Source organism: Megalobrama amblycephala, linkage group LG11 (genome assembly GCF_018812025.1).
Source record: "Megalobrama amblycephala isolate DHTTF-2021 linkage group LG11, ASM1881202v1, whole genome shotgun sequence".
Lineage (NCBI taxonomy): Eukaryota > Metazoa > Chordata > Actinopteri > Cypriniformes > Xenocyprididae > Megalobrama > Megalobrama amblycephala.
Window position 1 is genome coordinate 4,156,331 of NC_063054.1, and position 61,254 is coordinate 4,217,584.

Below are 61,254 nucleotides of genomic sequence, written 5' to 3' on the forward strand. Positions count from 1 at the left end.
CTCAGTCCAGCTGAGGGAGCGCGCTTTCGGCGGGAAAGTTACGTCGATGCATACCCTCGCGCCGCGCTGAAACGTGTGTCACAGGCTATGACGCAAATCTTCGTTGACAGAAATGTTGAAATATAATATTTGTTATACACATTTTTACAGCATTGGAAAAAGTTAAGAGTGTTTGTGTCATGTTTGTCCTCCTACAGAAACCATATGAAACCATACCCATCTTTTTCCATTTTCATACATTTTTGAAAAAGCTCCAGGGAGCCACTAGGGGAGCGCTAAAGAGCCGCATGCGGCTCTAGAGCCGCGGGTTGCCGACCTCCGATCTATGAAGATGGAAACAAATAAAAATACCCTATTGGTTCCTTATGTGGTGAGGCTTAGAAATTAACTGTATTTAAGTTTAAGCCCATAAATTCAGTTCGAGTTCAGCGAAACTGTGCAGGGCTGAGAAATTGATTATTATTTTTTATTAATAAGCCTAAAATGCTTTATAACCTGCATATATTCATCTCTGGCACAATTGTTTGTTACCATACTGTCGTTTACAGTTTGTACTGTCATTGATTGATGTTGAATGATCAAACAGCAAAGTAGGCTACAGACTGATTTAGATGATCGTTTGGTCTTTTAACTGTTGCTGGTTTGAGTCACATGCACCTTCATTTAGTAAAGATCAAAAGAGACTAGCTTGTAAAAAGAGAGCTTTGCATAATAATGTGCAACTTGGATTTATTCAATTGTGTTCAACGAGCACTAAATTTACCATGAACACGCTGCTTGTATAATTTTATTTAATTAAATTTATTTATAAATGTATTTATTTATTATTTTTAGTTCTATTTTCACATACTTATCCAGACCTGGTACTCAAATTACTCAATCAAATTCCATGCTTTATCAAACTGCGTAGGAACATACAACATAAGTTTATTCACTGGTTATTCGTCTATGGTTCGTTACGTTACTTACAGATTTCTGCTAGTTCTAAATATAGATAAACATACAGATGAATAGGAACGGTAAAATTTATTTGAATGCATCAGCAAAAGAACGACTTTAAGAATTTGTCCTACCAGTGTGCTGCGTCTCTTTACCAATAGTGAAGCTGTGGGTTGAAGTTACAGAAATGCATACTGTTACTTTAAGTTTCCAAGCGATTTGTTGATAAATCGCAGGACAGCGATGACAATATGTTCCGAGTTTCATAGTGATTCTGCGTGCGACCTGAACGTGATATATGAGCTATACTGTTTGCGTGTTTAACCACAAGGAAGCGGCACAGTAATTTAGAACGGCAAGTCACAGAAACTATCCCCCCGATCAACATTGATCCAGATGGAATGACTGTGAAAATTCAGGAAAGAAGACGATAAGGATTTAAACTGTGCTTCTTGCGGGGTTGAGCTGATGTGGTGGAGAGTGTGAGCTGGCTGGGAACTGGATCTGCGCTGCGGCATGGCCCCGGGCTTACTGAAGGCCTGCTGCAGCGGCCTGACGCTGGAAGAAGGCCCGTTCCTTCGCGGGAAGAGGCGGCATTGCCCGAGACTCGAGCTTGGTGCTCGGCTGCCTTATTGTCCATTTCTCTATGACGGTAATGATTGAATGGGCCGGAGTAGGGAAATACACAGAAGGAGATCGCGGATGATTCGGACGTGGTGCCAGGCCTCGCCGTTTTGGCATGCAGGGACCCGTTTGTTTGGGCTGACGCCCCCCCCCCGAAATAACGGCGTTGGATTGGAGAAAAATTGTTCCTAAGGCCAGAGGATTGTGGCAAAGATTCCTCGAGGATGAAAGATTCTTCATCGGACGCGACTTCGAACATGTTGGGAACATAGGGCGGGACCAAATGCTGGAAACTGTCGAGGATCCTTGGGTGAGTTTTGACTGTGATTATATACAGGCCAGAACTCATGCTGATTGGTAAATACGTTGATTACAGATTGTTGACAGCTGGTTGAGATGACGTAATCTTTAAGATGACATAATGATTGGGTAGCTTATTTGACTTGTTCCTCCTGAACTACGTTAATAAAACATAATTTAAATCAATGGAGAATATCTCGTATTTTTGGTTGAGCACCCACGGAAAAATACAAGATATTCTCCATTGATTTAACCAATGAAAAATCAATCGGCACCTATGGTTTCATCAACATTTTCAGAAAACCAGAGAATATACAGGTACACTAAAAATGTTTCATCACATCAGTAGTCTTTAGGTTACAAAAAATTACGTCAACAGACACATTTATTGCTACATCGCAAGATACAAAAGAAGAGCACAAGCTGAACCCAATGTAGACGATAGCTGAAGGTTGTTTAGGTACAAACTACTGCACAAAACATGCATACTAAAGAACATTATAAACTGTTAGGCTAGCTAAAGTAATTATACAACTGTAGTTTAGGCATAAGTCTGCCGTGACACTGAGAATATAGTTATCTTTATGGAATAATCCACTAATGTGCTGAGATACAATGTGAACTAAAATTCTCAGGTGCATGTGCAATCGCATGTCTGGGAAACTCATGAATATTCATGAATGCTCCACCTTCGGAAACCGAAAATCTCGTAACAACAATCGTCAGTCAACCGGGAGTTCTTGGAGGAAAAGGTAAGAGCTATAACTTTATTTTTAGTCATCGTTTTTCACATATGTAATTTTGGATTACTTTGGATGTATGTTTTGTATTGTCAAGGTTTTTTAACTTTATTTATCAATTTAATGCCCTGTTTGTTTCATTTGCCCCTCATGTGATCTAAGATTTTTCTTATTTTTTATTTTTTTTAAACGTTTTAAGGTTAGTTGTTTTTAATTTGGACACTTAGTGAAAACTAACATTACACACAAAATGTTTAATTTTTTTTTTTTACATTTCAGCTGTAGAGTGTTTGGTAGACCATGCCTCTTGCTGTTGTTGATCGATCCTGTGACTGATAGTGGAGCCTGTAAGTTTTTGCTAAATTTAAATGTTTGCTTAACTTGTTAATTCGGCACACGTTATTTGCTTGTAATTAGAGTTCAAGCATATGCTGGTTTGGCATTAATGACATTTCATTCACTAATGTTCTATAATTTTTTTTTATTATTATTAATATAGCTTAAAGGGTTAGTTCACCCAAAAATGAAAATTCTGTCATTTATTACTCTCCCTCATGTCATTCCACACCCATAAGACCTTCATTAATCTTCAGAACACAAATTAATATATTTTTGTTGAAATCCGATGGCTCCGTGAGGCCTTCATAGAGAGCAATGACATTTCCTCTTTCAAGATCCATAAAGGTACTAAAAATTTTTTAAATCAGTTCATGTGAGTACAGTGGTTCAATATTAATATTATAAAGTGACGAGAATATTTTTGGTGTGCCAAAAAAACAAAACAAAATAACGACTAATTTAGTGATGGCCGATTTCAAAACACTGCTTCAGGAAGCTTCGGAGCGTTATGAATCAGCACTCTGAACAGCAGATTCGACACGCTGATTCATTTGTGCTCCGAAGCTTCCTGAAGCAGTGTTTTGAAATTGTTTTTTTTTTTTTGGCACACCAAAAATATTCTCGTCGCTTTATAATATTAATATTGAACCACTGTACTCACATGAACTGATTTAAATATGTTTTTAGTACATTAATGGATCTTGAGAGAGGAAATGTCATTGCTCCCTACGCAGGCCTCACAGAGCCATCGGATTTCGACAAAAATATCTTAATTTGCATTCCGAAGATTAACAAAGGTCTTACGGGTGTGAAACGGCATGAGGGGGAGTAATAAATGACATTATTTTCATTTTTGGGTGAACTAACCCTTTAAGTTACTATATATTACTGTTGTTTTTGTTCTCTTTCTACTGAATGACAAGTTGTTTTCGATGAACCAGTTGAGCCAGTGATTCAATAAGTCGCTTGTAACAAAAGATGCTTATTTGTCACCACCTACAGATTTATATGTGTCAATCATTACTGTAAAAAAAAAAAAAAAAAAAATCTACTTTTTATTTTCAGTAGCAGAAGCAGAGACAGTTTGTGCATCAGCAACAAGGTGAGAATGATCATGAAACACTTTAAAAAGTAAAATAATAATAATAATAATAATTATTGGTCACTGTAACAGAGTTTGTTTGTCAGGAAGGAAGAGGACAGGGTCGTCTCTGTTTCTGTCTGTCTGGAACTGTTTCGGGTCCAAACCCATCTGTCAAGATGCTTCTTTGTCCACATGCTGTCTGCCCCACCAGCCCAACAATTGTGCTGGAGAGCCTCTGACCACAAGTCATAGGTACAGTATATACAGTTCATAGTCAAGTTATCTTCAGTTCTGTAGCACTTCATACAAAACAGCTGCACAGTAATAAACATGAAAGTAACAGAATTTAAAAGACTGTAGAAATTCAAATGTTGAATATAAATATGAAGGCCAAATTACAGAATTTGTATTTATGGCTAAGTTGTTTCTGATAATACTAGAAAAAGTGATACTCCACCCAAAAATGAAAATACTCTTAGAATATGACTTTTTTCAAATTATAATTTTTAGAAAATAATCCATCTCTGTAAGTGCAAGCGTACAACCCCTAAGGTTGACGCTTCAAAAACCACACAGTTTGAACAACAGTTGGCAAATTTGTAGTGCAGGATTCCTATGGAGTTTGGAAAGGTATAGAAAAGTAAAGATTTTGAATTTGACTATTTTCCAGGTCTGGAAAAGTATGGAAAAAAGAAAGCAGACTGCTCACATAATGTGTGTACGTTCCAAAACTGACTGTTTAAAGGGGTCATGAACTGCACTGGTTTATTCTTTTATAATGTTTCCTGGGGTGCACTTATAATGTTAGCATGCTTTTTTTTTTGTCAGGGTTGGGGTTGTGGAGGAAGGAGCGAGAACTCAATTGCAGGGAAGAGAGCTTTAATATTAAAAAAAAACAAAAAAAAAACACAACAACAACAACAACAACAACAACAACAACAACAACAACAACAACAACCAAAAACTACCCCATGGGGGAAAACAGACTAGACTTGGCTTGACTCAACTTGACAAAACACGAGGGAATATACAACAACGAACCAGCACAGGACTGCAAACACAAGGAGAATAAATAGGAGAGCAAACAAGGCAGGTAATGAGGGAGGACAGGTGGGGCAAATGAACCAATAACGAAGTAACAAGGTGGGCGGGGTCAAGACAATAGACATGAGAGCACATGGCACAAAGAAACACATGACAAGCCATGTGCTCACACCAAACAAAACAAAAACACAAGCACATGGCCAATGAAGACAAATCACAAGCCATGTGCTTACACAAGACGAGACATGAACACGCAACTATGAAAACTCATAAGCCATGTGCTTACACAAAACAAGACAAAATGAGAGCACGCAGCCCGTGAAACACAGACTGCGTGCTACACAAAAGACAAAACATGAAAGCACGCGACAGGTGGAAACAACCGCATGCTACACAAAACATGACAATACAAGAGACAAAACATGAGACAAGAACGCACGGCAAGTGAAGGAACACTCGACCGTGCGCTCACAATAAAAGACAGGACTGGGAGTGCGAGTGTCCGAATCCCGACACAAAACTGAAACCAAACTAGACACGAGTGCCGGGATCCGAACGCCACACTCCCAACATGAAACAAGGCACGCAGACAAGAGAGCGCCGAACCGAGAACACTCAAGACCGTACGCTCACGCAAAAACAGGACAAGAACGGGAGTGTCAGAGCTCTGTCACAAAACCAAGAAATAAACTAGACAGAAGTGACAGAACCCTGACACTTTTTACATCCAAAATTGTCATAATTTACAAATGAAAGGCATTTTTCCTACCCTGATTTTAGCCCTCTGGTTTGAACGCTCTGTTTTAAGGGGCGCGTCTCTGTGAGACTTCAGTGTAAACACGTAGACTGATGACAAATACACAGGAACCGGGAAGAAACAGGAGATAACCACATACACCATAAATGAGAACCAACAGAGACTGAGGGAGAACACAGGAAATATATACAAGTACAACTATACAACTAACTAGACACACCTGAAACGAGAACACTAATCAGTAATCACTAATTGAAAATGCAATGCAGAAGTGTAAAAAAAAAAAAAAGAGGCTAATTCGATCTCTTCTCAATCATCAGTTTCTTATCTGTACTGTCCAAAACTATGCCCATTGTCTTTAAAGGTCCCATTTTTCGTGGTTTTTTGAAGCTTTGATTGTGTTTATAGTGTGCAATATAACATGTGTTCATGTTTCGCGTGTAAAAAAACACAGTATTTTTCACATAATTTACTTATCTGTATACCGTTGTTTCCACTGTCATAAAAACGGGCTGATGACTTCCTTGTTCTATGAAGTCCCTCCTTCAGAAATACGTAACGAGTTCTGATTGTGCCAGCGGTTCCTGTGTTGTGATTCGACAGCAGCTTAGCAAACTTTGCCCGGAAAGGTCACGCCTCTTACCATAACGTGGAGATGCACGCGCTCAGTGTTATTGTAAACATGTCTTTAATTTTACCCTATCAATTTGAGCCTGAATCAGACCCGGTGATTGGACTGCAGGATGAAAATAACAGCGTTTCGACGACATGGCGACAAACACACTCTACAAACGCAACTCTTGTGTATTCCTGTGGGCGGAGGTTAGTCAAAAAACTGTTTTAGTGACGCCATTAAAGAAGGAAGTAGAGGGATGTAGTCCAAACTGGCCGTTCGATGTAGGCGACTTCTGTTAAATAAAATATCTCACTTGGCATTGAACTTTGAGCTTTAAAATTTTACAGATTTTATTTATACTCTAACAACAACATTACACACTAACTAAAGTTTGAAACATGGGATCACGAAGAACAGGACCTTTAAAATCCAGTACACCTGAAATTGTTTCAGTTCAAGTGCAAACAAACATATCAGGAAATCCAAAACTAGTCAGAAAACAAAGTACATCCCCTCTGTACCTGTACAGATGTTCAGTTATTGTGTTTTGTCTTTTGTACGAGCAAAGAGCAAAACTGACAGCGGTGGAGAGAGAAGTGCCCTTGATGAGGAAACCTTGGCAGCCATATAGGTATATCCATACTTGGTGAAAGGACAATTTACTAGAAACATTTAGTTAAAAAAAATAATAAAATAATAATAATAATAATAATAATAACTGTGATTTTTGTCTTGCAGTCAATAAGAGATTTCCAAATGTGTCCAAAGAGGATTTGAACTGGGGAAACGTCTCGGTTACAGATGTAACCCTCGTTCCCTGAAGGAGGAAACGGAGACGTACGTCAGTAGTGACCGACGAATTGGGGATATCGCTTAGAGAGCCCTATCAGCTTCGTGTGAACTAAAACAAGCCAATGGAATTGGCGTGCGATATTTGCATAATGCGCACCGCCCCCGACAGGTGTATATAAATAGGAAGCAGATGCAATCGCACTCTGTTTTTCGCTGAGGAGACAACTGGTGTCCGCACAACAGCGAGGGTACAGAAACTGTGGCGACGGGACGTACGTATCCGTTCCCTCCTTCAGGGAACGAGGGTTACATCTGTAACCGAGACGTTCCCTTTCAGTCGGTCACGTTCGACGTACGTCAGTAGTGACCGACGAGTTGGGATCCCAACTAAAGCGCCACAGTTACGAAACCCCTTCCAGTGCCCAGCGCAAGCTCAGCCGCCCATAGCACCAGCTGGACAGAGAAGGGGGCGAGCTCACGCTGAGAGAGTTTACTGCTGTTTCACCTATACCCACTAAGTAAACTAGACTACACTGGGGAAGCGAACCCGAGGGGGACGCTGTGGAGGCCACTACCTACCCAATGGGGGAGGAGTTTACGTGGAGAATACACATATGGACTTGCCCGGGGGCAGTACGCATATGGGGTCCCTGGGATGGCTCCACCTGGGTAGGGGGAGACTCATCTGACAGGTGACAGCAGAGCTGGCTCTGCTAAGGGAAAGACACGGGCTCGCCGTAGGGAGTTTAGACCCGTGGACAATTACACATATGGGACCGCTCACGTAGAGGAGTCACGACATATGGACCCCAGCCAACAGACAACGTCAGCGACGGATGTAGGCCTGGCATCAGACACTCCGCAATGTCCGAGCCAAATGGGGAGGCGGAGGAACTCGACAGGGTTCGCCAAGCGGGGAACACGACTGGAGTCAAAGATGCACGTATCCGGCCCAGGGGGCGGGAATGGCATTGCAAGCCGACACTTAGAGCGGGTTCAACGCGTCTACCGGCTAGTGGAAGCGAGTACACGGGAAGATACCGGCTCTACGCGTAGGCTATAGAATCTAGCGAACGTGTTAGGTGTCGCCCAGCCCGCAGCTCTACAGATATCTGTCAGTGAGGCGCCATGAGCCAGCGCCCAAGAAGAGGCCACCCCTCTGGTGGAGTGGGCTCTCAACCTGAGCGGGCAAGGCACGCCCTGGGATTCATACGCCAAGGCGATGGCATCCACTATCCAGTGGGCCATCCTCTGCTTGGAGACAGCCTTTCCCTTCTGCTGGCCTCCGTAACAGACAAAGAGCTGATCTGAGGTCCTGAAGCTTCGCGTTCTGTCCACGTACACACGCAGAGTGCGGACGGGACAGAGCGAAGCTAGGGCTGGGTCTGCCTCCTCCGAAGGCAGCGCTTGCAGGTTCACTACCTGATCTCTGAAGGGAGTGGTAGGAACCTTGGGCACATATCCGGGCCGGGGTCTCAGGATGACGTGAGAGTCACCAGGCCCGAATTCTAGGCACGCTTCGTTGACCGAAAATGCATGCAGGTCCCCTACCCTCTTAAGGGAAGCCAAAGCGACCAGAAGGACGGTTTTCAGAGACATTACTTTCAGGTCGACTGATCGCAAGGGCTCAAAGGGATGACCCCGGAGAGCTGTGAGAACCAGGGTCAGATCCCAAGAAGGTATGGAGGAAGGGCGAGGAGGATTTAATCTCCTCGCCCCCTCAGGAACCTGACGACCAGATCGTGTTTCCCCAGGGACTTACCCTCAACTGCATGGTGATGTGCAGCGATAGCGGCAACATACACCTTCAGGGTGGAGGGAGACAGCCTTCTCTCCAACCCCTCTTACAGGAAGGAAAGCACGGATCTGATCGAGCATGATCGGGGGTCCTCTCGGCGAGAGGTGCACCATTCAACGAATAAGTTCCACTTCAGCGCGTAGAGACTCCTCGTGGAAGGAGCTCTAGCGGAAGTGATGGTGTCTGCAACCGCTTGCGGGAGATCACTCAGAACCTCCGCATCCCGTCCAGGGACCACACGTGGAGGTTCCACAGGTCGGGACGCGGGTGCCATAGGGTGCCCCGTCTCTGAGTCAGGAGGTCCTTCCTCAGAGGAATCGGCCAGGGAGGGGCTGTCGTGAGGAGGGTGAGGTCCGAGAACCAGGTCCGAGTGGGTCAATACGGAGCCACTAACAGAACCTGCTCCCCGTCCTCCCTGACCTTGCACAGGAGTTGTGCGAGAAGGCTCACTGGGGGAAACGCATATTTGCGTAGACCCGGGGGCCAGCTGTGTGCCAGGGCATCCGTGCCGAGCGTGCCGCCGGTCAGGGAATAGAACCACTGGCAGTGGGCAGTTTCTGGGGAGGCAAACAGGTCTACCTGGGCCTCGCCGAAATGCTGCCTAATCAGCTGAACCGCCTGGGGGTGGAGCCGCCACTCGCCCGCAAGTGGAGGCTGCCGTGACAGCTCGTCGGCTGCACGGTTGAGCACACCTGGGACATGAGTGGCATGAAGGGACCTCAGATGCTTCTGACTCCACAACAAGAGATGGCGGGCGAGTTGCGACATGCGACGGGAGCGTAGACCACCTTGATGGTTGATGTACGCAACGGCCGCAGTGCTGTCCGAGCGGACCAGTACGTGCTTGTCTGACAGCAGCTCCTTGAAGCGGCCCAATGCAAGACGTACTGCTAGCAACTCCAGGCAATTGATATGCCAATGCAGCTGAGGCCCCGTCCAAAGACCCGACACTGCATGCCCGTTGTACGTGGCCCCCATCCCGTGGCAGAGGCGTCTGTGGAGACCACAGCATGCCTGGACACTTGTTCGAGGGGTACTCCGGCTGCAGGAACGAAGGATCCGACCACGGATGAGGGTGCGACGGCAGCTCGGTGTCACGGGGACACGGAGCGTGCCGCGCTGCCACGCCCATCTCGGGACCCGGCCGCGGAGCCAGTGTTGAAGCGGTCTCATATGGAGCAATCCGAGCGGCGTGACCGCGGCTGCAGATGCCATATGCCCCAGGAGCCTCTGAAAAACTTTCAGTGGAGCCGCTGTCCTGCGCTTGAGCGAGCTCAGGCAGTTCAACACCGACTGGACGCGCGCCTCGGTGAGACGCGCAGTCCGTGCGACCGAGTCTAGCTCGAGACCGAGATAAGAGATCCTCTGCCCGGGGGCGAGTTTGCTCTTGTCCCAGTTGACCCGAAGACCCAACCGGCTGAGGTGAGCTAAAACCATGTCCCTGTGTTCGCACAACTGCTCTCGCGAGCTGGCCAGGATCAACCAGTCGTCGAGATAGTTGAGAATACGAACGCCTTGTTCCTTGAGGGGAACAATGGCCGCCTCCGCAACCTTCGTAAAGACGCGGGGCGACAGGGCCAGCCCGAAGGGTAGGACTTTGTACTGATATGCCCGACCCTCGAACGCAAACCGTAGGAAGGGTCTGTGTCGAGGCAGAATCGAGACATGAAAGTACGCGTCCTTCAGGTCGATCGCTGCAAACCAATCCTGGGGACGGCTGCATTCGAAAATGCGCTTCTGCGTGAGCATCTTGAACGGCATCCTGTGGAGATACCGGTTCAAAATGCGCAGATCCAGGATTGGCCGTAGCCCACCGCCCTTCTTCAGTACAATGAAGTAGGGGCTGTAAAACCCCGACTTCATATCGGCTGGAGGGACCGGCTCGATTGCGTCCTTCGCCAGTAGGACAGCAATCTCCGCCCGGAGAACAGGTGCACTGTCCAACGACACCTGAGTGAAGTGGACACCCCTGAAAACCGGGGGACGCCGGGCGAACTGAATCGCATAGCCGAGTCTGATGGTGCGAATGAGCCAGCGGGACGGGCTGGGAAGCGTGATCCATGCCTCCAGACTCCGAACCAGCGGGACCAAAGGCACCACAGACGCACCGGGGGTGGGGCAGCGAAGCAGAGTACGGGGACCCGACTCGGACGGCATGGAGGCGGCCCGGAGTGTGGTCAGACTCTGCGAGGCAGCAGTGTGTATGGGAGACGGCGCACGGGACGCGGCCTGCACCATCACACTGCCACCTGCTGGCGGAATGAGAGGGGGCTGCGAGCGGCAAGGCTGGGCCTCGCAACACTGGCAGGCACGCCCTCTTGTGACCTGGAGTTTAAGGAAACTACTCTTTTTGTGATAATGTGGGTACCGCTGGACTCCGGAGAGCCAGCGGCGGTGGACGGACAGACAACACAAATTCCCCCCGGCCCTCCTCCGGGGGTGGGAGAGCAGATGGAATACTCTCCCGAAGAGCAGGAACCTTCCACCTCCAGGTCGCCCGTCTCAGGGCCGAGATTTCCTCGACCGCTTGCCACCTGGCTTGGCAGAGACGGGCTGGGCACCACGTCCGCGACCGGCACCCTGCTGTTTGGCTGGTGCAGGCTGCTGCTTTGCCGACTTAGCAGGGGCGGAGGACGACGCGGGCGGGCGCCCTCGGCGACGAGCAGGCTGAGGCTGAGCCACGGGCGGCTGGGTGGAGGCAGCAGCGGACCGCCGTGGCATGACATGTTTAATAGCCTCAGCTTGCTTCTGTGCAGCGGAGAACTGTTGGGCAAAGCTCTCCACAGCGTCGCCGAAAAGGCCGACCGGAGACACGGGGGAGTCCAGGAACCGATGTTTGTCGGTTTCCCTCATGTCTGCCAAGGTCAGCCAGAGGTGGCGTTGCTGGACTACCAAAGTAGACATCGCGTGACCAACAGAACGCGCTGTCACCTTCGTTGCCCGGAGGTCAAGGTCAGTGGCAGCGCGCAGCTCCCCGAGCAACTGTTGGTCAGGCCCTTCCTGGGGCATTTCCGACAGCGCCTTTGCCTGGTAGACCTGCAAAAGGGCCATCGCATGCAGGGCGGAGGAAGCCCGCCCACAGGCTCTGTAAGCCTTCTCAGTCAGACCGGCTGAGAACTTACAGGCCCGGGACGGGAGGCGCGGCACACCACGCCAGCCAGTGGCCGTTGGACACAGCTGCATCGTAACAGACCGCTCGACTGGCGGGATCCTCGCGTATCCCCTGGCTTCCCCGCCGTCCAGGGAGGTGAAGGCGGACGAGGGACCAGGCCTTGCACGAACACTATACGGTGCTTGCCAAGACCCCCCCCCCCCCCCAAGTACCAATCATCCAACCGAGATGGGCCGGGACAGGGTGGAGGGTTCCACTCAAGCCCGACACACAAGGCGGCCCGGGAAAGCACAGCCGTCAACTCGGGATCAGATTCGGGAAATGCTACCGTCCCGGAGGGCGGCAACGCAGCCGGATCTTTCTCTCCCGAGGACTCTGGCTCACCTTCCGATGCAGAGATCGACATCTGCTCCGCTGCCGGCGCACCAAAGGTAACGGCTGGACAGTCCGTAGAGGGCCCAGCGGAAACCAACGGCGGCACGATGGGTTGCGGTGCTGATGAGGCGGCAGGGGCCCGCGGAGCGTTTCCACTCAGCGGGGAAGCCCTGACCGTAATCCTCAGGTCACCCTTCCTATACACCGCCGAACCGTCATTCCGACCGGGCCGGAAAAAAGCGGTCGAACGGGGCATAGGGGAGGGGACCCCCGCTTCCTGAGACTTCAGGAAGGAGAGTCTCGACCTCAGCACCGCGATAGTCATATTCCCGCAATGGGAACATGAACCACCCACAAAAGCTGCTTCAGCGTGCTGAATGCCCAAACACGAGATGCAACGATTGTGCCCATCAGCAGGGACCAGGGAACGACCGCACCCAGTAACGCACAGACGAAATGACATACTGTCAGGGTTCGTCTGTAAAGCTCTTTTAGAAGAGGAAAAGTCAGCTCACTCGTGCTGAAGCACACAGGGAGTGACGCGATGTGCTCAGGTACACCACTCCCTGAACACACCGAGGAACCGGCCCAAATCGCAACACACACACACACACTTTTAGAGTGTTGCTGTTACAACAGCAGTTGAGAGCTTATAGCTCGGCTCCCCGGAAGCTCGCGACCTCACTGAAGTGCCTTGACAACCAACACAAACAGCTCGCTGTTGATCCTCTTCTGAGGCAGTTTTAGTTCTTCTTTGAAGAAAGAGTCTTCTGAAGCAGGACACCAGTGTATGGCTCCGAAGCGAAAGACAGAGTGCGATTGCATCTGCTTCCTATTTATATACACCTGTCGGGGGCGGTGCGCATTATGCAAATATCGCACGCCAATTCCATTGGCTTGTTTTAGTTCACACGAAGCTGATAGGGCTCTCTAAGCGATATCCCCAATTCGTCGGTCACTACTGACGTACGTCGAACGTGACCGACTGAAAGGGAACTGAGACTTCTTGAAAGCAAAAAAAGACCTCTTTTTCCTGGTATGCTTTATGACTGCCGCAAGGACACCTTCATTCCAGGTGGTGTATGGTACCTACTAAAATTATTTTTATTCACTTTTTCACCCAAAAGTGAATCAACAAAACAGTACATGTCTGGTAATTTTGAGATGAAATTAAGCACCCAAATATTAAATTAGCTGTGATATAGATACAAAATCAGCATTGCACCCTCATATGTAACTGTTGAAGCCATTTTTCATTTCAGGTGTTACTCTGTGGGATAAGAAGTCACTGAGTGAAGATTTGGATAGTCGTCTAAAGCTCATGACCGATTTGAAGTTCATTAGCTCCGACTCTCTCTCTAGTAAGTCCAGTCTCTTTGATGTGAGTGCTTCACTGAAGGCCAGCTTTCTGGGAGGGCTGGTGGAGGTGGGAGGATCTGCCAAGTTTCTGCATGATACCAAATCCTCAAACCAACAGTCCAGAGTTACAATGTATTACAGTGAAACCTCCAGATTCGAACAGCTCACTATGACTCACCTGGGCCAGATCACCTACCCTGAGGTCTTTGACCAGAAAACTGCAACTCATGTGGTCACGGCTGTACTGTACGGAGCTCAGGCCTTCATGGTGTTTGACCGGACCTTTTCAGAAGAGGAAAACAAGCAGGAGATTGAGGGACAACTGAATATCATGGTCAAGAAGATCCCTGGATTTTCTATTGAGGGAGAAGGAGCTTTAAAAATGTCAGATGGTCATAAGAAGATGGTTGAGAGCATCACCTGCACATTTTATGGTGATGTCCGCCTTGAGAAGAGCCCCACCACTTACATGGAGGCTGTAGAAGTGTACAAGAAACTCCCCGCTCTCCTGAGAGAGGATCCACAGAATGCAGTTCCAATAAAAGTCTGGCTCTATCCTCTTTCTCTACTGGATACAAAAGCTGCTCAACTGAAGAGAACAATTAGCACAAGTCTGGTTTCCAAAACTGAAGATGTAATCGAGGAGCTGGGTGAAGCAGAGAGGACATGCAACGACCTCTTCAGAAATACACTGGTAAATGTTTTCAGAGACATCAAAGAGAGGCTCTATTTATTTCAGGGCTCTTTTAGCATTTACAAAACAGTGATCTTGAAAGCACTGGCTAGGGTCTTGCCTGCTATTCGAGGAGGAGAGATGGAGGAAAATTCATTGGAAGACATCCTGAAGATCCACTACAGCTCCCCTTTTAAACCTGACATGCTTAACCAGTGGTTGGATCATGCAAAGTCTGAACTTAACCTCTTGAGTTCTCACACCAAGGTGCTGGAGGGAATCCTAACTGAAGACTCAGACCGTCTCAACACCATCCTCCTTGATCCTGATACTGATGTTGTAGTGTGCTTGACCTTCACATCTCTGAAGTATGAAGACCGTTATCTTTCAACCCTGAAGGAGTTTGTGGAATCTGCTGAGTTGAAAGAGTTAGATGTGGCGATGAAAACGAGTTCTAGCATGTTACCATCTGTCAAAAAGTGGATCCACTATCCTGATGTCATCTCAAAGATAAGAGAGAACTTAGCTCTTTTCAAAAGTTTTTCAGAGGCTAATAAAGATGAAAAGAGATTCAGATTCATTATTTCTGCCATATCCGATCCATTCAGTCCAGGCTCCTCCATCTATCTGTATAATAAAGGGAAGCTGACAGACACACAGTTCCAGCCCGTGTCGAAGCCTCCCCCACCAATAGTGAAGAATGTCCTGGAGCGCAGTGTGTCCCTGAAACTGCAGAAGTCCCCAACTGGAGAAACTGTGCGGTACAGAGTGGAGTACCAGCAGGTAAATCCAGATTCTGGTGCTGAGGAACAGTGGCTTATCAAAAACACATCTGATGAAGACTTTACTCTGACTGGACTGGAGTTTGGAAAGCAGTACTTGATCCGCCACAGGATAGTGGGTAAAGTGGGAGTGAGTGAAGCCAGTGACAGTATCGGCTCCATACTGGCTTCAGGTAAGTGTCATATTCATAATCAATTTTTTTATTTTTTTTTTGCATTACTCTTTATCTTTAAAAAATATATATATATATAATTTGCATTCACACAGGCAATGTTGGTATTGACAAACATATTTCCTAACAGGTGTGGCTATTATTAAATGTGTAACATGTTGTAAAGTGTTTCACATTTGACTGTATATGAACATATTCTTTCCTTCATTCATGTTTTTACAAATAGTCCTTAAAGACACAGAGTATATTATGTATTTAATGTCAAATGTAGGCTACTGTACTTAATCATATGAAATCACAATAAGCAATACAAAGATCAATTGATCAATTGAAACGTACATTTCTCTGTATGAAAACCAATAGGACATTTAAAAATATAGCTAACATAAAAAAATAAAAACATGAATAAATGGCTCATAATTAAAACAAAACACAAACAAAACGCAAACAAATAATCAACTTAATACACAAACTGTTAACTCTTAAGCCCACAGTATCATGGCATTTATGCAGAAAGACCTCAGTCATTGCTGAAAACTAAATGATTGATTAATATAAATAATTTCTTTACTTTAACAAATGCAAATTTCATAATTTATATTCTTTAATAATAATCTTTAATAATTATTCATAAATGCAAAGCATACAGAAGTTCAATGTGAATCTTTAAAACTATATCAGAGGTTGTGTAAATTTCTGCATTGTCTGTCATTTTGACTAACAGGATCGTAGAAATTCCGTCAATCTACACCGTGTTCCAAATTATTATGCAAGTGACATATCAGTAAGATTTCAGTGTAAATGTCAGTGTAAAATCTTACTGATATGTCACTTGCATAATAATTTGGAATGTGGTGTATAATTGATCTGTTGTGTGTTATTTGATATTACATGTCAATCTAGTTTATTTTTAATATTTTTTGAATATCATATACTGTATATTCACTCCAAATGCCTCTGAATTGAGTACTAAATTTGAAAACAAACAGCTGACTTGTCCTTTGAAAATATGTACAGACATGCTAAAGGAACTTGAAGCCACAGATAACCAACTCTTGAAAACTCTGGAAACCAGACTTGCTAACAGTGAAGCTCAGATTGAGAAACTCAAAAAGGAAAACCGAGGTGAGACTAGCATTTTTAAGACCGATGTGCTGTAATATCATATTCAGTGAAAATCAATTGGTGTAGGATTTACTGTGCAATTATTTGTGAAATTTCCTAGCAATGTCTGACTGTAAACTGTTTCAAAGAAATGGCATGCATCATCACACTGAATTAAATGTGAAATTCTGAATGAGAAAGGCTGAAATAGTATTTTCCTGTAAAACATACTCCAATAATCTTAATCTATATATTTTTAATGTAAATGTATCTCAAAAAGGTTTATAGATAAATTGATTTCATTGCTACTGGGCCAATTTTTTAGTTCTCTTCAGACAAACCAAAGGTGGCATTTTCAGCTGCATTAGGATCAAATGGTCTCTATGGTCCAGTAAACGCAGATACAACACTGATTTACAAGAAAATCTACAGTAATGTTGGTAATGCCTATAATCAGGACACAGGTATTGATAATCCACACTGCTGAAAACAATATCAACACACTTGTATAATTCATGTCTACAGCTGTTAATGGAGATCTGTCTCACTCTTTAACAGGGATTTTCACAGCACCGATACGAGGAGTTTACTATTTCACTTTCTTCTACCATTGTCATGTTGGAAATCCAACATCATTGACCTTGTATAGAAATGGAAAGCAAGAAGCATTAACAAAACATCACAAGACTCAATGTCATACAGAGAACGGAGGCAATGGCTTAACGCTGCTGTTGGAGAAAGGGGATTGAGTCTATATGGTACTCCTAAAGAACACATGGATCTGGGATGAAGAGAACAATGTCACAGTGTTCAGTGGTTTTCTTATCAATACCATGTAAATTAAATACACCCTGGAAACAAACAGAACAGTTATGCAACATGTTATGGGTTTACAGGTTAAGGTCAAATATCAGGCTACTTAATCCAGTCTTTGTTTGATGAGAATGAAACATTGAAACATCAAAATAACCAGCTTCGAATTATTTTAAAATGGACATTTATTCTTTCTGATCAAAACAAAAATATCTTTAAAGAAAGTGTTTGTTAGCATTTGTTTCCATGGTTACTGCATCTGCTTCATTCTTTGGTTTGATTTAGTTTATATAGTATTGATGAGTATTGGGACGAATATTTCTTTTACTAACAATCATTTAATCAGTTATATTTTAATCATAAGAAATCATTTATTGTTTTATGTTTATCATTCTTTTATGACAAAAGTATATTGTTTCTTTCTTGAACTGTCCTTGTTGACCTGTGTTTTTTCATTCTGCTGCACACGAATATGTCTTGCATGATAAGTACATGATATTTTCATCTGCAGAAGTAAACTGTGTAAACTTCTTCTTTTTCTGTATGTTCAGTCTCGATCTGATACTCTCGATCGTGACTCAATTTTGCTCTTTGGCATTCTGATTCAACGAGATCTTGACAAACTTTAGTTTTCCTTAGGTAAGAATATTTTACTCAGATTTTGTTAAGATCTTACTAAGATTTTTATTAACATTTTACTTAGATAATACTTGGATTTTAAAGTTGGTTTCTAACTGTTTGTGTTACTCTTTTATCATAATTTCTCTTTATTAAATTTGCATTTTTATCATTCCAAATCAATATGTCTATCATTTATTATTTGATCATATTTTATTAACCAATAAAATCGATTTAATCATCCGACCTGGATCTCCTCATTGCATCATGTATTTTCTATTAGTCTTTGTTCCATCTTCAAAGAAATTGGGTTGTTCTGTTCATACTTTTTAAGAGATCTGATTGTATGGAGTAGTTTTTCTATTTTTGAGTTTAATAAATAGAGACTGCTGCAATTAGATCCTGATTTTTTTGTGTGAAAAATCTGTGCTGCAATCAGCCTGTGATGAACGTCAACTGAAGGAGAGTTGAATGTGAACCCAAGTGCAGTTTTATTGAATCCAAAAGTGAACAGATACAAAATTACACTTGACTTGAAAACAGAAACAGAAATATAACACTCAGCAACAGCAGTTGGCAGTTGTTATATACTTGCACTAGCATATTGTATATGACAATTTAGTTCAACTTTGACCTGTGGAGGGCAGCAATACACTTAGCATCATCTACACTGCCGGAATTCTAATAGAGAAGAAGAAGAAGAGCGCTAGTTCAAGACGAACGTCTATGGTTAAAACGTATATCTTTTTTTTTTTTTTTTTTTAGAAAATGACCGATGGTTTCTCTAAATAAGACTCTTATTCCTCGTCTGGGATTGTTTAAAGGCCTTTGAAGCTGAACTGAAACTGTAATTTTGACCTTCAACCATTTGGAGGCCATTGAAGTCCACTATAAGGAGAATTTCATTTCTTTTAGACTGAAGAAAGAAAGACATGGACATCTTGGATGACATGGGCATGAGTAAATTATCAGGAAAATTGTATTTGAAAGTGAACTAATTCTTTAATAATACATTTTATGTTACATTATAAATCATAAACATTATCATATGCAACATGCTTTAGTGGTCTTATAGTCAAGTCAAGTCAAGTCACCTTTATTTATATAGCGCTTTTTACAATGCAGATTGTGTCAAAGCAGCTTTACATTGATAACTGGTACATAATTTGGCTGCACAGCAGCTCTTAAATAATAGTGTCAATGCAGGCAGATCAGAAGCACTGTTGAATAAATGTCAAGAATACTATTGAATATCAAATGTCAAGTGTCCCCAACTAAGCAAGCCAAAGGCGACAGCGGCAAGGAACCCAAACTCCATCAGGTGACATCAGGTGGCAAACAAGTGGCAAATAGGTGTTAAAGTGGAGAAAAAAAAACCTTGGGAGAAACCAGGCTTAGTCGGGGGGCCAGTTCTCCTCTGGCGAACAGTGCTTTGTTACAATCAGGTTGCTATCATAAGTCTGATAGGATCGCAACAATCAAAGTATTTATTTCAGTTCCATCCAGTTGAGGATTGTATTCATCACGCCGGTATGGAAGGTCTGTTGAGGAACTGTGCTACTGGCTGTCGTGTCGATGAGGCCTTCACAATGGATGATCCAGTTGACTCGATCTCTGCTGATACTTCAGGGCTGCGTTGTGGTCGTGTCAAGGCGCAGGTCCTTGGTCTCAGCTGGATACGGCCCAGATCCAGTTGACTACGGTAAACCTCGGGATAAACAGAAAGACTAATATTAGCGTAGATGCCATTCTTTTTCTGATGTAACGAGTACATCTGGTGTTATAGGAAGTGTTCCTGGTTCCGGCTGACCTAATTTATGCAGCCTAATAATCCTTTAACGGATTTGAAAATATAAATTGATAATGTGTTATGTGTATGCCAGGTTAAAGAGATGTGTATCTCTTATACATACTTATACACACAAGCCATTGAAAATTGTTAACTAATGGTTTAGCTGCTGATGTTTCTAAATGGTTTAGCTGATCGCCCGCACTGACCTGACAAGAGTCCAAACCTTAGCCTGGTTTAAACTAGTTTAGCACCACAATCTTTTTGAAATATCATGTTCAGATGGAGCTCACACTGTTTCATGAAGGGGATACAGCAATTAATATGATTATTAATACAGTTAAGATACAGTAATCACTACATTACCTTTAATTCATTGACATTGATTGAAAAAATCAAGAAATAGGAGAGAGACACAATGTTCAGTCATGAAGGGTCAGTGTGAAAGAGTTTCAGATCAGGACAGAACTGTCTCTCGCCCGTTTGTCTCAGTGCTGTGAAGCCATTCAAGTTTAATGCTTTTCAGCTGAAGCATTTGGTTTTCTCTGATGTGTTCTGATTCTTGTCTGTATTATTTGTTAATATTAGCTAGCTGGATAACACAGATGAGGATTTGGCCCAGATTACGCTTCGGTTGTTCAGTCTGATGTCAGGTGTCGCAGATTACCTGAAAACTTGTAACAAGGTAATTTCAAAGGGTTTATTTTAGTTCATGTCTGACAACCAGTTCTCAATCATGTTCAGCATTAGCCTATGTAAGTCTTTTTGTTCAGAAAGGAAGCTGATCTTTATGGAAGCCCGTTTCCGCCACAAAAAAAAAAAAAAAAAAACCTCAACTAAAAAAAAAAAAAAAAGCCACAAAAAAAAAAAAAATTGCGACTTTTTATCTCAGAATTCTGACTTTTTAACTCGCAATTGTATGGAAGCCCATTTCCGCCACATAAGAAAAAAATAAAAAGTCGAAATTATGACTTTAAAAGTAATAATTATGAGATAAAAAGTCGAAATTATGACTTTAAAAGTCATAATTATGAGATAAAAAGTCGAAATTATGACTTTAAAAGTCATAATTATGAGATAAAAAGTCGAAATTATGTCATACCAAGTCGAAATTTCGACATAGACTATGTCGAAATTATGAGATTAAAAAATCGAAATTATGACTTTAAAAGTAGAAATTATGACATAACTAAATCGAAATTATGACTTTAAAAATCGAAATTACGACATAACTAAATCGAAATTATGACTTAGCCTATTGACTAAACGCTTACGTGACGCGCACGACAGGATGAATTGCGAACACATTAAACAGTATTTTGATCGTGGTTATACTAATGATGAAATTCTTGCCGTGTTAGCGGAACGGCATGGAATAGCTGTGAGCAAACGCAGTCTTGAGAGGATTTTGAGCAAGAATAAGCTTTGGCGGAGAAAGAACAAAACAGACGTGGCAGAGGTGGCAGCTTTCATTGAACAGCAACTTCAAACATCTGGCCAATGTCATGGCTATAGATGGATGCACCAGAAATGCTGGCTGAATGGCATTATAACTGACAGGGAAACGGTGCGAGTTCTGCTGCGGCTTTTAGATGGTGAAGGGGTTGATTTGAGGTCAAGAAATCGACTGAGGCGGCGTGTGTATCATAACCGTGGTCCTAACTTTGTCTGGCATATAGATGGCTATGATAAACTGAAGCCGTTTGGAATTGGAATAAGCGGATGTATAGATGGATTTTCCAGGAGCATGATGTGGCTTGAGGCATACAAGACCAACAGTGATCCAAGACTTATTGCTGGATACTTCATGGATGCCGTAATTAACGCTGGAGGTTGTCCTGCTAGAGTAAGGCTAGATTTAGGAACAGAAAATGTTCACGTGGCTGAGATGCAAAGATTTTTGACTTTTTCTGAGGATCGACCTGAAACAGATCGTGTTACTTTTGGCCCAAGCTCTGGAAACCAGCGCATCGAAAGATGGTGGCTCACTTTGCGAAGTGAATGTGTCCAATTTTGGATCGACCTCTTTGACAAGCTGAGAGAAGACGGGCACTTCGCAGACACTTTTTTGGACAAATCTTTGGTACAGTTCTGTTTCCTTAACAAAATTCAGGTGAGTTTATCTCGTTAATCTCAATTGCCTTGCTTGCCTATATATTATTTATTTTATATTGAAGAGATAGTTAGCAACTTTATGTGAAGTTCTGTAGATAGGCTTAATAATGCCTAAATTTTTCGTGACGTATTCAAAATGATCTGGCTAAGCTTTAACGTTACAAAAGTATTCTTAATATAAAAGGGAATACCATAGGCATATGTGGTTTAAACCAACAATTTCAAAACTCAATGTCATGAATTATGAAAACAAATACCATAGATGTTAACATGAGCAAAGCTTTAATTTAATCTGATTGAAGAAAAGCTCTGTAATTTTGTCTACACAGGTCTTCACAACTCACACAAAAAACATGATATTTTATTACATGTAATTAACTTTAGCACAGACCTGGTGTTAAGGGTCAAAATACGGAGCCCCGGACATGACATGCAGGAAAAAAATAGGCCTAGTAATTCGTTCCCTCGAATTGGACCCACTTTATATTAAGTGGCCTTAACTACTATGTACTTACATTTAAATTAATCATTTGATACAATGCACTTATTGTGTACATACATGTTTCTACATTGTACTTATATTTTAAAAACACCTGCATGTAATTACATCTGTAATTAATTTCTGTAATTACATTTATAATTACACTGTTGACCCATCCCTTAACCCTTACCCCAACCCTTAAACCTACCCATACCACCAAAGCTTTCCCTAACCTTACCTGTATCCCACCTCAACAGCAGCAAAAGTGTTTTTCAATACAATATGAACACAATAAGTACATTGACTTATTTTTTGATGTAAATACTTAGTAGTTAAGGCCACTTAATATAAAGTGGGACCCCTCGATTTACTAAATTAAATTAGTAAATCGTGTGCACGATATTCCCCTTGCATACCATGTGCGGGGCTCCAAAACTCACTATAGTTGTTTTGTTTATATTGTCTCTTCCAAGTGTCCACCACCAGATGTCAAAATAAAAAAAAAATTCTGTCATTTACTCACCCTTATGTTGTTCTAAACCTGTATGAGTTTCTTTATTCTGTTGAATAAAAGAAGATATTTTAAACAATGCTGGTAATCAGACAGTTGATTAAGGAAGTCAATAGCTACCTTCAACTATCTGGTTACCAACATTTATTTTATTTTTTAAATATCACCTTTTGTGTTCAACAGAACAATGAAACTTGTACAGGTGTGGAACCACATGAGGGTGAGTACATAATGACAGAATTTTTGGGTGAAGTATCCCTTTAATTAAAACATGGAATTGTAACTTGGCTCATCTAATATTCATTATTGTCCTCACTCATTTTGTGTATATTTAATGTTATAAATCATTTATAATGTATTATGCATACCAAATATGTAATATACCTTAAATTACTCTTCATTGCAGTTTCTGTGATTTGATTACCTGGTTCCATGATTCACGCTCTGTGTGGTTCTCCTGCTACACACAAACAGCTTTCTAATCATGTTTTAAAACATGTTTCCTTACAGGAAGAGCTTGATGACATTGTCTTCGCTTGGAACAACCACAGAATAAGGCCAGTCCACAACTCACGATCACCGCATGGCCGACCTTCCATCATGTATGCTGTGTCTCATCTATATGGAGCCACAGACCACCTGCATCCAGTGTGTCTGGAGAAGGTTCAAGTCTGTTTAGAAGAGTGTGTTTTCAAGGACTTTCCATGCGAAGAAGACATTTTTAACATATGTGTTGATCTTATGTCAGAGCATGATTTGAACCTTATGAACGATGTGTTTGCAGAAGTGGACTTGTACATAACTCTTAGGGAGCTAATTAACAGTGAGTTGGACTAAAAAAAATATGTGTTGCTGCAGACCTAACATTTGACATTTGTATTCTAAGGGTCAGTAGTGAAGACAAACAGGTTATGTTTTAAACAGGGAATGCTTTAATTGTCCCAAAATAACACATTCCAACATATCAGAAGAAAAAATAAAAAATAAATTGTACAATATGTGTTATAGTCATGACAGAACAGTGATGATGAGAATACTAGAAAACCAAAAGGAAAGTGTTATATAATAAAGTGCATCAAAATAAAATTTATCTACGAATATATATGACAGATTATTTTGTAAACTTGTTGTAAAGTTGTAACTGGGCCTTTTAAACCTTGTGCCTCAGAGAGAGTATTAACAGGAACTTTGGAAATATGAACATGTACAACATATCTTGAAAAAGAAATAAAAAAAATAAAGCCTGCTGTGACCTCAATTGTGTTGTTGAAGCTTAACCTTCCTAATAGTAAGTCTGTACTAGACTTTCTACTAGACTATATCCATGACCCATATGTTGCTCTCTAACACTTTGTTCATTTCATGGCGAAACTCTGGGTAGTTATCATAATTCACAGGCAGCTCCAGGTAACAGCCACATGTGTGTGCAATGGGTCGTCTCTGAAAGCCTTCCAACTGTGTGAAGCTAATGGTGATGTTCTTTCCCAGGAACAAATCTGACCCGGTGCAAAACCGAAGGAAGAGGGACAGGTGTTGTTTATCTGCTTCTCTGAGAAATGTACTTAGATACCTGCCAGTGTGTTTTTGTTGTACGTTCATCGTAGCAGGGTAGGCTATTGATTTCATGACCTTTCTTGATGTCGGTTGTAGTTCATCATAGGCAGCTGCGATGTCCAGGAACTCAGTTTTCATAGGTGCAAGCACATAATGCCACTGCTCTATCACAAATGCAGGTTCTTGAATTAGTTTCTGATGTGCCATCTCCTCCAAGAGCTGCTCGATATTATCAGCTGTTGGGACTCTTCTGCAGTTATGATGATCCATGACCTCAAACAGCTCTTCTTTGTCCACATCTTCGAAATCTGAACGGCATGATTCTAGGATCATTCTGTCTGATTCTGTAACATACTTGAGAAAGCAGTCCACAAGACTTGTTGAAACACATCCATGGGCTGCCTGTTCCAACATTACAGGTGCTATTTTTACAGGCAGGTACTTCTCTTTTTGCCAACCAAATGCAAGGATTCGTCCAATGCTTTCCCACTGTTGTTGACCAAAGTCATGTCGTAGATATGGGACCTTAAAGCTGTTTCCCAATGTGCATTGCTCATAAAAGTCATTCCAAAACTCTGAAAGCACATCCCTCAAAACTCCCCCTTCATCAACAGCATTTTCCAGCCGTCCATCGGGAAGAATGACTTTCATTGATATGTCATCTGTCAAGACACTTTTGTCACAAAAATGTGCGATAAGCTGTCGAAGGGCCTGACCGCGATGAACAACAAGAATTTTCTTCACTCTTTCACTCTGAACAAAGGACTCCAGTGAGTTATCAATTGGAGAAGGTACAGAATATGGTTCCTCTAAAAGAGGTAAGGTGTCATCAAGCTCAGTGTCTTCCAGCCCAGAGATGAGTCCTGTGGAGATTGTTACAGTTCCACTATCCTCCAAATTGCCCACCTCTGGCGGCCTGGCTGCATCAATCTCAATCACACTTGATGCGTCAGTCATGATAGTTATGGAGTCTGACAATAAAATATCATCACTGCCTATTGCAATTGAAGTGCCACTCCCTACATAAATTAGGTCTGGCTCCACATTCTCAGTCAACAGAGGAGATGGGCTGGTACGTCTGGGAGACCTTGAATCTTGCAGGTTTTCCCCTCCTTGTGCAATTGTTTCGCTGCTGAAGTTGAACTGTGTGTCTGAATGTGTGTCGCTAGCGATGACTTTCTTCTTGGTTGTCAAGTAAAAACGCAAGACTGGTAATTTGGTCAGCTCATAAAGTTCTCCAACTGTAATCTGTTCATCTATTGTTTGCTCCTGAAAGTCTGTTACATCGACCACAAAATCTGTGAAGCTTCCCATGGAAGATTTCTCATCAGGAAAAAACAACTCAGTAGCCTTTTCAAGTAGGTCCTTTTTTCTACAGTCCTTTGACACGCTAATTTTCCGTGTACCCCCACCTTTTTTTGTTCGGACCTGAGTAAACTTCCCTTCTCGAAAATGCATCCATCCCATCTCAATTTTTCGCATACTCTTTTGACCATTTTTTTTTTCACATACATTGTCAGTGTCACCTTTGTTTCTTGCTAGCCTGGTTCTCAGTCGATCAAAAAGTTTAGATTTTCTGCCACTGGGATCTTGTTCTTTTCGCCTGCAGTATCCACGAATAGCCAGTCGGTCACCATAGGAAGGCAGATATTCCTTCAGCTGGTCATCTGTCATAATCTGTATGACACTGCAATCAATCTGCAAAAAGATTATAAAATCTTTTAAAATACTTTAAATATAAGTTTAACATTCTCTGATGACAGTGACCCTGTGAGGTATAATTCAGAAATATTATTCATTTGACTAAACTGACATTATTGAGATCAGAACTGAGCTGGACATTACTGTTTTCTGCAGAAGATCTGCTTTATAACTTAATTTAACTTATTTTATAATTGATCTTACAGAGTTATTGAATGGAACTGATCTGACTTCAGCTGAACAATGACACCATTTATTATTTTTATAAGACCATTATTTTCTTACTGTAAAGCTACTTTGAAACAATCCCCCGATTTCACAGACAAGGCTTAGCTAATCCCAGACTAAAATGCATGTGTTAGGGTTTTAACTAAAAGCAACTTGCGCTGTCTTGCATATCTTAAAATGTCAGTTCCATTGTTTTGTCTCAAGATGCACCAGCAAATGTTTTAATTGAACTAAGGCCTAATCCAGGCTTAGTCTTACTCCTGTCTGTGAAACCAAGCCTATATGTGTTGTATTAAGCACTATAGAAATAAAGGTGACTTGACTCTAATGTAAGGTATAACTGGAATAATGTACAGTCAAAAGGCTGTTATAACCCCAGGGGTTTATAGCATGTACTGAGTTATAGAGGCAGTTTTTTTTTGTGTTTTTTTGACCCAGAAACATATGATTCAGTACTCAGTATATCATGAAAGAAACCAGACAGAGCAGTTCTACTAGAGACATTTTAACAGAATATATTGTTCCAAGTCTCTCTATGACATTTTTAGACATAATTTTTTTAGCACGTGTGATGCATATTTATCAGTTTCATGATTACCTTATCCTGTTGCATTTGCTGTATGATGTCATCAGTGATATTTCTCGACTTCAAAAAGTCACAAATGTCATCCATCCTAATCCTATAAGAACAGAACAATGATATATAGCATAAAATTGTCTCAATGCTGCTGGTTACGTCGATTAACATAAACTCCGGCGTTAGCTGCTATTGCCATCTAGTGGTGGGTGCGACACGACTTTGAACGAACGATAGGAATCACAACGAGAAATCTGTTTGTTCAATCTTTTTCAATAAACAAAACTTATTTCACGATTGTATATAGTGACTACTCCATTACTCATAAAAATACATTTTAATGACAGAACCACGTTCATGCATTGAAATTGACCCATTTATATATATATATATATATATATATATATATATATATATATATATATATATATATCACATCACACAGGATACATGAATTATAATCTTAATTTTCTGATTTTTTACTTATGTGCAATAGTTTATTCTGTTCATAGGCTGCACTGACTTACTTGGGGTTATGCAGTTCTTTGCTTAAATCCTTTCAAACGTGTGTTTGCTCCGAGAGCTATTCCGTGCCGTTCCGCTATAAGGCAAGAATGTAATCAAACTGATTAAAATGCTCCTTAGCTGTTCACAATTCTATGGAAGCATTCATCTTGTGTCTTGACGTGTCGGGCGCGTCAGATCAATGAGCTTGGAAGTCAGCAAATCATAATTTCGATTTAGTTATGTCATAAGTTCTACTTTTAAAGTCATAATTTCGATTTTTTAATCTCATAATTTCGACATAGTATGTCGAAATTTCATTGGTATGACATAATTTCGATTTTTATCTCAGAATTATGACTTTTAAAGTCATAATTTCGACTTTTTATTCATAATTTGACTTTTAAAGTCATTATGTCATAATTTCGACTTTTTATCTCATAATTATGCTTTTAAAGTCATAATTTCGACTTTTTATTTTTTTCTTATGTGGCGGAAATGGGCTTCCATACATAAAGATTAGTCTCCGGACATATGCATTATGCAGGAATATGCACATAGAATGTTTCCACGGTAACCTTGTAGACAGCGTTTCAAGGAGAAAAAACAGCTTTTACTGCCATCTAGTGGGCTTAATACTAAAACAACCAATACCTATCATGTTTCATTAACTTTGCAACTCAAGGGTAGAATCATGCAATTCTGCAAATTACAGGCGAGGTATTTGGGCAATAAAAGTTGTTTTTAACAGAATGGATACACTAATGAATTTTACACAATAATAACAATGTAATAAATATAGCTGCAAGCAGCAATTCGGGGCCAAGCCCCAGTAGGGGCAGTAGCGCAATACGGAGCAGGAAGAGCAAAAACAGCAGAAATTGAATGTACATGCAAAACATCTGGTTCAGAAGGACAGGTGGAAATGAAATGAAAATCAATAGAAGTTCAGAGAACGAACACGGAATGAACTAAAATACTTGTATCTCATTGAAGAGGAATAAAGATTAGCACAATCCTTATTTGGATAAAAAAGGTATCAAAATGACTCATTACACACAATTGTATAAAGGAACCCCACACGAGATTTGAATCCACGACCTCCGGGTCCAAGGTCCATTTCTCATCTCATTGCACCACTGTGCAAGTGAATGTTTCCACACCTGCCGAAGTTTATTAGTTCATGTGAAAATGAACTCAAAATGAAGAATTCTTATAAAGCTGCACTTTAGATCATTCTGCAGCTCATCATGCTGTAGTGCAATACAGAGCAGGAAGAGGAAAAACAGCAGAAAATGAACAAACATGAAACAGCTGGTTCAGAATTACGGGCAAGAATGAACTCAGAATGTACATAAGCTTATATGAAAATGAACACAGCATGAAACAAAAAGCATTTATTTCTAATCCAAGAGGCAGTAAAGGAATCAAAACACACTATTTTATAAAACCGCTCCACCTGGGATTCGAACCCACTAACTTTGGATACAGGGCTCTTCAGATAACTGGCTTTACACATTGAGCTACTTGAGGATGCACATTCAACAGACTGTGGAAGAAACCTTTTAGTCTAACAAAGAATTCACAAACAAAGCATTACTTAGCATGCTAACCATATTAGCATGCTAAGCTAACTTAATGCTAATGAAGCTCATGGTTAACTTGATAACTGAAGAGCCACATTAAAGAGAATGACAACTGGTTAGCATGCTAAGCAATTAGCATGCTAAGCTAACTAGCATAAGACAACAAACACAAGCAAGGTCACATTCAGAGATGAATATCTTGGGAATGGTAGCGAATATCAAAAATCCATTCAGTCATTTCTGTGCGGCTCGGTCCAAAGATCACCTGAGCTGATTTTGGACAAAATTGGACAAAAATTGTAGGAGGAGTAGCGAAAAAACTGTTTTCCATTTATTTCAATATGGCGGACAGGTACATTTAAGGAAAATGACAAATGACACATCGTCGGAATCGGCATAAGCCAGGGAATAAAATGACATAAAGCATACACATTTTGGAAAGTGTTTTCAAAAGTTATAAGTGGTTTTGCAATAATCATTACATCTGTGGAACAGTAGGTGGCGCTGTGTTGAAACTTCTCAGGTACCTTCAGGACCTTCTAAAGGTCATACATACCAATTTGTGTGAAGATATGTCAAATTGTTTAAAAGTTATTGCAATTTATGACAAAATTCAAAATGGCGGACACGTGGTTCATCCGATGTTGACGAATTCGATATCCTCGGATTCGGCATGGCACAGGGAATCCATAGACACCAAGATCTTGATTTTCTAATAAAGTGTTCAAAAGTTATTGGCCAAAATAGCCATTTTTCAGATCTCATGACCTGTAGGTGGCGCTGTTCCCAAATTTGTCATGGAACCTCAGATCATGGTCTTGATCAAGTGTACCAATTTTAGTTTTGATTGCTCAAAGTTTGGCCGAGATACAGCCTCTATAGCAATTTTGGGTCAACCTCGTTAACTTCGTGACATCATAACTTTTGAACAAAGATGAATAAAAAAAATCTGTTCAGTCATTTCTGTGCGGCTCAGACCAAAGATCACCTGATCAAAGTTTGGACAAAATTGGACAAATTTTGAAGGAGGAGTAGCGAAAAAACGTAATACTGTACTTTTCAAAATGGCCGCTACTGTAATGGGCGGAGACTTAATGTAAGAATTTGAATAGAATCAGCATGAAGAGACGAATCAGATGTACTAAATTGTACTTTTTCTAGAGCAAATGGTTCAAAAGTTATAAACTTTAGAATGTTGAATTTTTGAACTGGTGGTGGCGCTATAGAGTTGGTCCTAGAGACTCCAAAATTGGTCAGATTTCTAGACATGACCATCACTACAAGTGTGCCAAATTTCATCATTTTCTCATGTTCCGTTGATAGGGCTGCCATAGACTCCCATTCGGGAGGAAGAATAATAATAATAAAAGGGAAAACGTACAATTACAATAGGGGCTACAGCCCCTTTGGGGCTTGGCCCCTAATNAATAATAATAAATATAGCTGCAAGCAGCAATTCGGGGCCAAGCCCCAGTAGGGGCAGTAGCGCAATACGGAGCAGGAAGAGCAAAAACAGCAGAAATTGAATGTACATGCAAAACATCTGGTTCAGAAGGACAGGTGGAAATGAAATGAAAATCAATAGAAGTTCAGAGAACGAACACGGAATGAACTAAAATACTTGTATCTCATTGAAGAGGAATAAAGATTAGCACAATCCTTATTTGGATAAAAAAGGTATCAAAATGACTCATTACACACAATTGTATAAAGGAACCCCACACGAGATTCGAATCCACGACCTCCGGGTCCAAGGTCCATTTCTCATCTCATTGCACCACTGTGCAAGTGAATGTTTCCACACCTGCCGAAGTTTATTAGTTCATGTGAAAATGAACTCAAAATGAAGAATTCTTATAAAGCTGCACTTTAGATCATTCTGCAGCTCATCATGCTGTAGTGCAATACAGAGCAGGAAGAGGAAAAACAGCAGAAAATGAACAAACATGAAACAGCTGGTTCAGAATTACGGGCAAGAATGAACTCAGAATGTACATAAGCTTAGATGAAAATGAACACAGCATGAAACAAAAAGCATTTATTTCTAATCCAAGAGGCAGTAAAGGAATCAAAACACACTATTTTATAAAACCGCTCCACCTGGGATTCGAACCCACTAACTTCGGATACAGGGCTCTTCAGATAACTGGCTTTACACATTGAGCTACTTGAGGATGCACATTCAACAGACTGTGGAAGAAACCTTTTAGTCTAACAAAGAATTCACAAAAAAAGCATTACTTAGCATGCTAACCATATTAGCATGCTAAGCTAACTTAATGCTAATGAAGCTCATGGTTAACTTGATAACTGAAGAGCCACATTAAAGAGAATGACAACTGGTTAGCAAGCTAAGCAATTAGCATGCTAAGCTAACTAGCATAAGACAACAAACACAAGCAAGGTCACATTCAGAGATGAATATCTTGGGAATGGTAGCGAATATCAAAAATCCATTCAGTCATTTCTGTGCGGCTCGGTCCAAAGATCACCTGAGCTGATTTTGGACAAAATTGGACAAAAATTGTAGGAGGAGTAGCGAAAAAACTGTTTTCCATTTATTTCAATATGGCGGACAGGTACATTTAAGGAAAATGACAAATGACACATCGTCGGAATCGGCATAAGCCAGGAATAAAATGACATAAAGCATACACATTTTGGAAAGTGTTTTCAAAAGTTATAAGTGGTTTTGCAATAATCATTACATCTGTGGAACAGTAGGTGGCGCTGTGTTGAAACTTCTCAGGTACCTTCAGGACCTTCTAAAGGTCATACATACCAATTTGTGTGACGATATGTCAAATTGTTTAAAAGTTATTGCAATTTATGACAAAATTCAAAATGGCGGACACGTGGTTCATCCGATGTTGACGAATTCGATATCCTCGGATTCGGCATGGCACAGGGAATCCATAGACACCAAGATCTTGATTTTCTAATAAAGTGTTCAAAAGTTATTGGCCAAAATAGCCATTTTTCAGATCTCATGACCTGTAGGTGGCGCTGTTCCCAAATTTGTCATGGAACCTCAGATCATGGTCTTGATCAAGTGTACCAATTTTAGTTTTGATTGCTCAAAGTTTGGCCGAGATACAGCCTCTATAGCAATTTTGGGTCAACCTCGTTAACTTCGTGACATCATAACTTTTGAACAAAGATGAATAAAAAAAATCTGTTCAGTCATTTCATTGGACAAATTTTGAAGGAGGAGTAGCGAAAAAACGGAATACTGTACTTTTCAAAATGGCCGCTACTGTAATGGGCGGAGACTTAATGTAAGAATTTGAATAGAATCAGCATGAAGAGACGAATCAGATGTACTAAATTGTATTTTTCTAGAGCAAATGGTTCAAAAGTTATAAACTTTAGAATGTTGAATTTTTGAACTGGTGGTGGCGCTATAGAGTCGCCATTCGGGAGGAAGAATAATAATAATAAAAGGGAAAACGTACAATTACAATAGGGGCTACAGCCCCTTTGGGGCTTGGCCCCTAAAAACGTACAATTACAATAGGGGCTACAGCCCCTTTGGGGCTTGGCCCCTAATAATCATAAGAAGAAGAAGAATCAGCTGTGGCGGAGGCGCAATAAATCAGACAAAGCTGAAGTGGCACATTTTATACACCAACAGCTTCAGACTTCACGGCAGCTCGGCTATCGTTGGATTACAGACAGAGATACTGACCATCAGTTAATTGCGAGAAAAAAAAGTCAGAATTCTGACTTTTTATCACGCAATTGCGACTTTATATCTCAGAATTCTGACTTTTTATCACGCAATTGCGACTTTATATCTCAGAATTCTGACTTTATAACTCGCAATTGCAACTTTATATCTCAGAATTCTGACTTTATAACTCGCAATTGTGACTTTATATCTCGCAATTCTGACTTTATATCACGCAATTGCGACTTTATATCTCAGAATTCTGACTTTATAACTCGCAATTGCGACTTTATATCTCAGAATTCTGACTTTTTATCACGCCATTGCGAGTTTATATCTCAGAATTCTTTTTTTAGTTGAGGTTTTTTTTTTTTTTTTTTTTGTGGCGGAAACGGGCTTCCATAGATCTTAGAACTTTATCAAGAAAGTTAAGTAATAAATTAAATAGATTCACAAAAAGCTTAAAAGAAAACACATAAGCTGTCATTTTAAAAGCTTGTATTTATATGTATTATATTTATATTCATTTAAATGCAAAGATTAATATTAATTTAATTTGCCAATTTATGTAATCATTATATGAATATGTTACATGAATTATACATAATTATAATTCATGTAATGTAAATATATTTAATAATTAGCTTTCACTGTAAACTGCTGTAATTTGGAGTGAGAGATACGGGGGAGTGTCTTTATTTCATCACATGTCATTTTACTCTCAGCTGATTGGTCCAGTTTTGGTCTGCGATCTCTAACCCAGAACAGAAACAGCTCTGGAGCAGGTTAGCCGTAAGTTATCATGACGATGAACACCACTAAAAACTAACCCAACTTGAGCCTAAAAAAACAGAGTTTGCTCAAACTAATCTCAAACTTACCTGGGTAGAAACTGAAAATGTCTTTGATTGTCCATGTTTTCTCTTTCCCCATGAGCCCTTCCGATCGGTCGTTCCACACTGCTCCAGTAGGTGCTGTGCACTGTTAGACATTTCTGTAATTTCTACAGTTATTTACCATATATCACCCAGTATTATACTGCTAATTCTCTTTACAGTAAATAACTGTGATTCCCTTTGCATTATGGGAATTTTCTGTGACGTCAAGCACCACATACAGTGATTTACTGTATTTTTAAAATTTGCAGTATACTACTGTATTTGCTGTAACGGATCCTCTGGCTCCATTCCATCGTGTTTTTTATTTTCCTATTTTTGTACATTTGGTTTGACATGTTTCGCCTCACACCGTGTGTCTACAACGCTAACAGCCCGCGGCTGTCTATATTGGACACACTGAAGCTACCGGACCTTTACAAAATGCAAACCTTGTGTCAGAAATAGCGCGAGCGCTTGGACTCGGAGTACCGTACATATAACGGGGCATCATACTGTCTCTGTCTGGGATTTGTCGTGTCAAGCCGGAGCATTCAGTGCAAACAGTGAATGTATTGGGTTCTGACTTTTGTTGGATCGCGTCGTTCGCGTCCGAGGTAGAGACGGAACCAGCGCGGCAGCGCCACAGTCTGCGGCCGGTGTACCGATGCACCCCATGAAGACTTCTCCCCGAGAGAGAGAGACCAGCAAGCAAGGTAAAAAAAAAAATCTTTACCACGGTAAACTGCGTTAACGTTTCATTTGACAAAAGATTTTGTTAGATTATGGAATTTAATATTTACTGCAATTTATGTATGCGTGTTTTAAAGGTCTCAACTGCACCAAAGCGCCGGTGACTGCTAGCAAGATTTCTGAGGTAAGTTTAGCTGTAACGTTACTTGAAATCATATTGTTACTTAAATGTCCTAACAAAAGCAATGTTTTCTGCCTATGTTATTGTAATACTGGTTTAAAAGCGCGCCACAGCGAAATTTTGCGGGCCACAAAGTTCATTGTCATTGTCAGTAGTATAGCTGAAGCACAGTTAATGCAGTCACTAGCATTGTTGAATTAGCAATGTGTGAAGCAAGCAGTTGATTCACTGGTGCAGACTAGCTAGCATTATAAATTTGCTAACTTTTGATCAAATTAGTGACTTTGCATCATGTCTAACATTTTATTTATTACATAGCAAATGAAGCAATCAGAAGATGGACCATTTTCTATGTTATGTCTCACCAGATTACATTTATCCAGGTAAGCACTGCAGTAGAACTCTCACAAAATCATTCATACCAAATTTAGCATTCTAAACAACTTTAGTTTATACTTTTGAATTATTTTGATCTTTTATTAGGCCGAAGACTCTACCATTGCAGTCCCGACTGACCAGGAAGGTCCTAATATCAGCGCACAGGTGGGTTAAGTACTGTAGGGAGGAGAAAAATCATCACATAGTGATTTCTTGCATGCGTCTTACTGTTTATTTGTCTTAAAAAGCTTCCCCTTCACTGCAGACAAGCTGAAATTGGCCAAATGTCGATTGCAGTCTCTCTCTCTATGGATCTCAGCATTTTTGGACAAAATTTAGGATATATAAGTATTAAAATTTAATCTGGCATAATTTAATTTACAGTTCAGCTGAAATTTTTGAATATGCTATTGACAAAAATATGTTACCTATATATATATATATATATATATATATATATATATATATATATATATATATATATATATATATACACATACTTAAAGGGTTAGTTCACCCAAAAATGAAAATAATGTCATTTATTTCTCACCCTCATGTCGTTCCACACCTGTAAGACCTTCATTCATCTTCGGAACACAAATTAAGATATTTTTGATGAAATCCAATGGCTAAGTGAGGCCTGCATAGCCAGCAATGACATTTCCTCTTTCAAGATCCATTAATGTACTAAAAACATATTTAAATCAGTTCATGTAAGTACAGTGGTTCAATATTAATATTATAAAGCGATGAGAATATTTTTTGTCCGGCAAAAAAAAACAAAATAACGACTTATTTAGTGATGGCCGATTTCAAAACTCTGCTTCAGGAAGCTTCGGAGCGTTATGAATCTTCTGTGTCAAATTATGATTCGGATCGCGTGTCAAACTGCTGAATTCACGTGACTTTGGCGCTCCGAACCGCTGATTCGACACACTGATTCATTATGCTCTGAAGCTTCCTGAAGCAGTGTTTTGAAATCGGCCATCACTATATAAGTCGTTATTTTGTTTTTTTGCTGCACAAAAAATATTCTTGCCGCTTTATAATATTAATATTGAACCACTGTACTCACATGAACTGATTTAGATGTGTTTTTAGTACATTAATGGATCTTGAGAGAGGAAATGTCATTGCTGGCTATGCAGGCCTCACTGAGCCATTGGATTTCAACTAAAATTTTAATTTTTGTTCTGAAATTAATGAAGGTCTTACGGGTGTAGAACGGCATGAGGGTGAGTAATAAATGACATTATTTTCATTTTTGGGTGAACTAACCCTTTAAGTTATAGTAAAAAAAAAAAAAAAAGTTTAAAAATGGAGGTTAAAAATTATTTGACACTAATATAGAATTCTCTCTCTCTCATTCTCATGTTTTTATATAGTGTTAGAGCTGGGATCTCCTCTGAAGGACTGAGTACATTTTGTGTTCGTGGACACAATCTTTGGAGAAGTTCATTTATTTCCAAAGGTGGACAAAAACAGTGTGTTGTCTTTTTTTTTTTTTTTTTTTTATGAATTTAGAGGAGAACATTGATAATAAGAAGAAATGTTTCTTGAACAGTCTTCTTTCAAAAACATTAAGACACTTAAGTGCTTTTGGCCACTAGTGTACATTAATCAAATTTGGAAATAGTGAAATGATTTTGAAAGTGGGGTTATGTGTCATGTTACCTAATGAGATTGAGAAAATAACTATTTTGTCCTGTGTTGGACATTTCATTTTTGACTGCTTAAAAATGTATTTATATTTTGCAGTTTTTTGAATGTAATTTTTGATATTTAATTATAATATTTTTTTGACAATAAGCTAAACAACCATTGACTTTACATCATTTTATGTCATTTTATATTTTTAACACATCCTTTCCAGCATTGGCAGACTGTTTATTTTGTGATATATATGCAATGTTTTAAATAAAAAATAAAATGATATTTTGGAATAATTTTGTGTGAATTGTATCTCAGTAGTACTTAATTAAATTAATTCTATAATTAATTCTATATAAAAATTATGAAATCTATATTTAGGACAAATAATTACAGTAGTGTACTGATTACCTGGGTTTTTTTACAGTAATTGCACCGCATTACATAATTACAGTACCATGTAGTTACTGTAAAACTGAAATACGGTGATAGTACTGTAAATCTTAATTACAGTAACTTACTGGCAACAGTGTTGCCAGTAAGTTAATGTAAAAACCCCTTGAAATGTCTAACAGTGTGAGCTGCTCCTGTCGGTCAAGCGACCAGGCTTCTTTTTTGAATATCACCATTAGTAAGAATAGTATGATCACTGTACAATTTAAATGTATGATATTTAAAGTGTACCTAAAGTATACTCGCAGTAGTTAAGTATATCTTTAGTTGGACCTCAGCACTATTTCTGGATAACTATTCTTCATTAAGTACAAAATTACTTGTTCCAATTTAGCAGGCATTAAGTAGACCTATATCAGTTTAATATACCAAAAGTACAATTGCAAGGTATTTATAATAAGTACATACATATGTAAATGTATTTGTAGTATACTTAGCATAAAATAAATGTATTTCAAATACATTTTAGTATATTTATTTTTCACTAGGGTACTGATGTTTCTCTGATGTCATTTGTCTCATTAGCCAAGTCAAGCTTAGGACCAGCATAAACCAGCTCAAACCAGCATACCAGCTTCAAAACCTACCTTAACCAGCATATGCTGTTTTTTTCAACAGGGCAGTGCATCTACAATCAGTTTGACCAATCATATCCAAACAGATGAAGATGCTGCCTGCAGAAGTAACTGGTAAGTTGTTAGTTGCTGTTTGCATAAATAAAAAGCTCTCTATTTATTTTTCTCCTAGGTGGACAGGGCTGCTATGCATTTGCTAATAGATAACACGTGGAGTACTGACGTTAACTGCTGCAACATGATGCTGACACTAGATATCTAGTAACTTTAGCACTGGTATAAAGACAAAATCCCTTTATAAAGACTTTGATAAATCTGTTTAAAATGTGGTGACACTTGTCTGTCTTAAAACAACTAAAAAAATTGTCTAATGCATTGGCAGATAGAAGTCATTATAACATTATCACAAGTCATTATAACATGTACAACATTACATTTAACATTATTTTTATTTGCAAATTTAAGTTTATGTATTTGTTTAGTGTATTTATTTCTGATTTCCTTAATAATTTGGCTTTGTTCATCAATGAAAAACCATCTTGATTTATTCTGTGGAGGCGGAGTTTCAAGACTGCCCCCTTTAACCCCTTTTACTGACCCCTTTAAAGGTGCAGTATGTAAGATTTCTGTCCGCTAGAGGTCGCTAGAGGCCTATTCAAAACAAAGGCGTAGCTTGATGACCAGTCGTTCTCAAACAGAGGCTGGTGTCCACTAGAGGGCGTCAGATAACTTCTAAGTAGGCTGTGGGATGACTAAAAGTATTTTTTACGTATTTAACTCACATACAATTGTATTTTCTTTCCCCCCATAGATAACTTTTGTTTTTAATGAAGAACATCCAGTCCTTCAAATAATGTGTTGGCCAACGGGCAGCCGTAGAAGTTGAGAACCACTGGCCTCGTTCATCCCACCAAAGACAGCTGAAAAAGAGAGGGAAAAAAACAGATTTGCATTTGACATTGAAACATCAATTTGGGTTCATTGTTATTTGTTCTGCTTCACATGGGCAACATGGTTTCACCTGGTTCTGTTCACACACAGTTCATTTATTAACAGGAGTGACAACTGCATCACACAACCCAGTTCATTCCTGAAGGATTCAGCTAGTGACAAGTGCGTTTATATGGACTCATCTGAGTAACAGAGGTTTGTGTCTGGAGTCATTCACAAATTTCTACACTCATTTTTCTCCACTGCAGTTTCTTGCACCAGCTCTGTGGCCTGCTAATGTGTCTACACCGAACAAGACCCAGAACATGAGTCTGGATTAGTGAAACTAAAGCCTGAAACCAAAATACACAAAAACTACATAGACTATCTATGAAATTAAACACGAATACCACCAAAACAACCCTCTGATAGGACTTTAGTGATATGAATGAAGTCATTTGAAGTTAGTACTCGAATCTGAAAAGCACACAGCATCCCAGAAAATAATGATAACTTCAGATTAGTGTGCTGTGTCACAGTCTTGCTGTTTTAAGAACTCCTCCATCCACCTCCTGGCCATGGATGAATTGGTCAAAGTTTGAATGTTTTCTTTTTTTTTTTTTCCCATTTTTTTTTTCATTTCATTTCATTATGTTTCCCCTTAATTTTGTAATATGAATACTTATTTTTTGCCCTTACGAGATGAACTGTAACAGCTGACAGTGGGTTTAGCGGGTGGATCAGACCAAAATCTCATTGAACTGATTCAGATCGAATCATGGACATGGTAGTTATTTTTGCTGGAAATTCAATACACAAAATTGTATATTAAAAATAATCATGAGTTAATGTCTATAATCCAGTGATTTTAGACATCTTTTACAAATGAAAGTTGTTCACCTTTTTCACATTTTTATTTGCATCTTGATGGACACAAACCAAAACATCAGATCATTCATAAGAAATGAATCAGTCTGAGATTTTTTGACTTGGTTTGTTGGCAGTTGTTTATGTGAGTTGTGGGGCAAAACTAAACCACATCACATTTTTTTCTGGCTAGTTTAAAGATGACTGAAATTTCATATAAATCTGTAGCTCACTGACTAGGCTTGCACTAATGAAAGAAACTTTAGCATTTGATCACTTGTTTTAATTTTGCTTTGTTTTCTAAACAAAAAAGAGAGATAAAACTATCACACTATCACAATAATATATATACACTCAAGCACCACTGAAATAAAAGTGCCCTTATTCATCTTACATAATATTCTTTAACATGCTCTCTCAAACCAACAGCATTTGCAATAGTGTATTCCACTAAGGGCCATTTCTGCAGCTTGTGGTCTTTTCTTTGTGTGCAGGGAGAGTTAGTTTCAAATGGACATTGTGTTGAAACGGTGTCATGACAGTCAGTTTTAAAGGAGCGTGTGATAAATGGAGCTCAACTCCTGCTTAAAGGATTAGTTCACTTTTAAATAAAATTTTGCTGATAATTTACTCACCCCCATGTCATCCAAGATGTCCATGTCTTTCTTTCTTCAGTCGAAAAGAAATTAAGGTTTTTGATGTAAACATTCTAGGATTTTTTCTCCATATCATTCATTTCAATGGGCAACAAACGGTTGGGGGTCTTATCTAGCGAAACGATCGGTCATTTAAAAAAAAAATAAAAAAGTTTAAGTTTTATAAGAACAAATGCTGGCTTTGCTCTTTTCTCCGATGCGCGTTCGTGATGTCACGTAATACGCAATTACATTGAAAAGGTCACGGTTGACGGTTGACGTAGGCAACACAAATTTCTGTCCTGAAAAAAATTTTCTTTTAGGCTTTCTAATATTAAAACACCGAAGATACGCACACCTTTCAAGCGTGAGTTAAAAATATTCTAACTGACTGCCAGAGTGAGTTTTTTTTAAGGCGACCCTTATTTTAGAACGTTTGCCCTTATTGTTTCCATGGCGACGCATGCGTGTCAGGAGCGCTGAACTTGGCCACAATAACAATATAAGAGATGGATCACTATTATTTTGTTTTTCCTTTTTTATTTAAAATATTCGCAAACTTGCTTATATGTCTTCAACTATATGACATTCCGATTCTCAAATATGTGTGAGTGAGTGTGTTTTGTCGTTTAAAAACCTTTATAAATGATCTTTATCTTGATCTATAATGCGAGATTAGTTTGCACTGCAGTTCACAGAGTTCTGTCAGTCTGATTTACAGCAGGTGAATACATCAGTTTCTCCTGAAATATATGCAAGTGGCTGGTGAACTGGAAGAATAAGAGAGTAAACTTTATAGTTACTTAGACCCATTATGTGTGTCTGATATGAATAAATGTCGGCAAATTATATTTGAATTCACTGTTTATTGATGCTTCCACTGACGTCTGACATCAGTGTGTATTTTATAAACTCCAAATGTATTGTTTAATGGTGCTTATGCGTATTTAAATGTTTGAAATCTTAAAAGAAACATTATGTGGCTGAAAACACTACATAGCTGTGATGAGTGCGTGTCCGTCTCGCAGCCAGAGCACGAAAGCACAGTTTGAATCTAGCAGTTATGTGACGTCGCTGAACAATCTAAATCCCATATGTGGAACCGTACGCCCAGGGGCACAGAAATAAACATCCCATATGTGGAAACGTACCGCTCAAAGGGTTAAACAATAAACTGACACAAAGACATTTGAATATGTGTATACGATCCTCCTTCCGCACATTTGTAATGTAAACACTGACTCGATACTTCCGCCTACGTCAACCGTGACCTTTTCAACGTAATTGCGTATTACGTGACGTCACGAACGCGCATCTGAGAAAAGAGCAAAGCCAGCATTTGTGCTTATGAAACTTAAACTTTTTTTTTTTTTTTTTTAAATGACCAGTCATTTTGCTAGATAAGACCCTTATTCATCGTCTGGTGTCGTTTAAAGCCCTTTGAAGCTGCACTGAAACTGCCATTTGGACCTTCAACCGTTTGGTGCCCATTGAAATGAATGATATGGAGAAAAATCCTAGAATGTTTACATCAAAAATTTCTTTTCGACTGAAGAAAGAAAGACATGGGCATCTTGGATGACATGGGGGTGAGTAAATTATCAGCAAAAAGTTTATTTAAAAGTGGAGTAATCCTTTAAGGGAGCGTGTGATAAATGGAGCTCAACTCCTGCTTAAGGCTGGTGGTTTAGTCATTCTTTTATAAAACAGGCCAGAAACGCTTGTCCGCCGACCTGGGCCGTCATGTGCATTATTTACTGGGTTGACCTGTGCCTGCTTATTTTAGAGGGAGTCTCTAGAGTAAGACTAAAACATGATGCTGTGATGTGCACGCAGAAGCCCGGTCACAGGATCTGGACCTGCTAGTCTTCAGGGCTGTTTATAACTGTTTATAATACAAACTGCTATTTTCATGTTGAGAGTCTTCAGTGACTCTTCTATACTTGATGACACATTTGGCAGAAGCTGTAATTGTGCTACAATAACTCTGCTTGAAATCACGGGTCCCGAGACAAAGCTAGGATCAATGAGTGGGAAATGCCATAGTTGATCTCAGTGGATTCCCCTCATCCCCCGACACTGTTCCCAGACCTGTCCACAGGAAAGGGCTTCATTGACAAGCAGGTGCACTCAAAGGGGTCTGATTCTGTTTTTCCCCCATGTTCATCTTTCTTTAGTGTGTAGTGTTGCTGTTTGAGCGTGAAAAAGCTCTGCAAAGACAAAAAGTGACATTGTGCTGTTCAGAAGGAGGGGCTTCATAGAGAGCGTTACTGACAGACTGGGAAGAGAGGAGCTGCAACAATGGAGAATATGAGGAAAATAATCAACATTCAAGCATGAAAACAACAAAACAACATTAAGACTTTGACAAAGGCATAATAGGTCCTCTCTAACGTGATTATCTTTTCCCCACTTACAGTCACAATCTTTAGAATGTGAAGAAGAAGAAGAAGAAGAAGAAGAAGAAGAACAACAACAACGCTTCATTTTCCAAGTGAAAATGACTTGATCATTTGAAACTGAAATGAACACAAGAGCTGACTGGAGTGGACTCACTGGCTGGAGCGGACTCACTGGACTCACTGGCTGGAACGGGCTCTGGAGTGGACTCACTGGCTGAAGCGGGCTCTGGAGTGGACTCACTGGCTCGAACGGGCTCTGGAGTGGACTCACTGGCTGGAGCGGGCTCACTGACTGGAGCAGACTCACTGGCTGGAGTGGACTCACTGGACTCACTGGCTGGAGTGGACTCACTGGACTCACTGGCTCGAGCGGACTCACTGGCTCGAGTGGACTCACTGGACTCACTGGCTGGAGCGGGCTCTGGAGCGGACTCACTGGCTGGAGCGGGCTCTGGAGCGGGCTCACTGACTGGAGCAGACTCACTGGCTGGAGCGGACTCACTGGACTCACTGGCTCGAGTGGACTCACTGGACTCACTGGCTCGAGTGGACTCACTGGACTCACTGGCTGGAGCGGACTCACTGGCTGGAGCAGGCTCTGGAGCGGACTCACTGACTGGAGCGGACTCACTGACTGGAGCGGGCTCTGGAGTGGACTCACTGGTTGGAGTGGGCTCTGGAGCGGACTCACTGGCTGGAGCGGGCTCTGGAGCGGACTCACTGGCTGGAGCGGGCTCTGGAGCGGGCTCACTGGCTGGAGCAGACTCACTGGCTCGAGTGGACTCACTGGACTCACTGGCTCGAGCGGACTCACTGGCTCGAGCGGGCTCTGGAGTGGATTCACTAGCTGGAGCGGACTCCCTGACTGGAGCGGACTCACTGGCTGGAGCAGGCTCTGGAGTGGACTCACTGACTTGAGCGGACTCACTGACTGGAGCAGGCTCTGGAGTGGACTCACTGGTTGGAGCGGGCTCTGGAGTGGACTCACTGGCTGGAGCGGACTCACTGACTGGAGCAGACTCTGGAGTGGACTCACTGACTGGAGCGGACTCACTGGCTCGAGCGGGCTCTGGAGTGGATTCACTAGCTGGAGCGGACTCCCTGACTGGAGCGGACTCACTGGCTGGAGCGGGCTCTGGAGTGGACTCACTGACTGGAGGGGACTCACTGGCTGGAGGGGACTCACTGGCTGGAGGGGACTCACTGGCTGGAGCGGACTCACTGGCTGGAGCGGACTCACTGGCTGGAGCGGACTCACTGGCTGGAGCGGACTCACTGGCTGGAGCGGACTCACTGGCTGGAGCGGACTCTGGAGTGGATTCACTAGCTGGAGCAGACTCCCTGACTGTTTCGGACTCACTGGCTGGAGCGGGCTCACTGGCTGGAGCGGGCTCACCGACTGGAGCGGGCTTACTGACTGGAGCGGGCTCACTGACTGGAGCGGGCTCTGGAGCAGACTCATGGACTGAAGTGGATTCTGGAGTGGACTCATGGGCGGATCTCCTTCGCCTTAGCCTACGCTTACCAGTGGGGCTCAGAGGGCCTGGGTCTTGACTCTCTGCGGGAGGCTCAGTTGGAAAGTCTCTACGATAAGGTTCTGGTTGACCCGGCATTGCCCATTGTCTCCGATGGCGGAGATATGCTGCGAATCTCCAGAAATCCAAAATCTGTAGCCCTTCCATCTCACATTGAGGCAGAGGATCGTCAAGGCAACAATTAAAAACATCCTTCAAAGCCATGTCATTGTAACCCAGCCCCACCGCCATCGTCCAAAAGATCTTGGCGAAGCATCCTACCTCTCATTCCTCTTGGCGTAGAGCCCTCAACGCCCGCAGTTGATCCAATCGCTCCCTCGTAGTGGCTGGAGGAAGGATTCGGAATCCCACACTGCTGGATCCTTGCATGGGTGGTTTGTTCTGTCACGTAAGCACACAGACACAAGATGTTGAAGACATTAAAGGGTAATCCAAAATCGTAATCCAGAACGGGCAAGGGTCAAAATCCAAGAAAACAGTTCACATAAACAGAAAGCCAGAGAACAGAAGTGAACGTAACAAAATATAAAAAACCACAACCAAGGACAGAAAAAACTGAGTATAAATAGACAGACACAAATGAGGAAACACAAAACAGCTGAGTGCAATGAAATGGGATAATGAGTCCGGGAAGTGTGTATGGGTAATGTAGTTCTGACAGGTGAAAAAGGGGTGAGAACAGTCTGGGTGGAGTGCCCTCTAGAGGCAGACAAGGGCACTCCCAGTAATGATCGTGACAGAAATAAGGTCACAAAAAACACTAAAGGGCACCTATTATGCCCCTTTTTACAAGATGTGCAATAAGTCTCTGATTCTCCATCTGGCCTTCCTCCGGGGAAAACCCATCCTCCTCCCACCCACCGTCTCCTGAAGAGCAGCTCCCTCCATCTCTGGGTCGCCCATCTCAGGAACGCTGCTTCAGCTGATGCTTGGAGGGACTGGCACGAGCTCACTGGCTCGACATATAACATACAACATTAACAACCATTCTATTCCTATAATCCTGCATCATAAAATTAAAATAATTGAATACTTAATTATAACCACTCAACACAACCCTCAGTTGCCTGTTGTACCAGCTATTGCAGTTATTTAACATCCTGCTGCAGTTGCTCATTAATTAATTTAACAGACAATGTGTCTATTTTGCACTCTTGACATTTTAGAGTGTCCCTTCATTGCTGTTCACTTTTTTCTGCACAGTGGCTGATTTGTAGTTTGTACCACCAAAAGCTTCTCTGTGTTTTGGCATTTTTTCATATTTCCCATTCATTTCCTATGGCGGTCATTTTTGACCGCGAAGGAGCCAAGTGTGACTATTTTTTTACGACTTTTTAACTTTTTCTTTGTGTGTGTGTGTGTGTGTGTTCACATAGCTAATGCAACAAAAGTCACCAACTTTCATCCCATTCTGATGAAGCAAATAATGTAAAAATTTAAAAACCAGAGGGTTAAAAATGTCAGTCTCGAATCTCATATAATGGTTATTAACTTTATTTGCCCTATTAGTTTCATTACCGGCAAACAATGGATTCCTTGTTGGGGTCATGTTGGTCATTCCCTGAATTGAGTTTCACAGTTGTTCAGTCCATTCACTATATTATGTCCTCAATTGCTGATTAAGGTCCTTTTGTGCTGCCCTGAGTCCCCCAACCTGTAAGCCATTGGGGGGACTGGCTTTAGCTACATAGCATCCTTAATATTGCCATAACACTTGTCAAGGATATTATTTTTCCTTGTTCCACACTTCACATCTTGAAAAAACCCTGTTAAGGATCTCTCTAATCCTGTCACGGTTCATGGGTTCACTTACTCGCCCTCTTGTGGTTGTGGTGTGTTGCCTGTGGTTACTGATTGTGTGGGCGTCACCCACCTGTTTGATTGTGATGTGCTGCCAGCCGTGTCTTGTTCTGTGTTTACTATATCTCGTGCGTGTCTACATGGTGTCTTTGTCAGTTCGTTGCAGGCTGTCCCGGTGTCGTGTGTTCCGTGTTTCACTTCCCGTTTCCTGGATTTCTGGACTATCGTCTTGTGTCCACGTCTGGGTTGGATTATCCTTGGTTTCTGATACCCGCTGCAGCCCTGCGCCACCCTGTTCATCTGCCTCCACACGACATTGCTTCAGCACGCCTCAGTCACTGCAACGACTGCCCATTTGGAGTGAAGTTATTGTACAGCGTATTCTGTCAATAAATATTGTTTTACTTGCACTTGGATCCTCTCTCCGTGTTCATTTCCTGACAAATCCAGAGAGAATCCAAGAATCAATAGAGGTGCATCAGGGTTAATTTGTAAGTGCTTGTGAACACAATCTGCAATTTGACTTGACACCCTATGAACATTCCCACACTGCACAAACAAATATATTGGTAAATTCCCTTGGCAAATAATACAGCCGCAAAGTAATACACAGTAGTTCAAGGTCAGGATTACATATGCTTTCTCTAATCGCAAAATTATGACACCAGCTTTGATTTATATAAATACAAACTCCCAACATGAAAGATGAAAGCAGAGCACGCTCGGCTTTGAAGTGAAAGCTTAATGACTGAGTTTCACATGCTTCCTCATATAACCGTGGCACGGGTGTAGTTCGCAATGCAAATCTCACTCGCCAATGTCCATTGACTTGTTCTGTACCACCTGAAGGTGACTGGGCTCTCAGGCAAGATCCCAATTCATCAGTCACTGAGGTAACGTTGGATGTGACTGATTGATAGGGAACTTTCCATTCAGAATAATCCACCTTTTCTATTGTTTATTCTATTGTGTAATAATCTAAAATGCTGGCTAGTACTATACAGTATAAGCACATTTATGCACTACCATCCCTGTAATATTTCACTGTAACAGAAGTCAAATAGCTGAAACAATAAGCATTTATATGGTAAATAATTAGCTGAGATTAGATTAAATGTTATAATGCTGTATTATTATTGTTTCACTATTTTATCTTCAGTACGTAAAAAGATTGTGGAATACTTTAAAAACAATGTTCCTCAATGTCATTTTTGCAAATCTCGTCATCTACAGTGCATAACATCATCAAAAGTTTCAGAGAAACTGGAGAAATCTGTGCGTAAGGGACATGGCCGAAGACCTTTATTGGATGCCCGTGGTCTTCAGGCCCTCAGACGACACTGCATCACTCATCGGCATGATTGTGTCAATGACATTACTAAATGGGCCCAAGTACAGTTCCAGAAACCACTGTCGGTAAACACAATCCGCCGTGCCATCTGCAGATGCCAACTAAAGCTCTATCATGTAAAAAGGAAGCCATATGTGAACATGGTCCATAAGCGCCGTCATGTCCTGTGGGCCAAGCCTCATTAAAAATTAACTGTTTCAAAGTGGAAAAGTGTTCTATGGTCAGACGAGTCCAAATTTGACATTCTTGTTGGAAATCATGGATGTCGTGTCCTCCGGGCTAAAGAGGAGGGAGACCTTCCAGCATGTTATCAGCGTTCAGTTCAAAAGCCAGCATCTCTGATGGTATGGGGGTGCATAAGTGCATACGGTATGGGCAGCTTTCATGTTTTGGAAGACACTATAAACGCTGAAAGGTAAAGGATTTAGAGCAACATATGCTCCCCTCCAGATGATGTCTATTTCAGGGAAGGCCTTGTGTACTTCAGCAGGACAATGCAAAACCACATACTGCAGCTATTACAACAGCATAGATTTGTCATAGAAGAGTCCGGGTGTTGAATTGGCCTGCCTGCAGTCCAGATCTTTCACCTATAGAGAATATGTTAAAGATGACCAAAAACTCTTCAGCAGCTGGAAATATATCAGGCAAGAAACTCATAACCTCAATGCCCAGATGTCTTCACACTGTTTTGAAAAGAAGAGGAGATGCTACACCATGGTAAACATGCCCCCGTCCCAACTATTTTGAGACCTGTAGCAGGCATCAAATTTGAAATGAACTCATTTAGTGGATAAGTGTAAATTTCTCCATTTAAACATTTGTTATGTTATCTATGTTCTATTGTGAATAAAATATTGGCTCATGTGATTTGAAAGTTTTCATTTTATTCAACATTTATAACATATAACATTTCCAGAATTCGGGTTGTAACTTCTGATCAAGTATATGTGAATTTCTTTCATCACTTCAAATGGACTAACCCCTTGCACTGACATATCTTAAAATATGTCAGTGCCATTGTTTTGTCTCAGGATGTACACCAATAATGTTTTTTTTTTTTCTAGGTTACATTTATAAAAGCTACTTAAATACCCTAATTGAACTAAGGTCTAATTATGGTTTAGTCTAAGCCCTGTCTGTGAAACCAGGCCTATATGTTGTTTTCTTTATTTGTCATAATTATATATCTTTACTTTTGTAACTACATTCTATATGCATGTAAAGCTGTTTTGCAACCATGCAAAATTGTGAATTTGGTTATTCCCGGTGGACTCTTTTATCTTTTATTTTACTGTACTTCATCGGGGGTTACATGTGCTCGTTTGAATTACACCTAGCTGATTTGAAAAATGACACTAACGATTGTCTTAACTTATCTTTGCAACATTTGATTGTAATTTTTCCCCCCTTTTTGTATGGTGTAATTAGTGAAATCTTCAACTGTCCAAAATCTGTTTCTGTAAGCTTGCTTATTATTTATGCTCCCATCGACCACTGCCAAAAAAAAAAAAAAAAAAAAACAACAGTCAGATTAAACAAACCCCAATTTTTAAAAACATAATTTTGCTTCCGGTGTGTGTCTTTTCCTTCCATCTGGATACATAAACATGGTTCATGTAACATAAACTGCAGTGAATTATAAACAATAGAGAGTGTTTTCTTGTTTCGTTAAGAAATTTTACAAAAGTAAACACTGTATAATGTTACCTGATGTTAGTGTTTTTTAGGTCAGTGTTTTATGATTGACAAAGTGTGTTTGCTGAGTGAAAACCTTTGCTAGTGTTCTGGATGAATGAGTTGATTTGAGACATGAATGAAGTGTTTTGGTAGATTTAGTGCAGTTTGAATGTGAAATTAACTGCTGTGCCAAGATGAAAGTTGGTTAGGAGAACTGTGTGAAGAGTTTTTAAAAAGTGACATAAGTAAGGAGAAATGTTTCCTAGCGATTGTAAAAAACTAATACTGTCAACTACTGTAATACTGTCAAGTCTAAACAAGAAAAACAAGACTAGAGAACCTCAGGCATATCGGTCCGTGTACGTTTTGATAGTTTGTTTTCCAATTTGAAATGAAATACGCAGAAACGAGAAAACGGTCGTTTCCCGTTTATTCGTTTGTTAAAAAAAACGGGAAAACGAGATTTTGACTCGATTTTCGTTTTTTCGGGTCACGGATAGAAAATGGAAACACGACTTCAAAACTCGTTTTCCACATGTGGGCGGTCATTACACGCCCATTTCAGCCGATTGGTCAATCAATTCTGAGCCAGTGACGTCATCTTCAGTTCGTTCAACAAAATAATAGTCCTCTGCCGCTATATCAGTAGATGTCATAAATCGGCTTCCTTCTGTGCAACCTAACGCGTATTTCACAGAAATATTTATTTCAGAAATGTTAATCAGCACACAGACTGTTGTAATGCTGTTTGTAGTTTAATATGCATAGTGAAACTGCACTAGTACCCACACAGAGGAGCGGATGAAAAGCACAGATTAAAAAAAAACTACAGTTTTTATTTTATTCAATTTTGAATAAATAGAATAAATCACAATAAATAAGTAGTGTAAGAAATTTGGAAAAACGAACAATTGCTCATCTCTCTTTATTTATTTATTTTATATAGCCTAACTTTGCCTGCTGAATTATAGGCTAATGTTAACCCTGGTTAAAAGATTGAGGGAATATGTAAAGATCAAACATTAAAGATCAAAATTACAGCTACATAGCTATTTTAGTTATGACAAAAATAATATATAAATGTTAAGCCAAAACGAATTAATTTAAAGCTGAACTGAAACAGAAACCGGCGTTATACCTCTCTAATTTGACACAAATCCAAATGTTTCAGTATTCACGATTTGGAGGCTAAACTATATTTATTATTTAAACGCTTTTATTGTAGCCTACACAGACTACTTAAAATGAGCAGTATAACTTTTTATATTTGGTTGAATGTATGTTATTTTGACAGTTAACAGGCTGTTATGTTACTAAAACTGATGTTGTGTGTGCGTGAGGCGCCGATGCGTTCACTTGAATTTTCTTATAAAAGCGGAAACAACTTAAAATACTCAGACATTTATGTTCAAATATATGTAACACCATTCGAATCTGTGAAGGGTTAAATAGGCCTATTATTTTTGTACACTCATAATAAAAACAAAAGATTGTTCGTAAAATAAAGACATTTTTTTCTGCCGTCTCAGGGAAAAAATGCGACAATATGAGTGTCGGTTCATTTTTGAGAAGTTCACAGAAAGGAAACCTTTCATTTTGGTAATATGTTAATTAAGTGAAATAAATTTCGCGCATAGACATAGGCTATTTATTCCTTTTATATAATTGAATCATTTGTTCTAGGTTCACAGAAGCGCTGCAGGTGCGTGATGATGATGAATCCTCATGTTCTGTTGTTTATTCTGCTATTTGTTTCATGTAGGCTAAAACTAAATCCCTGGGATTTTTTTTAATGATTCACAGACATTTATCAAATTTCGTTTAATTCTAATTTACTATAATCTTGTCGGTTAATGAAATGATGATGATCGCATCAGTTGAAAGTCAGGGGGAAAAAACAGAAATTATTGACAAGTCAACAATAATTTTCGTTTAGTTTAAGTTTTTCAAAACATCCACAGAACTGCATACAGTAAATTTTCCCGCTGTTTAAGCCACGAATATTTACAAAATAAAATAATTACAAAAATGATAAAAGATAATAAAATAATTACAAAGATAATAAAAGTTCTATGTTTAATATACGAGAGTTTTTGTTTTGCTGTTGTCCACTAAAGCAATTGACGCAGAATCGCCAATAGCCGTTAAATTGAAATTGAAAGTAAAATGTTCAGGGCCATTTATAGCTAATTCGTTCAAAAGCGAAGGAAAGACAGAAAAAGTTAGGATAGCAAGTAAACTGTGACATATAATAATGTTCAGTGTGTTCATAAAAGTGTTTAAGAGATAAAATCTGTATGACCATTTATAAGCTAAGGAAAACTAAAAAGCCCCCGATGGTGATACCGTTATTAGGTGTTGCCACCTAGTGGATAGCCTATTTTCTAATATGACTGCATAGTCTAAAGCGTCCGCTAAATGATTGAACTTAAATGTATAAAATGTAAACAAAACATTAAAATAAGAAAAAAATAAATAAAATGAGTGCAGCCACTGATCTATAGAGAATAGTCTATGTATAGCCTATTGATCGGTGGTAGTAGCCCAAAGGATGTCATGTGCTTGGTAACAGATGTTGAGGCATTTACATTTTACATTTTAAAAACACAATGACAGCTTAAAAACAGACTTAATTATGTAGTTTTTTAAAACTTTTTTTTTTTTTTTTTATCTGTGCAAACAAAAGGTTGCACAGAAGAAAGCCGATTTATGACATCTACTGATATAGCGGCAGAGGACTATTATTTTGTTGAACGAACTGAAGATGACGTCACTGGCTCAGATTTGATTGACCAATCGGCTGAAAGGGGCGTGTAATGACCGCCCACATGTGGAAAACGAGTTTTGAAGTCGTGTTTCCGTTTTCTATCCGTGACCCGAAAAAACGAAAATCAAGTCAAAATCTCGTTTTCCCGTTTTTTTTAAACAAACGAAAAAACGGGAAACGCCCGTTTTCTCGTTTCTGCGTATTTCATTTCAAATTGGAAAACAAACTATCAAAACGTACACGGACCCATATCAAACCAAATAGTTTCATCATTGTCAGATTTGAAATACATGCCCTACAAGGATAACTATGGATAATAAGGATAGTATGATCACTGTATAATTTAAATATAAGATATTTAATGGGTACATAAAGTATACTTTCAATAGTTCCACTTTAGCACAATCAAATATACTCAAGTATATAGCCGCACTACTTCTGGATATCTAAAGTGCATTAAGTACAAACTTCGTTGTTCCAATTTAAAAGACTTTAGGTTTATCAGTTTAGTATACCAAAAGTACAACTGCAGGGTATATTTAGTAAATAAATACATAAATATATTTGTTGTATACGTAGCATAAAATAAACGTATTTCAAATACATTTTAGTATATTTATTAGTTTATGTTGCATATGTGCTTGTCACCTTCATTTATATAGCTCTTTTTACAATACAGGTTGTTTCAAAGCAGCTTTACAGAAAAAAACAGGAAATGAATGCAACAAAGATTGGTTTATCTGTACAGCAGCTCTAGAAGAAAAGTGTCATTGTCCAGCTTAAGTAAGTTCAGTGTTGATTCATTTCTGTTGTAAAAATGTTATTAATTTAGTTAATTGATCTATAGAGCAGCTCTGGAGAAAACAGTGATTTCATCATCCAGCTCAGTTCTCATACAGCAGCGTCAATACAGTCAGATCAATAATGTTGTTGAATATTAAGTGTCCCCGACTAAGCAAGCCAGAGGCGACCGTGGCAAGAACCCAAACCCCATCAGGTGACAAAATGGAGAAAAAAACCCTTGGGAGAAACTCGGCTCAGTTGGGAGGGCAGTTCATCTCTAGCCAACAAACAAACATGGTGTGATTATAATTCAGGCAGCGTTACAGGTCAGAAGTCAGATTGAGATCAGAACAGTCAAAATATTTAATCCAGCTCCATTTGGGTGAAGGTCAGATTCATCATGCCGGTATGGAGATGGGTTTGTTGAGAATCTGTGTAAAATGGCGGAGGAAGGCGAAACACAAAAGTGTATAATAAAATTATACCCACTATTTTAACATTTACAGCGTGTGAGTGTGTGTGTGCGAGCAATTGTGTGGGTGCGTGTGTGTGAGCATTATTGTAACTTAAGTACACTACTTGACAGTTTCATGCGCTTTAGTATTTACTAGTGATTATTAGTTCTAAATGCTGCTGTCATCTGCTGTGTTCAGAATTAAGTTTTGTTTGACTACATTCAGGAAGTGCATTTTCTTGGAGCAGATAAAATAAAAAGGGAGTTCATACATTCTTGTATTGACTGCTTGTATTCACTGATGAAAATGTAGCCATGTGCAGTACTAATATTGCAGCACATCGTAATGCATTGCGATATCGAATCAAATCAAATCGATGACATGATAATGTGTGTAAGCAGTTGAAAAAAACTGTAAGATGGACAATGACACCATTTTCTTCTAGAGCTGCTGTGCAGCCTCATTATTTTCCTGTCAACACTGTAAAGCTGCTTTGACACAATCTGCATCATAAAATCATTAAATTATAAATAAAGGTGGCTTGACCCCATATTCTGTTGACTGTAAGTAACGTTGCACCAACATGTCTATTAACTCTCATTAGACTGTTAGTAGAGTGTTAGTAGACTGATATGGTTAGGGTTAGAATAAGTTGACATGTAGTTGTGAAGTTACTTATAGTATGTCTGTAGATGGACCATCACAATAAAGAGTTAGCAGATATTAAGCAGACAGCCTACTAATACTCCAATGATAGTTAGTTAACATGTTGCAAAGTTACTTAAAGTCAACAGAATGTTCAAAAGGGACCATCAAAATAAAGTGTTACTGAACTGTCTTTGCAAGAATTAACATGTCAGGATTTATGTAAAAGAAGACTGGAATGCGGTAAATTTTTTTTTAAAGGGAATTACCGTAACCCCAAATCAAAACACTGGAGGCACTGGTTTAGTCTGAAAGATGTATAGATGGTAATCAGAGCCAAGTAATTATCCTCTTGTTGAGCAATACACCATATAATAAATTTCTGTGGAAGGTTTTCTTCCTGTGAAAATGCTTTAACCCCTTCATGCATAGAGGTCACTACAGCAGACAGATATTCAAAAAGCATTTTCTTGCATATGCATGGGTTTGGATAGCATAGTTGCACATCAACCTCTACGGTGGACCCTAGTGCATCATCCTATACATTGCCACCAAGTGGCAAGCCGTTGTATGTCGATTTTTTCTTCCTCCAAACCAAGATGGCCGATGGCCAGTCAGAAATGCCAAGTTGCTCCGGTATATCAATCCATTCCTTCTACAACGCCTATCACAGCATCCATACATAAGCTCCTCAGTATTATCAGCAGCTATCGCATTTCTCAGGAGCTAATTACCCTCCTCCATCCAAAGCTGCACATTACTTTTAATTCATTACTTGACTCGTAATATCAAAAAGTAATCTGTAATCTGATTATGTAATGCACATTATTTGTAATGCATTACTTGTTAGATCAAAAATTAATCTGATAACGTAATGCACATTACTTGTAATGCGTTACCCCAACACTGCTCATTTCTGATGAAAACACCTGATCACTAGGTTTTCTCAGAGGAGAGCTGTGTTAGAAATGTGTCCATCTTGAACATAATCAGAATTATCAGCTAATAAGAGTAAATAGACATACTCTGGTACAGTTGAGGAAGCATCTGGGGCCAGTTGTTCAAAAAGTTTAATCTGGATCAGAATGATCTGGATTTGGAAATCCCATGTTTTGCTATCCAGGATCAGGTAATCCATCTTACTTTTGTGCTGGTTTTTCAAAGAAAAATTGGATTGGATCACCATGATCCAGATACACACTTTTCCAGATTACCAAATCTGGATTAACAGTGCTCTACGGAGCCCCTAAAGGGACATGATGATAGAGAGAATATGGATTTTGAATTAAATATAATATTTTTGTTGGATATTTACATCTGTTTGGGGATTGTTTTATGGCACCAAAATCTTTTTTACTTTACAGTAGGTTACCGAAAGGCTAAATATGTAGGTTAATGTCTACTTCTAATTTATTTAACAGTTAAACTAATCAAGAGCAAAATAAAAAAATGTGTATGTATATTACATGATATAAATGTTGTATTTTTTTTACCAGTTTTAAAGTTTTACTACATTTTCCACCTGGAATCCACCTCGAAATCCTACCCCCTGTTGGGATCAGGATAATCCTGTTTTTTTGGATCAAAGTTTTGAACAACACAAACTGAAGGTTTGATCCAGATTAAAACTAGGATTGGATTCCGTGATCTAATCTGATTTCAGAATCCCTTTTTCCTTTTGAACAACCCATTTTCAAGATTTGATCCAATCCAATGGCCAAAATCCGATCAGATTACTTTTGAACAACTGGCCCCTGAATTGGGTTCCCACAGTTACCTTGAGAGGCTGTAGAGATCTCTTATATCAGAACATGAAGTGATTCCATCAATTGCATTTGCAATATTTCGCATTTATATTTTTTTGCATATTTTTTATAGTTGATGATTTTATATAATTTTATTGTTTGGTTTGTTAAATACACACAATATTTCTGTGTTATTACTGTATTATGTTTAATACAGTATCTCTTCAGTTTAAACCATAAACGCATCCAGTCCACTCAAGTGGACGTCTGGAAATCTCTCTGAAAATAGGTGTAAAAAATTGCATTTCGAATTTTGTTTTTCGTGCCTTAAGAGAAATAAAAACACATAGAAAAAATCCTGACTGAGGTTATAATTCATGCATGAAAGAGTTAATAAACATCTCCTGAACAATAGTATAAATATGAGCAAAGAACACAGTTGGCTTCAGACTTCAACTGAAGACATTACCAGACGACTTCATTTCTTAACATACCGAATACACCGAAGGACCCAGGTGAGACACCACTTTAAAATGATACGAACAGGTAATGTTATGACAGTGTGAATAGACACCAACAGATTATGAGGGGTTTAGATCTCAACAGTATTGCAGGGAGACTCGAAATGCATTAGGAAATAAAATATATCTTCAAACTAATCAGATGCATATGCCATTTTATTGCAGATAATGGTGAGAAATTATTTAATGGACTGCATTTAATGAAAGAAGGATTTATGCCTTTATTTATGCCTAAACACCTAATTAGATTACGTTTCAAGAAATTTTAAATCGGGCTTAAAATCCTGTAGTGTGAACTAAGCATAACGGACAAACTAAGACGCGCATTATTGAACATATGAGTGCAATTAGAAGAAAAGACCAGAAATCTCTGGTTGCTCGTCACTTTAATGAAATGTCCAATTAAGTCTCAGATTTAAACTTTGTACTTATTGAGCACATAACACAGTGATGATGAGAACAGAGGTGATAATATAGAGCGGAGACTTTTACAGAGTGGATCTTTGATCTTTGATATTTATATCCTCTAGGTATGAACGAAGAATTAAATCTCAGTAGTTTGCTGATTTTTTACTTGCATTTTGTTGATTAAAAGATCATGTAAGATTCAATCATGTGATATTTGTATTCATTTTGCATGGTATTTTTTGTGAGATTCAAGAATGAAAATGATGTATATTGATATGTTTTTGAATTTGAAAGTATTAAAATCATGTGTATATTTATGATATTCTTTTTTTTTTTAAAAGCTTTGAATAGATTATGGGTATGGTTGTAATGTGTATGTAGCATTGTATCCATTTACCTTTATGGTGTGATAATCAATGTCCGGCATATTATAATGATTACGGCAATATTAAATGGACGCAGGTGTATGCTTGGAAACACAGCACTGATGAAGGGTTGATCCCAAAAACGTTTTGCACTCTTTGCACTTTTTGTGGCCTATGGACAATAAATTCTTTTGAGCTTTTAGGCCAGTTATCATGTGTGGATCTCTTTTGGGTTTTTTATATTTGAGAATGATAAAGTAGTCATTATTTAACTTCAAATGTATAAATATCTCCATTGTTCATTGTTATTTTCTGCAGTCATGGCATCAAAGCACATTGAAGTTGCAGCTCTAGGAAGACCTCTGTTTCCCGGTATGCTTTATGACTGCCGCAAGGACACCTTCATTCCAGGTGGTGTATGGTACCTACTAAAGTGCTTTTTACTCCCTTTTTCACCAAAATGTGAATCAACAAAACAGTACATGTGTGGTCATTTTGAGACATGAAATGAAGCACCCAAACATAAAATTAGTTGTATTATAGATACAAAATCGGCATGTTTACTTCAACAGTCCACTGCGCCCTCATATGTAACTGTTAAAGCCATTTCTCATTTCAGGTGTTACTCTGTGGGATATGAAGTCACTGAGTGAAGATTTGGATAGTCGTCCTCAGCTCATGACAGATTTGAAGTTCAGTAGCTCCGACTCTCTCTCTAGTAAGTCCAGTCTCCTGGATGTGAGTGCTTCACTGAAGGCCAGCTTTCTGGGAGGGCTGGTGGAAGTCGGAGGATCTGCCAAGTTTCTGCGTAACACCAAATCCTCAAACCAACAGTCCAGAGTTACAATGTATTACAGTGAAACCTCCAGATTTGAACAGCTCACTATGACTCACATGGGCCAGATCATCTACCCTGAGGTCTTTGACCAGAAAACTGCAACTCATGTGGTCACGGCTGTACTGTACGGAGCTCAAGCCTTCATGGTGTTTGACTGGACCTTTTCAGAAGAGGAAAACAAGCAGGAGATTGAGAGAGAACTGAATGCTATGGTCAAGAAGATCCCTGGATTTTCTGTTGAGGGAGAAGCACCATTAAAAATGACAGATGGTCATAAGAAAATGGTTGAAAATGTCGTCTGCACATTTTATGGTGACGTCCGCCTTGAGAAGAGCCCCACCACTTACATGGAGGCTGTAGAGGTATACAAGAAACTCCCTGTTCTCCTGAAGGAGAATCCACAGAATGCAGTTCCAATAAAAGTCTGGCTCTATCCTCTTTCTCTACTGGATACAAAAGCTGCTCAACTGAAGAGAACAATTAGCACAAGTCTGGTTTCCAACACTGAAGATGTAATCGAGGAGCTGGGTGAAGCAGAGAGGACATGCAACGACCTCTTCAGAAATACACTGGTAAATGTTTTCAGAGACATCAAAGAGAGGCTCTGTTCATTTCAGGGCTCTTTTAGCATTTACAAAACATTGATCCTGAAAGCACTGGCTAGGGTCTTGCCTGCTATTCGAGGAGGAGAAAAGGAGGAAAATTCATTGGAAGACATCCTGAAGATCCACTACAGCTCCCCTTTTAAACCTGACATGATTAACCAGTGGTTGGATCATGCAAAGTCTGAACTTAACCTCTTGAGTTCTCACACCAAGGTTCTGGAGGGAATCCTAACTGAAGACTCAGACCGTCTCAACACCATCCTCCTTGATCCTAATACTGATGTTGTAGTGTGCTTGACCTTCACATCTCTGAAGTATGAAGACCAGTATCTTTCAACCCTGAAGGGGTTTGTGGAATCTGCTAAGTTGAAAGATCTAGATGTGGCAATGAACGCGAGTTCTTGCACGTTACCGTCTGTCAAAAAGTGGATCCACTATCCTGATGTCATCTCAAAAATAAGAGAGAACTAACTTTCAGAGGCTAATAAAAATGAAAAGAGATACAGATTTATTATTTCTGCCATCTCTGATCCATCCAGTCCAGGCTCCTCTATCTATCTGTATAAAAAAGGGAAGCTGACAGACACACAGTTCCAGCTCGTGTCGAAGCCTCCCCCACCAATAGTGAAGAATGTGCTGGAGCGCAGTGTGTCCCTGAAACTGCAGAAGTCCCCAACTGGAGAAACTGTGCGGTACAGAGTGGAGTACCAGCAGGTAAAAGCAGGTTCTGGCGCTGAGGAACAGAGGCTTGCCAAAAACACATCTGATGAAGACTTTACCCTGACTGGACTGGAGTTTGGAAAGCAGTACTTGATCCGCTACAGGATAGTGGGTAAAGTGGGAGTGAGTGAAGCCAGTGACAGTATCGGCTCTATACCGGCTTCAGGTAAGTGTCATATGCACATTTCTTCTTTATTTTATTTTTTTTTTTTTATATTACTCTTTATCTTTAATATTATATATATATACTTTGCTTCATTCACAGAGTCAATGTTTGTATTGACAACCATATTTCCTAACAGGTGTGGCTATTAATAAATGTGTAACATATTGTAAAGTGTTTCCCATTTGACTGTATATGGATGTATTATTTTCTTTGTTCATGTTTTTACAAATAGTCCTTAAAGACACAGAGTATATTATGTATTTAATGTAGGCTATTGTACTTAATTATATAAATTCACAATAAGCAATACAAAGCCTTGATCAATTGAAACGTACCTTTCTCTGTATGAAAACCAATAGGACATTTAAAAATATAGCTAACAAAAATAAAAAAATAAATTAATAATTGGCTCATAATTAAAAGAAAACACACACAAACAACAAATAATCAACGTAAAACACAAAGGGCCCTATTTTAATGATCTAAGCGCATGGTCTAAAGTGCACGGCGCAAGTGCTAATTTAAGGACAGGAAAAATATTCAGCGCCGCCCGGCTCATGGTCTAAAAGGGTTGTCCCTATTCTTAATGAGTAATGGGTGTGTTTTGGGTGTAACGTGCAATAAACCAATCAGAGTCTCATCTCTCATTCCCTTTAAAAGCCAGTTGGCTCGCACCATGGCGGATTCGCTATTTAAATGGCGGAATTTGCAAACGTAAAACTGAATGCTTCTCTGGTGAGGAAACGGAAGCGCCCTATACTCTTCAGCACTGAAAGAGCATTTGTCATGATCATTACTGGGAGTGCCCTTGTCTGCCTCTAGAGGGCACTCCAACCTGGACTGTGTCTCACCCCACTTGTGAACTTCATTACCCATAACGCACTTCCCGGACTTATTATCTCATGTCATTGCACCCAGCTGTTTTGTGTTTCCTCATCAGTGTCTGTCTATTTATACTCAGTTGTTTCTGCCTTTGTTTGTGGTTCGTTACAATTATTGTTACGTGCACTTCTGTTCCTCTGACTTTCTGTTATATGCGGACTGTTCCTTGGATTTTGACCCTTGCCTGTTTCTGGATTACGACTTTGGATTACCCTTTAATAAAATACTCTGCACTTGGATCCTAACATCTTGTTTCTGTGTGCACCCGTGACAGAACGAACCACCATGCAAGGATCCAGCAGCGAGAGAGTCCGGTCACCGACCAACACACAGCAAAGTCGGAGCGATCCCCAGGATTTGGCGGTGCTTCGGCAGAGAGGTATGAAGATACGGCCATTTATCCAGAGGTTCTGGTCACGGGCGGAGAAGTTTAGCCTCCCTGATGCGGTCCTCAAGGACACTTGTAACAACTGTTTGAATGACCCTCTACCGCAGTGGGAGATGGAGTTGGTGGGGAGGTTAAATTTTTGGAACTTCGCCAATTACCTGTATCTGTGTAAGAATAAGCCGATTCGGAGACCTCCTGTACCCGCTCCAGCCCGTGAGGCCGCTCCAACCCGTGAGCCCGCTCCAGCCCGTGAGGCCGCTCCAGCCCGTGAGCCTGCTCCAGCCCGTGTGTCCACTCCAAAGCCCGCTCCAGCCAGTGAGTCCACTCCAGCCAATGAGTCCACTCCAGAGCCGCTCCAGCCAGTGAGCCCGCTCCAGCCAGTGAGCCCGCTCCAGCCAGTGAGCCCGCTCCAGCCAGTGAGCCCGCTCCAGCCAGTGAGTCCACTCCAGCCAGTGAGTCCACTCCAGAGTCTGCTCCAGCCAGTGAGTCCACTTCAGAGCCCGCTCCAGTCAGTGAATCCGCTCCAGCCAGTGAGTCCATTCCAGAGCCCGCTCTAGCCCGTGAATCCGCGCCAGAGACCACAGAGGAGGTGGGTACTGAGTCTCCACTTCCCACACGTAAGAAGAGGAAGCGGAGTAGGAAGGCTTCTGTGATGTAGCACACATGGTTAAAATGAAAACACCTTAGACATGTTTGTTAAGATCTTTATTTTGTTTGTTTTTACTTAGAAGCAGTAACATGGAAGGTGCACATTCCATGGTGACTGCTGGTAATGTGGAACACTCAATAAGGTGGTGAAATCAAGAAATGTGTGAATATTAATGTATGTGTTTCGTTTCTGTGTCTTACCGGTTCCTGGAAAGCCCAAAAAGGAGTGGCCCGCAAACAGGAAACCAGTTTTATGGCATCCTGAAGGGGAGGAGTTAGTCAATCAAGGATTTGTGGATTAAAATGTCTTTTACATGTATACTTTGATGAATTATTATGGAGAGAAGCCTGGTTAAAGGAAAACTTTATCTTGGATGTGACTTGTGATGTTGAAAGACTATGTGAAGTGTGAAATGTCCTGATTAACAAATGGAGTGTTGGGATTGGTCCGTTTGAATACTAAGGGAGGGGGCCAGGAGAATAAAAGACCAGTGGAAATGCTTGAACAAGAGGATTGGTGTTTGTTGGGTCTGTAGCCAACCGTTTAGTCTTTTT

The 61,254-nt window shown here is 40.3% G+C and overlaps 3 protein-coding genes and 1 pseudogene across 4 annotated transcripts; 3 read left to right on the forward strand and 1 right to left on the reverse strand.

The window, feature by feature from the left end:
- The first annotated feature begins 13,543 nt into the window (after nt 1-13,543).
- LOC125277762 (cytolytic toxin-alpha-like) lies at nt 13,544-18,275 on the forward strand. Of its 2 annotated transcripts, none has more exons than XM_048206264.1 (5): nt 13,544-13,595; nt 13,783-15,507; nt 16,525-16,632; nt 16,947-17,075; nt 17,170-18,275. In XM_048206264.1, exons 1-5 carry the CDS (start codon nt 13,559-13,561, stop codon nt 17,358-17,360), a joined length of 2,190 nt encoding a protein of 729 aa, XP_048062221.1. In that variant the 5' UTR covers nt 13,544-13,558; the 3' UTR covers nt 17,361-18,275. The 2 variants fall into 2 exon arrangements, with proteins under 2 accessions (XP_048062221.1, XP_048062222.1); XM_048206265.1 differs by having other exon boundaries at nt 16,937-17,075; nt 17,170-17,262.
- A 2,800-nt stretch (nt 18,276-21,075) lies between these two features.
- On the forward strand, nt 21,076-23,775 carry LOC125277698. Its single transcript, XM_048206152.1, has 2 exons — nt 21,076-21,944; nt 23,449-23,775. Exons 1-2 carry the CDS (start codon nt 21,123-21,125, stop codon nt 23,773-23,775), a joined length of 1,149 nt encoding a protein of 382 aa, XP_048062109.1. The 5' UTR covers nt 21,076-21,122.
- Nucleotides 23,776-24,038: 263 nt separating this feature from the next.
- Nucleotides 24,039-27,297, reverse strand: LOC125277697. The gene is made up of 2 exons (XM_048206151.1): nt 27,020-27,297; nt 24,039-26,190 (listed from the first exon to the last, which is right to left on the reverse strand). Exons 1-2 carry the CDS (start codon nt 27,167-27,169, stop codon nt 24,250-24,252), a joined length of 2,091 nt encoding a protein of 696 aa, XP_048062108.1. The 5' UTR covers nt 27,170-27,297; the 3' UTR covers nt 24,039-24,249.
- A 29,475-nt stretch (nt 27,298-56,772) lies between these two features.
- On the forward strand, nt 56,773-60,709 carry LOC125278726 (annotated as a pseudogene).
- The last annotated feature ends 545 nt before the right edge of the window (nt 60,710-61,254 follow it).

Bases quoted from the DNA above. Each gene is read 5' to 3' on its own strand.
- LOC125277762 (XM_048206264.1), top strand. From the start codon at position 13,559: ATGCTTTATGACTGCCGCAAGGACACCTTCATTCCAG. The intron at 13,596-13,782 runs GTGGTGTATGGT...TTTTCATTTCAG, and splicing joins CAAGGACACCTTCATTCCAG to GTGTTACTCTGTGGGATAAG. The intron at 16,633-16,946 runs GTGAGACTAGCA...AGTTCTCTTCAG, and splicing joins ACTCAAAAAGGAAAACCGAG to ACAAACCAAAGGTGGCATTT.
- LOC125277698 (XM_048206152.1), top strand. From the start codon at position 21,123: ATGAATTGCGAACACATTAAACAGTATTTTGATCGTGGTTATACTAAT. The intron at 21,945-23,448 runs GTGAGTTTATCT...GTTTCCTTACAG, and splicing joins GTTTCCTTAACAAAATTCAG to GAAGAGCTTGATGACATTGT.
- LOC125277697 (XM_048206151.1), bottom strand. From the start codon at position 27,169: ATGTTAATCGACGTAACCAGCAGCATTGAGACAATTTTATGCTATATA. The intron at 26,191-27,019 runs GTAATCATGAAA...ATCTTTTTGCAG, and splicing joins AGCAAATGCAACAGGATAAG to ATTGATTGCAGTGTCATACA.